Source organism: Eleginops maclovinus, chromosome 13, assembly GCF_036324505.1.
Source record: "Eleginops maclovinus isolate JMC-PN-2008 ecotype Puerto Natales chromosome 13, JC_Emac_rtc_rv5, whole genome shotgun sequence".
In the NCBI taxonomy this organism is placed as follows: domain Eukaryota; kingdom Metazoa; phylum Chordata; class Actinopteri; order Perciformes; family Eleginopidae; genus Eleginops; species Eleginops maclovinus.
In genome coordinates, this window is record NC_086361.1 from 2497013 (window position 1) to 2557960 (window position 60948).

Sequence of the window (60948 nt, forward strand, 5' to 3'; positions counted from 1 at the left end):
ATTCAAACCCCCCTGCTTGCACTTCATTGGCCCCTTTCATCAACCCCCACAGCCTTTGAGCCAAATTACTTCCCACAATCATGACACCACACTGGGAAAACTGAAAATCTTGCCAAGTATATTTGTTTAATTTCGTAGTCAGAATATGTCTTTACGCTTGATAATAAGACATAATAACTTAGTGACATATAGTCTTGTTTTAATACAAAGCATCTTAAGTATGTTGTTAAGTCATACACTCTTGAAAACATCTTATTTTGAGTTGGATCTCAGATAAAACTTGTTATTTTTACAGGTCACAAAGTTTTTAATCTGCTGCAGTGTTAGCAAAAGATGGATCATCTTGTTTCAAGAAATTAATCTTACTTGATTTTAGAAAATTCACTTTTCTTGGAAAATCATGGTTCAATACAAAAAATAAAGATATATATAAAAATATGTACACAAGCATACACAGCTGTACACCCACTTATATAGATACCGTACACAGTCTTTTTTAAGGGATGTATCTGAACTTCATGATTAGCTCAGGATTCATTAAAGGCTGGGACAGATATTTCCTGCTGCAGGCCTCAGAGAAACTCCAGTGGCTGTTGAGGAGAACATCTGGATGGTTCCTCATGTCCAGCATTAATTTCTAGTGCAGCTGTGCTCTCAGTAAAGATAAACCCCGTTGGTCGTATTATGGTGTGTCATGTCACTCCTGTCTCCTGTCCTTCCAAGAACCAGCTCCATTAAAAGACTAGACACCAAGACAGCCTCTCTCAGAAACAGCCTTTGAAGTTTTGAAAGCTTAGATGACTCAGTCGTCTGACTCAGCTCAGAGCTTTAGGAGAGCCACATAGTAATTTCTTTCGGGTTGACACATGAAAGCATCAATGTGTCAGTCAGTGTGCAAACTGTTTGTCTTCAGCTCAATAGATTCATTTCAACACGAGTTTAAAGAGTCCCTTTGGTGGTGGAATCATCTCATGGGTTCAGTATGACCTCAGTTGTAATAAAGGTTACGTAATGTAATTCTAGCTTTATGAGGTGAAGCCCTTTTCATCAAGAGGAGAGCACTCTATGGTTTCTATTCAACGTCATGTCTACTGGGTTGATCTTCCTCCAGTAAGAAAACTGAAACAGTGACTTTAATTAAATATAGTATGTCAACAGGTTCCACGTGATTGTGTTAGGTTAGTTGAAAGCAATAATATTAAGGTGTACCACATGTTTTTTATTTAAACTTCATATTACTGCTTTCAACTCACTTATTACAGTGCTGTGAAATGTGTTTACATAACACATTTAATTAAAGTCAACGTTTCAGTTTTCTCAGTGTAGAAACAGCCAGAAATAGCCCCCCTCCCTGAGGTTACTGTGAATGTTCTTATGAACTGAGGGCTATTGAGGACCCTCTAGTTCTGGAAGTAATTTTTTTTAAATGTTCTTCAATAATATCGTCAATGCTCCTTAAAATGAAGCTGTACAAAAGGCTCTAGGCATTTAATATGTTGACTTCTCCGTTTCAGGTTATGGACTTTTACTTTGTTAGTTACGGGACGGGACCTACTTCACACTTAGCGCGACGCGCATTGTTTACGTTTTATTCCGGCGCGCTCTGGTAGTAGCGTATGTCTTCCCATGTTGCTGAAAGAAACCCTGTTTGTTAAAAGTGTGCGTCCATGCGAGAAATTAAGTTCTTTAGTACGATGTTATTCCCTGTTATAATGAATGGAATATGTTGGTGACGAGTACTATTCGTTATAATGTAGTTATATACTTGCCTATAGTACTTGTAGGTATATGGTTATGTATGTATGCAATATTCTACATTCGCTGTGATGCCGTGAGTTCAGCCTGCTACGCTAATATGTTAACGTAGTTATGTGCGTGCGGGTTACAACGTAGTTTTTACTTATTATTTTCTCTTTTGTTTCAGGACCACACAGGATGGGATGCTGCCCTTCACGAAAGTGATGCATGCTACACACCCAAACGTCTGCTGCATGACCAGGAGGAACAGCTAGCCCACCAGCCACATCTAGACAGAGGAGAAGAGAAGTCACATCTTACCCCCAGTTATGGCCCGCGCCACGAAACCCAGCAAACCGCAGTCTGCAGAAAAGAGTTAGTGGAGATTCAGCGTGAGCGACGCCTGCTCCAGCAGTCTCATCAGCGCATGTAAGAAACTTGAAGAAAACTAAAGGAAGTCCGTGCGTACATGCAACAGCTGGTCAGCACGGTGCGCAGCCTCCAACAGTTACAAGAGGCATCTGACAACCACCTGAACCCAGTGAACACCGACGAGGATGATGACTGGCCCCCACCGCCACTGTGCGACAAGGATGCAACCGGCAACCAGCCTGTGACTGAACGCCTCAACAGACTTATGAGGGAACTGCAAGTCATCAAAGATGAAACTTTAGCAGCCAAGCAGAACCAGTCAACACCAGAGCAGCTGCTGCCTGCAGGCCCAGTCCAGAGACACACCAGACCTCCAAACCGCTGGGCTACGTTCCATCTGATGTCAGCGATCCCGACCCGGTCACACCCAACTGCCTGTTGATGGGGACCCACTCAGGTCGTCTACCCTAAGGAGGAGTTCCTCAGTCGCCGGCAGTGGAAGCATGCACAGGTGCTTGCTGAACACTTCTGGGCTCGTTTCATCCGACTGTACCTACCTGGGCTGCAGGCCCGGACGAAGTGGCAGTCATCTCCAGCCAACGTCACAGAGGGTTCTGTGGCAATGATCGTGGACTCCCAGCTGCCTAGGGCCTTGTGGCCTACTGGGCGCATTGTCAAGGTTCACCCCGGTCCTGATGGTCACATCAGGTCAGCAAGTGAAGGTCAAGGACAGAACGTAGGTCGGTCGCCCGGTTGTTTATCCTGCCAGGCCTCCCGACCGAAGAGGACAGTCACCCCCCAAGTATTGCATGGTGCAAATGTACCATGTACATTCGGGGGCGGCTGTACAAAAGACTCTAGGCATTTAATATGTTGACTTCTCCGTTTCAGGTTATGGACTTTTACTTTTTTAGTTACGGGACCTACGTCACACTTAGCGCGATGCGCATTGTTTACGTTTTATTCCGGCGCGCTCTGGTAGTACATGTGGTGCCGAAAGAAACCCTGTTTGTTAAAAGTGTGTGTCCATGCGAGAAAGTAAGTTGTTCAGCACGATGTTATTCCCTGTTATAATGAATGGAATATGGTGGTGACGAGTACTAGAGACGTATAGTTAATTACGTTGTCTTAAAGCCATATATAGTCTACCACACAACAGCCAAGAGTCAAAACACATCTCCAGCAAATTAAGTATGCTAATTAGGCAACAAGACCGCAGCAAGGAAGAGCACCACCTCTACCCAAGAAATGACGGCAGGCGAAGCAGAAAGTTGCTCCCATCTCAACCGAATATTCAAGCCAGCTGTATGTGCCAAACCAGGCAGCATTGAAACGTCTCTGCTGGTTACCTATTAACCTTGAAGGGTAACTTTTCCTGATGGGGTGCCGCGGTCCATCCCCGGGTTGTTGGCTAATGTCAGTGGTAGCATTAGCATCACGGCCAGAGTCCGTGCCCGCAGTGGTTGGCTGTGGCTGGCCATGCCAGCCCCTTTCCTTGTCCTCTTCCTCCTGCTCCTGCTGCTGCTCCATCCACTGCTCCATCTCCTCTTCTTTTTGCTCATCTTCGTCCAGCCGAGCCTGGCACATGGAAGACGCGGGACCGGAGTGGTCGTCTTCCCCTGCAGGTGTCAAAGGTGTGTCCTTATCCAACACGCCCGCCACCGCCATCTGTTGTTCTGTCCGACGCAATTAAAAACAAATATATCAGTGATAAAGTTTGACCTGAGCTTAATAGGCTACGAGCACAATAGAACTTCCGGTTAACTTCCGTGTGTTGAGTGTACGCTTGACTACTTCCGGTAGGTTGTGTTGTTGTGGAGATTGGAGACGCTAGTTTAGAGTAGCTGCTAATAATTTGATTGACAAAGTTTAAATATGAGTGGATTTCGGGTGAAACAGAGGCGGTTGGCGTATCAACGCTGGAAAAAGAGCGCACTCCATTGCTGTGTACCACTTTGTACGAATTTGTCGAGGTACAATAGTACTATAAGCTTCCATAGCTTTCCAGTGGATGTGTCGGTGAGAGCCGATGGATGGTAAGAGTACGGCGGGACGACTTCACCCCAAGCAAGAGGAGTCGTGTTCGCAGCAGGCAAACATCTACTGACTTGTATTTTAATTAATTAATTATTTATTTGAAATCTATATCAACTTGGTCTCCCTTCCTGTTGTTTAATTTTCCTCAAATGGGCCTGACTCATTGAATATTAGTTGGTTTTATGGTAGGGCTAACGGTAGGGCTATACCCTGGCGCCGCCAATGATGGTTATGTATGTATGTCATATTCTACATTCGCCGTGATGCCGTGAGTTTAGCCTGCTACGCTAATATGTTAACGTAGTTATGTGCGTGCGGGTTACAACGTAGTTGGTACATATTATTTTCATATTCTCTTTTGTTTCAGGATCACACACACACACAAACATATACAAACCCCCTGTAACCATATGTCTGTTGCCCATTGGTGTCTTAAATATACATTAATACAAGTGGTTAAATCATCCTGTCGTCGTCTCCTTGCCTTCTCCAACGTACACCTCATACCCTGAACATCCTGGCAGTGAAGCAGTGATCTGGCCGACACTCCAGTGTGTGCGATGACAAAACTTGAATAGCCCCTTTACTGTCCTACACATCCACTAACCCTCACCCACAGAAGATCTGGGATTTTCCAGGATAATAGTAGTTTTATTTTATGTTCACCGGTTCAAAAATGTTGCTGAGTGATCATGTATTTATCAGTTATAAAGTGGATAGATCCATATAATAAAAAAAGATGAACATGGGTATTGTGTGTGAAATACATGCTGCGCTGCACATGGTGAGTGTTGTTTTATTTCCTGGTTCAAAATACCAATTTCCATTTAATGTTCACTTTATGAACAAAAATCTCAATCTGAATAACCCGACCCAACCCACAAACTGCAAAGTACATTTTGAGGTGACTTTTTCACAAGCGCTACCCTTATACTAGGGGTGTCCAAACTACGGCCCGGGGGCCAACTGCGGCCCGTTGTACATTCTGAATCGGCCCCACATCAAATTCTAAAAGTATAATGGATTATGCCCACACCTGAAACTTGTGCGTGTCTTATATTGTACTTCTTAAATGAGTTAAAATATATCACACAGTATCCCTGTGTTAATAGTCCCACTTTTCAAATAAATTCAGTCGACTAAAGTTGAAAAGATTTTCTAACAAATTTTAGTGGATAAATAAACCCCAATAACTTATTTACATAACCATCTTGAAATATAGCCTTCATATTTCCCCTTTTTATCAGCACTCTAAGGCTTCTGTTTAAGGGAGGACTTGCCAACATAATAAATGAAACCTATGGAGAACTGTGGTGTAGGCTGGTTTTTCTTAAAGCATCTTCAGGAATATTATGGTACATTTAATTGATTTTGATAACCTGTAACTTAACTTATGAGGCAATATACCTCTGCTCTCGTGAGGGGCCCAGCCCTTTGTAGGTTTTTCTGTATGGCCCTCTTTGGACGCTCGTGGCTTAGACGCAGTCACAAGCACGAGGTCAACAATGCAGGAAGGCTCTTTTGGTGAAGGCCTGCATCGGAAGAGTGAAGGGGGGCACTGACTGAACCCTGCTCAGTGTAGCTTGGTCAGCAACATAGAACTGGTACACACTGAAGATATAAACTTCCTCGGTTTAATACCTTTCTTTCTGCAGATCCTTCCAGGCAGCTGGAGCACAGCAGTGTGAAGGCTTCCTTTGTGGCGAAGCTCCAGGGAGGGACAGGTCTGTTATGGTGTGAGGAAGGGACTCCATGTGTCTGTGCTCTGGAAGATAAGAACTCTGAGGAACTATAATGTGCTCATAGGTCTACATAGCAGTTCAATGTCTAAGCTTTAATGCTTTTCCCACTAAACTGCTCAAGAACTGTTCTTAATAAAAAACAAATAGGTATATAGGAATATTTTTATTTTGTGCTGCTTTACTCCACTACATTTATTTTACAGCTTTAGTTACTAGTTATTTTTTCTAGATTTAGAGTATTAATAGAAACATAAATCAAATTATTCATTATCATATATTATAAGTTAAGCTACCCAGTATTATACAAAGTAATTTAAATAAAAGTCTCTTTAAGTGCAACTTTGAAGGGATGAACACATTAATGCATCAATGATTATAATGAAATAATTTAAAATATCTGGGGCTTAAATTTTCTGCATAATCAGTTCTTTAAGTATACTTCGATGATAATACCTTTTTACTTTTACCTCAGCACAGTTTGTTTTTTATTCTTTTACTTGTAAGTAAAATAACATGTCAATATAGGATCTGATGATTTAGTGCCATGTCACATTTCAGTACATCTTTTACAGAGCAAATGGTAATTTCTTAATATCACAGAAGAGTTCTCTGACTGGGTGAGTCAGCACAGATTTATATCCAGTAAAAGTTTTTACATGTTGCACTTTGCTTCGGTGCTTGTGGATGAATACACCTTATGTTGTCAGGAAACAGCTGCACAAAGGAATAACTTCAATTGGGTCCCAGAGGGGATGTTGGAGGAGCTGCTGGTATATCTGAACCCTCCACTCCTCTGTTGGAGGGGTCAGAGGGATGAGTGGGGGGGCTGTAGCCCAGGAGGGAGATGTGTGTGACTGCTGTAGAGAAATGTCAGGCTGTTTTGTAAGTAGCTTAGTGAGTGTGTGCCTCTGAGTACCGCCCTGGAGAGAGATAAGAGTGTCAGATGTGTACCCGCTCACCATGTGCACTGACTCTCCCCCCTATTCACCCCGATAGCTTAAGCCTGTGGCAGTTCACCCTGCATAAATTAGCAGCCACTAACAGACTTTACCTTACTCAGAGATACTCTTACGTTACAGCATCCAGGCAGACCCCCACGGTTAGATAAAGCCTGCATGCATGTGTTTTCAGCCTGACATTTTGAAACAGAGGGGCTAATATTGGCAAAAGCTAGTGGAGCTAGCACTGCTAGCAAACTGCAGAGTGTTAGCATGCTGTCTCTGCCACGGTGAAAAGCAGGAGAGAAGAAAAGGCCTCCAGGAAATTTTGACTGGCAGGCAGAAAATATGTAAATACAGATTAAACTAAAGGTGCCATGGTTACCACCTACAACAAATTAAACTGACATAAAAACCTTTGAACAGTGTTACAGGTCCCAAGTGAAGGGACCAGCGGGCAGATTGCTGTTATAACAGAAAACGAAGAGCAGCATGTTGCTTTACCATGGCAGCCCTCGTAAGAATTTATTGAGAATAAAACACATAGGCCTACAGTATTTATCCTTCTTCTCATTACAAAAATGTTTCAAATGCACATATAGCATGTTTCACGAGGAATATGAATCCCATATTGATGACTTTACTCTCTGTCATTCCACATATACATACAAATATCTCGATCAATGAGCCTCACAGGCAACTTCTTGAGAGCTAGTGAAAGTGAAAGTTTAACTCATTACACCCTGAAACATGGAAGATGCAATATATTTGACAATAACCATAACACACAAAAAGAATAATGCTGGCACGGGAGGTATCATGTAATTTAAACAAAACGGGAGTTCACACATACACTATCAGCGCTACACTGAGTAGCGTCCATTAGCTTACTGTCGCTAGCACCCATGTAAACCACAATAACACTGTTCCCACACTCTACAGACTATCACCGTTCTTTTTCCCGACATTCTACATACTAATAATCAGGTTTGTGTTTGTTATGCTTGTAACATTTCACTGACCTGTATAACAGAAACGAAGAGCAGCATGTTGCTTTACCATGGCAGCCCTCGTAAGAATGAGGAGGTTTTTTACTCTCCACAGAAAAGAGACGCTTCCCGGCCAATCAACACACTACTAGTGCCACCTATTGGCCACAGCATGAAAAGGCACTGCTTTTAAACAGGATTACATTATCAATCAAAATACAATAAAACCACAATGTGACCACATGCTGTGTGGGTCACAACAGCACTAACACGCAGCTATCATTCTATTCACTTTTATTCCACTTCCACCCATCATTTCCTTTAGAAAGCTGTCGTTATTTTTGCTTGCAATCACTTTAATAATGGGAGAAATATAAATGTATCAATTATACAGTGTCTAAAGATCAAACCAGCTTGAAATGAGATGTGTCCTTCACAGGGTTTCAATATCAGCGATGTTGATAAAGTGAACATGCAACCGATTCCAGGTGCACTCTTCTGTCCCATCAGAAGTCAAACTCAGGTACATTTCATCATGGTCATCGAATTTTGATTCAAAGAATCTTACTTTAATGGCCTCATAGTATCCAGGGACTGTCCACACCGAGAGAAAACAAACACATGCTGAGAGGAAACTGCATATTCAAAAAACACCTATACGTACAAATTCCAAACTTCACAACAACAGGTGTTAATGTGTGGAATAACTGTGATGATGAGCTGAAATACTGTGCAACTTTATCAGGAGGATCAGGAGTGGTGGTCTTCAGGAAGCAGAGGACTGCCCCAAGCCCAATGACCATCATGGGCATGGAGGTGGACATAGTGGTCAGTTACACATTGCTGGGTGTCCACATGGACTGGAATAAAAACACTTTACAGGAAAGGTCAGAGTCGCCTGCATTCCCTCAGGAGACTCATGTCCTTCAATGTCTGCAGCACTATGTTTCAGATGCTTCATGACTCAGTGGTCTCCAGTGTCATCTTCTTTGCTCTAGTGTGCTGTGGGGGGGAGACAGCTGATGCCAACAGACTGAACTAGCTCATCAGGAGAGCTGGCTCTGTCCTGGGAGTGGAGCAGGAGTCGTATGCAGAGGTGTCATAGAGGAGAATGCTGAGGAAACCTCTCAAGGACGAGTCTCACCCCTTGCATGCCACACTGGTGTCCTACCGGAAGACTTTCAGCGGCAGACTGAGACCACCGAAGACCACCACGGAACACCAAACTCTTTAACTCCTCACCCTTCAGTAAAGGGAACTGAGAACTTCCACACCACTATGTGCAATATAAATACTATTACCATCATTACAAAACAATATATAAAATACTTGCTGTATAATTATTAATGTATAATAACGTGCAATTACGTATCTGCCACTACGTTTTTTTTGCACTATTCAATACTGCTTGTCACTGTGCAGTTGTTTACATTAATTATTTGACTGTCTATGTTTCTTGTAGTTATTTAGTTGCTCTTTTTCCTGCACTGTTAGTGTATTATGATGCTGCTGTGTTCATTGTATATTATGTTGTATCTGTGTTGATTTCCTGATTATTCTTTTCGTTGGAGATTTTGGTTTCACTGTAATGATTATTTTATTTATTTTTGTTTGGTTTTATACAAAGAAATGAATCAAATATCACGGATGCTGATGACGATGAACTGAACTTTTATTTTCATGAACAATGTATGCTAGAGCGGGAGGACCAGAAACGTTTCTAAGCTTCTTCTTGCACCTTTTGAAGGAAAACTACTTGAGTATTTGTTCTTATACCCTGTCTTTTTTTTTGTTGCTTTTTATTATTATTATTATTATAATTTATGTTGATGTTTGGTTGATTTGGTTACAAAGAAGACCAGGCTTAAACCTATCAACTTTTTCATCATTGATACTTTATTAGAGTACCCCACCCCAAAGCTTTTTCGTGCTTTCTTTCTGTGATAAAAAGATCACACAGTGCTTCCCGGGCGCTGCACAATAGCTGCCCACTGCTCCTAGTACTAGGATGGGTTAAATGCAGAGGACTAATTTCACTGTGTGTGCTCTGCTGTGTGCATGTGTGTGACAAATAAAGAGGGTTTCATCCTCCGATTCTATCTATCTATCTAATGTGTGCTGAATATGCAGTACTGGAACTCCTTCACTTTGTGTAAGGACTCATTCCCGGCTCGGAGTAGACTTAGATTTAGAGGTGCTGATTCTCATCCGAGCCGCTTCACACTTGACTGGGAACCAGTGAAGTGGTCCAGTGCTGAAGGTCACAGACCAATAACGCCTTCAGAACAAGGGTGACATTTCTTGCATGCATTAACATACAGAACCATTTACTCTGGATCTGATGTTTGTTTCATTTCCAACAAAAACATACATTTGTGTGGATTCACCGCAAGGGTGTTCTTTCCTGAAGTCATTTCACATGATGATCTTTCCTGAAAGCACACGTTTTGCATTCAGATGTGTGTGTGTGTGTGTGTGTGTGTGTGTGTGTGTGTGTGTGTGTGTGTGTGTGTGTGTGTGTGTGTGTGTGTGTGTGTGCGTGCGTGCATGTGTGCGTGCATGTGTGCGTGCGTGCGTGCGTGCGATTGGAATGCTTTCATGCCTTCAGGCTCTTTGCTCTGCCAAATGTTTCTGCACTCTGTGCTCAGATACAGTTTCTTGGCCAGTGAGCTGCTCTGCCAGGACCGGGTCGGCCAGGAAGACAATTATAAAGATGCAGTGTACCATTGGGATTAGGGGAGCTAGAGGCTAACATCCCACTGAGAGAGATCCCTGTGATCCTGCTGCACTCCTGCAGGGATTTCTAGCAGAACACAATTGCTTAGTGGATCAGACAAATTCTACTACTAATCACTGCTGGCATAACATTACCAGCGCTGACCCAATTTTTTCTTATTAGGAATTCACCATGATGTTTTTTGGCACATGTATTGGCAGTAAAAGAAGCAGTTTAAATGAGAAGATTGTATGTTAATTAGGTATTTATGAGAGATTATTTCACAATCCTGTGAGCTAAAGACAGGGAGAGCTAAGCAAGGGAATCCATTTCCATTTCTCTCTTTCAACTGCTCAACAAGAGGCTTCAGACATCTGCTACTGGAAATACCAAACAATAGATGATGTGGTTGTCTTCCTGTCTTAATGATGTGGTGCTTGAACTAGTACAAGTCATGCCTTTGTTTTAAAGTTATGTTATTACAAACCAGTTTAAGAGGGTTTCCCTCTCCTGTAGTGCGTTCCATAGCTTTTTGGGCATGTAAAAGTGGTTGACCAACTGAGCCGGAAGCATTTAAACTATAATTAGATGTGATAGCATTGTTAAAAAAGCCTGTCTGACTGTTACAACGACTGTTATTTGTTCCAAGATCATTCTCACAAGAAAAACACTAGCATTAGCGATTTGTTCCAAGCAAACTAAAACAATTAACAAAGTATACATATGAAGTGAACATGGTAGTTACGTTTATATTGAACATTTCTGAAATGCAGTCTTTACTTCAACTTCAGAGATAGAAGAAGGTAGAAGGTGCTTTATGTAATGTGCACCTCACAGACCTGCAATCAATGTTAAGGGTTGAGAATGTAAATTGTAACCATGAGGTTTTCTTGACTTTGCAAAACTGTTATTAGCATATTGCAGAAAGAACTAACTCAATGACCATTAGCACTGGACATTAAAAACAAATATCAGTGAACGCTATCTAGGTTTCAAGAGGAGGTGATTGTTGACTTCAGTTCTGGTGATGGAGTCTCGTGCTGCAAGGATCAGGTCTTCTTAGATCATTATGAGATCCCAAAACATCCTTACTGAAACTGCCTTCATATTGTAATAGTTTATCAGTTTACAGTCATAAGCCAATCAGGTTAAGCAGAACTTTTCCTGCTTGAGCATCCCATCGGAGTTGTTTTCCTGTGAACCTGATGCAATCTGGTATTTAACAGGCCCTGTGTCAGATCAAATCTGCAGAGGACATGTGATTTTCATGATATAGGGCCCCCAAACCACAAATGAAATCCCATTAAAACAGTGTGTCCATCATGATTTCTTAAAGACGTAAACACTGCTCTCAAATATGCAAAAATTAATAGCAATATATGAACCACCTTTGCAACCACGTATTGTTTCACACTGGTAAACACCGGTAAGGAGCATGCTAACAAGCATGTGCGCAAAGGCACAAATTAACACCAAAAAACCCCACAGCAACAGATTGACACACCATTACAATACAGGGACACCACATTACGCACTCAGCAGCAGAATCCAAACTCTGAGCAAATCCAGAGTGTAACACACTATTCTTTTATTTTACAGATATAGACATTTATCTGTAATAATTCTGCTGGTATAACGATGATATACTGCCAAAAGTGTCATTTCCCCTGTCTATAGGACACCCGGAGTCTGTAGCTGCAGCCGCTGGCAGGTTAGGCTGCTCTAACCTGTTCACCTGCGCTGGAATAAACAGCATGAGGTTCTTGCAGGGCTGCTCTCACAGTGTGTCTCAGCAGTGAGAAGTTCCAGCAGCTGTGTGATACCCAGCAGATATATAATGGCTGTTTTGTGCCGCCGCCTTTTTTGCAGCTATAGGAGAAGCAAGGCAACTAAATCCCTCAAACTCTCAACTCAGCTTCATTAGAGGCAACTGTCGAAGAGTTTCTGTAGGCATCCACACAAACTACACACAGTAAACAGCCCACACACACACACACACACACACACACACACACACACACACACACACACACACACACACACACACACACACACACACAAACTACACACAGTAAACAGCCCACACACACACACACACACACACACACACACACACACACACACACACACACACACACACACACACTCACACACACACACACACACACACACACACACACACACACACACACAAACACACACACACACACACACACACACACACACACACACACACACACACACACACACACACAAACTACACACAGTAAATAGCCCACACACACACACACACACACACACACACACACACACACACACACACACACACACACACACAAAATAATGCTTTTTTTGTGAAGTAAATTAGCACTGTTACCACAACAGAAGCAACATCATATGTGCTTTCTTCCCTGCTTAAGTTATGGTTTGGATTTGCAGCAGCTTTTCTCAGTCCAGGTTTCATGCTAGTAGTCATACTTTTGAGTTAGTATTAGTAGGATATCTATCTAATAGAAAGAAGAAGAATCAGAGGATCAAACCCTCTTCATTTTGTCGCACATGTACAGTACATGCACACACAGCAAAACTAGACCTCTGCTTTTAACCCATCCTAGCACTTGGAGCATTGGGCAGCTATTGTACAGCGCCCGGTGAGCAGTAGTTCAGAACCTTGCACAAGGGCACCTCTGCAGTGACCAGTAGGTGAACTGGCACCTCTCCAGCTACCAGCCCACACTGGTCCGATTTGGACGTGAACCAGCGAGCCTTGGGTATATACACACAATATGAGTCGTGGTGTTTAATCAGATCAGATCAGAAATACTTTATTAATCCCAAACTGGGAATTTGTTTTAATTGTATTTTCGATTTTTTATATTCCGGATATATATTATATTTTATAATATAAAACAATAATACATGTCAAACTACCCTGAAGCACATATGCCTGTAAGTAGTCAGCTATATTCAATATAAATAATTACCTTCATCGGTTATTTAAAACCTTGTTAAATATGTGTGAAACACAATGGCGATGCGAGTCGTGCTAGCTTGTCAAAGGTAATTTCAATGTTGAGTTAGCATTAATGCTAACCGTTGGTCAGCTGTATGTTAAGCATTGAATTCTCATGTTTGTGTATTTATTTGATTCACACTAATTAATGATGCAGTGTTTGTTAATGTATAAAAACAAAGCCATACACTTATAAATATCAGTTTTGTTTTTGTATTTAACTTATTGAAGACACTGTTAGCTATATGCCAAGCTAGAATCACTTGGGGCTGAATAATTACTGTGTGAATTATCTTCCTGTAAAAACTAAATGATCTGCACAAAACAATCTATAAATACATTAAAATAAGTCAAATATATCTGAGGACCTGTACATTGAGCAGTTGTTTCTGCAGCACTTCCCATAGCTTAGTTTGAGTCCCCAGACTAAAGGAATGAATTTGGGTTGAGAGATGAGGTTTAGTAATATTGTTGTGTGAACGAAGGCGGAGCAGGGTCGACCCACATGCAGGACGTGGAAACGCTTCACAGAAAACACCTTTCATATCAGGTAATCCAGGAGAGCAGAGCAAAGCAGAACAAGAAGACACAGAGACAAATGTTTCAAAATAAAATGGAGAACACAAAGACAGATCCTGATCGGTGGAAGAGCAGCCTGTTAGCAGAATGCTGCAGCACATACCACAAACAGATGTTTGAGACTCTATTCTCTGCAGAAAGTCTAACACATTTGGCACTGCTTCGTCTGAAGAAACCTCCCATCCGTTTGCTCCTCTCCAGGCTCAGGGAGCAACAGATCACATATAACAGGATTACATAATCAGGATACAAAAAAAGTAACTGTATCCCCTTACAGTTACTGTTACCTACAGACTTTGGATTTCATTTGACCAGAGCTCTGCCAGGGCTGTATAGTTGGATTATTTTTGGGTGGAGAAAAATGCATTTTCTAAACTGCATATGTGCATTCATCAAGCACGATGAAAGCTAATGGTCAAAAAATATTCCTGATGTTAGCTGAACAGCTTTGGTAAAAGTATCAGACCCTGCAATGGCCCAGTGAGAGACACATCCACACTAAACAACTTCCAATTCAAGGTTCCAATTCTGTTTCAAGGTAACCATTTATTTCTAAATGTGGATGTACATCACCATATCACCAACGTGGATCTGTCAGCTGCCAGTTTCTTTTACTCTCAAATAAAAACATACAGACCATTTTCAGAGGTCTGAAGGGGTGAGGCCTCCACATGAGGCTGGCCATCATATTTTTCCCTGGAGGATTTCCCTCACACTTCAACATGTTGCTAACACTGAGTAGTCATCAAACACTGACCTTGCACAACAGGGTAAGCACCTTCAGTCTTATTTAACTTTATAGGGGAGCAGTACAATATAGAATTATAAAAATCATTGTTTTACATTGTCAATGAATGCTGCAATACTGCTGTGAGGGGAGGCTGCGGGTACTGGACCTGATGAAAGTTAATGAATGATTTTGTAATGCTGTGAGCCGAGCAGCCTCCCTGCAGGGGACGGATCAGAGAAAAGCTCAGCCACTGTTATTGTTCAAAAGTCCCACTGCTGCACACAGCCAGACACCCTCACATCTCACTGTTCAAACCACAGCAACCACTTCATTATCACCGCCAGGCTGCTGCTATAGGCGGCTACAAAGTGAGTCATGTGAGTGAGCAGCACGACCGCGGCAAACTGCAAGGTCATAATCTAAGCTAACAAATAAGAATCAAGACTATGGTTTGGAAGGCAGATATATTCCTCGAACGCTGTAAGAACAAAAAAAATCCTCATTACCACATGATAGCCGGAGACTCATCCTTTCTTGGCACCACAAAGCGCCTGGGACAATCTTTTGAGCCTTTCAGAATCGAGTTTATTGCCAGGTGCGTTTACCCAAGGAATTTGATTTGGTGTCCGGTGGTGCGAACATAAAAAATGTATAGGCTGCACAACCGAGGGTTAACCCTGTTAAAAGAAACTGCACTGTTTGTAAATATGACTTTCACCTGCACTGAAAAAACTGCAACATTCACTTAGGATTGTTAACTATATTTACAAGTGTGTGTGCAGATAAGATTGCAGACTGAAAAAACTGAAAGGTTGACTGTAATAAATGTTTTATGTCAACAGATTTCAAATAACTGTATTAGGTTAGTTGAAAGCAGTATTATTAAGTTTAACCCGCTGCAGTGTTCTTGCAGATTTGGTTTCATGACATACAGTATGCTGATATTGTATGAAGTTAAATTTCGTCCAAAAGTTTTGATCATTCGACTTTTCAACTAAAATGTCTTTGAAAGTTTGATCCTGAACTTCGAAAAATACAAGAATGTATTCAAACTTGACAAGGCCTGGCAATTATGATTGGCCCTGCCCCCCATGCAACATCAGTGACAAAAGTCTGAAAGTCAACAATACGATTTGAAAGTGAAAAACAATTGGAAGGAGAAAAAAAATATTTGAAGCCGGAAAAAAATCCTCCGAATCTGAAAGCATCAAATTTGCATCTCAATAAAAAAGGAACTAAATCTCAAAATATAAATAAAAGTGAATTGTGAAAAACTTTACACACACTTATTTTTAGTTTGAATATATCTTTGTATTTTCAAAGTTCAACTCTTGAACTTTCAAATACAACACATTTTTTTCGAATGATCAAAACTTTTGGCCCAGAATTAGCTCCAAATTATGGCTGCTGTCTTAAATTCCAGTGTAATCCCAATGTCAGAGCAACGGGGAGTAAGTGGGCTTTAAGAGGAGGTGCATTGTGAGTGTGCCGAGCAGCCTGTCATGCAGTGCACCTCATCTCCCCGCTAACACCCTGCGTGGCTGAGGAGCGGGGAGATGAGTCAGAGGAGATGACAGACTGACGACTCGCTCTTATTGTCATCAACATCAAATCCTGGCTCCTGTATCAGCAGCCGGTTTCAAGACACAGCACAGGATTAACATCAGCACAGTGAGCATGTGTGATATAACATTAATGACAGGTGGAAGAAGTACTCTGATTTTTTACTTAAGTAAAAGTCCTGCATTCAGAATCTTTCTCAGGTGAATGTACAAAAGTATCGCCATCAAAATATACTGAAAGTACCAAAAGTTACAGAAGTCGTAATGCAACATTTCAGAACCGTGTACATATTGAGTTACTATTATGAGTATTCATTTGTTTGAATCGCAACTGGTAAATATAGAGCTATTGAGTAACTTTACATACTGCTGCTTGATATCTTACCTATACTCTTACACTCAAAGCACTGACATGTTTCCGTTGCAAGAACCAACAGAAAATGTTTCATATACTCCCATCATCTGAGGATTTAAAGGATTTGTATTCCCGACAAAAACAAATGAACAAGTATTTCTCTACAAATACACAGCAGGGTTCCCTTCAAGATACGACTTCAAGGATGGATCCATAAAGGCTGTCCGTGACCCAACTTCTAACATGAAAGCTGCAACAGTGCCATTTTTTTATGTTGTGATACAAAAAACAGAAACATCTTAAAAACAAATTAGTTTATGTAACATGTCACACTAAACTGCGTCCATTAGAACAAGACAAAAATATTTAAAATGGAACCTGAGATTGGTGTGTACCCTAAAACAGAGTTTACTTCTCAAAACAAGCTGCTTCTTTCAGAGGAAGGGGTACTTGCATCCGCAGCATCCGGACCAAGACCACCAGACTCAGAGACAGTTTTATACCACCGGCTATAAGACTGCTGAACTCCTGAGCTGTGTGAATGTCTACTCACATCTTTTTATAGTACACACATACATATATATTATACACATCTGCCATACACATCTGTTTATAGTACACATATCTATATATTATACATATCTGCCATATACATCTGTTATGCGTAATAGATGCATCTGTCCATACCTCCTCATTCCACAGAGTAAAGTATTTAAATACTCTCAATGTATTCCACATATGTATATATTTCACATCCTCAAATCTTTATTGTTGATATTGTAAATATTCTTCTCTCTTTTTGCACTATTTTATTTATCTTATTTGCACCATGTATGTTGAGTTGTTGGAGGAGCATGGGATATAAGATTTTCATTGCCAACATATACGTTGTATATGCTGTGCATATGACCAATAAAACCTTGAAACCTTGAAACCTTGTTCACTGCAGAAAAACTAAAACGTTGACTTTAATTCAATGTATTATGTCAACATATTACACATAGAGTGGGGCAAAAAAGTATTTAGTCAGCCACCAATTGTGCAAGTTCTCCCATTTAAAAAGATGAGAGAGGCCTGTAATTTTTATCATAGGTATACCTCAACTATGAGAGACAGAATGCGGGAAACAATCCAGAAAATCACATTGTCTGATTTTTAAAGAATTTATTTCAAATGATTGTGGAAAATAAGTATTTGGTCAATAACAAAAGTTCATCTCAATACTTTGTTATATACCCTTTGTTGGCAACGACAGAGGTCAAACGTTTTCTGTAAGTCTTCACAAGGTTTTCACACACTGTTGCTGGTATTTTGGCCCATTCCTCCATGCAGATCTCCTCTAAAGCAGTGATGTTTTGGGGCTGTCGCTGGGCAACACGGACTTTCAACTCCCTCCAAAGATTTTCTATGGGGTTGAGATCTGGAGACTGGCTAGGCCACTCCAGGACCTTGAAATGCTTCTTATGAAGCCACTCCTTCGTTGCCCTGGCGGTGTGTTTGGGATCATTGTCATGCTGAAAGACCCAGCCACGCTTCATCTTCAGTGCCCTTGCTGATGGAAGGAGGTTTTCACTCAAAATCTCACGATACATGGCCCCATTCATTCTTTCCTTTACACGGATCAGTCGTCCTGGTCCCTTTGCAGAAAAACAGCCCCAAAGCATGATGTTTCCACCCCCATGCTTCACAGTAGGTATGGTGTTCTTTGGATGCAACTCTGCATTCTTTCTCCTCCAAACACGACGAGTTGAGTTTTTACCAAAAAGTTCTATTTTGGTTTCATCTGACCATATGACATTCTCCCAATCCTCTTCTGGATCATCCAAATGCCCTCTAGCAAACTTCAGACGGGCCTGGACATGTACTGGCTTAAGCAGGGGGACACGTCTGGAACTGCAGGATTTAAGTCCCTGGCGGCGTAGTGTGTTACTGATGGTAGCCTCTGTTACTTTGGTCCCAGCTCTCTGCAGGTCATTCACTAGGTCCCCCCGTGTGGTTCTGGGATTTTTGCTCACCGTTCTTGTGATCATTTTGACCCCACGGGGTGAGATCTTGCGTGGAGCCCCAGATCGAGGGAGATTAGCAGTGGTCTTGTATGTCTTCCATTTTCTAATAATTGCTCCCACAGTTGATTTCTTCACACCAAGCTGCTTACCTATTGCAGATTCACTTTTCCCAGCCTGGTGCAGGTCTACAATTTTGTCTCTGGTCTCCTTTGACAGCTCTTTGGTCTTGGCCATAGTGGAGTTTGGAGTATGACTGTTTGGGGTTGTGGACAGGTGTCTTTTATACTGATAACGAGTTCAAAAAGGTGCCATTAATACAGGTAACGAGTGGAGGACAGAGGAGCCTCTTAAAGAAGAAGTTACAGGTCTGTGAGAGCCAGAAATCTTGCTTGTTTGTAGGTGACCAAATACTTATTTTACCGAGGAATTTACCAATTAATTCATTAAAAATCCTACAATGTGATTTCCTGGATTTTATTTTCTCATTCTGTCTCTCATAGTTGAGGTATACCTATGATAAAAATTACAGGCCTCTCTCATCTTTTTAAATGGGAGAACTTGCACAATTGGTGGCTGACTAAATACTTTTTTGCCCCACTGTACTTGTATTAGGTTAGTTGGAAGCAATAATATTAAGTTGAAAATACTTAACCCTTAAGGTCAATGTTTCAGTTGTTTTCAGTGTTAATGGGGCTTTAACTACGGCTCTGGAAAAAATCAAGAGACCATTTATAGAATAGAATTAAAATAATAATAATTTTACTCAAACTAAAACACATAAATAGTAAAACCAAACAACTGATCATTTTGCAGTGGTCACTTAATTTTTTCCAGAGCTGTAATATTGTTTCAGCATCGACATTGCATTGTGCATTCATAGTAGGGCCAGCATATGAGGAAGGACTTGTCATCCTGGGTCCAAAGCTTACTGTAGCACACAGATTAAAGGCAAACACTTCTTGATGCAGGCCTTCATCACAGGAACTTTAATGTAATTTTCAAACCATGGAGAATGGAGTTAAACCTCTGCAGGTTGATAAAGTTTCTTCAGTTAACTGTATCTAGAACAGAAACATAGTTCGTCAGGCAGAGGGAACAGCCTTCTGTTTCCTCTCTAAGGACTATACATAGGTGGCCCCCGCCATGATAAAGAGCACATTAGAAGGAAGAGGGAGATTATGTGTGTCGGAGGCAAGACAAACGGAGATATTGCAGAAGAGTTGTTGCTGTTGTTCCATAGCAATCAGGTGTTGTAGGAGCTAAAAATACTGCCAGACTTCTTCAGTGTCTGCTTACTGTCAGAAAGAGACCACAACGAAGTGTTTCCTTTATTTAAACTGCTCAATGTTAATCCTCTCCGGATTGTTGAGTGCTCAGTATTCACACTCACAAATGACTGTGTGGCTCTCTAAAGTTTACTGCACATCATCATCGCTGACTGCCGGCTGATCTGCCAGTGAAATCCACTGCATGTCGCCTAGTTAAGCACAGTCAAACAAAATCGGGCATAAAGGGATGATGTCTTGGCCTGGGCGAACCTACTTCCTGTATCACATCACAGGGTCAGCTGTGTTGTAATGCATGTCTATGAATATCAAGACTGCTTCAAACACAGAAGAAGAAATGCAACGTTTCTACTGCTGTGCTCTGAAAAGGGATTATACTTCTGCTGATGTGCAAGCAAAACATCAAATACTGTAATACACAAGTATTAAAGTAACTTGGAACTAAATCATCGTTGACTTTAAGCCGAATATCTCTGCTCCTCCATTTGCCAGTGTGTTGAGTTAATATTTCCTCCTCTTCAGCAGTTTTATTTATGTATTTTCAGCTCTTTCTGCAGTTTGCTCAGCGTGCAGAAGATAGGGGGAAAGGAAGCTATTAAATACGCTTTGAGTCTGTCATTGTAGGAGGATCTATGAGTTCTAGCTCTGCAAGTGATTCACGGTACAACCCGTTCAAATCTTTGTTCTATTTCAGGTTTCTTTGATCTGTATTCAGGGAGATTTTGTTCTTTTCAAAAGTGCTCAAACATAATTTTACTTTACCGGGCCCAGTTTGAACAGATTAGGACTGCGATCATTCACTTTGTGTTCTACCTTTATGTTTTCTTAATTGCAAATAAAGAGGAAACATTAAATAATGAACCCAAAGTACTCTTGTTGTACTGATTGATTAATCTGGCATTATCAATTCTAAGTAATTTGTCAATGTTATCCAATGTCTTTGTCTTTCTGTGTGTGTGTGTGTGTGTGTGTGTGTGTGTGTGTGTGTGTGTGTGTGTGTGTGTGTGTGTGTGTGTGTGCCTGCATGCGTGTGTGCGTGCGTGCGTGTGTGTGTGTGTGTGTGTCTGTGTGTGTGTGTGTGTGTGTGTGTGTGTGTGTGTGTGTGTGTGTGTGTGTAAGACTTTCCATTGCATATCTCTAAAGACCTTCATCCACTCGACTTAACGCTTTGCGATTGTATTAGTCAGGACCCAGGGGGGTGCAGTGTTGAGTGAGAGGATAAGTTAGTGTTGGAATATTGAACTGCACTTAGCTCCCTCTTCATGTGCTACAGCTGTGATAAAGTCACTAGTAAAACGTTCTTTTGATCCGATTTAGACATGACTTTATCAGAGTGCACGTTCCATCGGTACACTGAGGATATGGTGCAAAGCTCTCTTAGCCCTTTTCCGTTACAGAAACCTAAATAAGAATTAGCTGATTAAAATGTCGAAGCAAACTCACTATTGATGGAGGATACCACTCTGTTTCAACAGCTGTGTCAAGGTCAAGGTAAACTTTATTTTAATAGTAAAATTAGGTGCAGTACAGAAAAAAGAGTCACATAACAGATGTAAATATGTATTCCTATACCAATCTTGCCATTATTTTTTGTCTTGAATCTATTTAAATCAGGAAAGAGTTCATTCTGAGTGAAGGTAAAGCCTAAGCAGAACAAACCCCTCCCCCCATGGGACATAGACACTGGTATTTTTTATAGGATGGATACAATGTTGAAGATCCGGGTGTGATGAGGGATGATCTCTTGATGAGCACTGAATATGAAGACTGAAGGTAAATGGGGTTGAGGTGTTCTATTCTCCTGAAATGACATATAGGAGAATAGATTTAAAGTCAGCACGACGTGCTTTGATGGTGGGGCCAATATGGATGGTTTAATTAGAAGAGTGAAATAATAAGCTGATTAGCAGGAGCAGCGAGAGAGGGATAATCGTGAATGATAATAGACATACATGTCGTGCTCAGCCATGGGATGGATCTCATACAGCATGGGAGATAAATCGTGGAAAAGAGGGAGGCCAGTGGCTTGTAAACCAATACCCTTGAAAGCAGCATCTGTTGTTGGACTCCACCTTCACGGTTAATGACCTGTCATTGATCCGTCTGTTTCCTGTTTTATTTTGAAGAGTGTCCCCCCCCCCCCCCCCTGTGTCTCGTCCTTGTGATTAGTCCTGCATGTATTTATTTTCTGGTTTCCTCTCATTGCTGTGCCTCAAAGAGTTTAATTCTGTTCAGCCTTGTCCTACTATGCCCTATAATCGAACATTAAAAGTACTTTCTGTAAAACCATGTACATCCTGCATTTGGGTCTACAAAGACAAGACACAGCTGGCCGAGCCGCCACCTGCTGGAATTACTCCCCAGGTCAGACTACTCTCAGATCACTGGACTGATCTTTTAATGGCAAAGAAGTTAAGTAGATTTACTCAAGCACTGTCAAATTTATTTAGAGATACTTGTACTTTACTTGAGTATTTCAAATTTTTGCTACTTTGTACTTCTACTCTACACAACAATTCAGAGGTGAATGGTGTACTTTTACTCCACTACATGTATTTAATACCTTTAGTTTCTTTACAGATCTGGATTAATGATGGTAAATATAATCAGCCCTTAAACCAGACTTTAGTTCACCTGGAGTAAATTCAGCAGCTACCCTGCAGTATACAAAGCCATTCAAACTAGCTGCACCTTTACCAGCTCTGAGAACACTTTAATGATCAATCATTATAAAACATATCAGAGATATTATTCTGAAATGGACCAATCACACAATGACTACTTTTACTGTCGCTACTTTAAGGACATTTAGATGAGAGTACTTTCTACTTTCACACAAGTAGATCTGAATATGTACTTTGTTTGTTTGTATTTTCCAACTGAGTTGCATGCAAACTTAACCCAGCGTAGTTATCATACCCATAACGATTGCACATTAATTGTGAATTAGCCTTTTAAACGTAACATCACACATATTGAAAACACTTAAAGCTCTTATCATCTGTCTCTACATGTGTGTGCATGCATGCAGAGCTCCTCAAGAACCGTACACACCATCACACACATTCTGTACAGACCCTCACCTCTGTGTATTTAGCCCCCTTTGAATGCTACATTGAGATTAGAAAGAGATACCATAATTGCTGGTGTGTTTAACTTGTACAAGAGTTTTGCTGACCTCTACCTGCAAAAGGATTCAGAAATCCTTCAAACAATACTAGCTTTTGATGCGGTCATTCACTTATGATTCTCATTTCTAAATTCCTCGTGTAGTACTCTTTATGATACGGTTTAATGAGATTTTAATGTATTTTTAAGCTAATGCTAACACTAAACTTTAGTGCATGTTATTAACCTCTATTCATGATTTTATGAATAGTATTAGTTGTATTTTTATTGATTACCATTACTAATAACCGTACTACTTCATTCTATAACCCCGACACCGTGAAAAGCCTCAATGAATGGAAGGAATGCTCCAGCAGAGTGGCACCCTTTATCTACGGATAAGAGTGTGAAGGGAATCTTTATGAGACGAGTACTGGAACTGAAGAAGCTGCAGGAGACCAACCTGACGCTGTAGGTTTATTGGAGTTTAGCAAAGATAACAGAGGATGAGCAATAGAAGTGAATTACACAGAGCTGTGTGTCTATCCTCAGCTCTGGCTGGTGTGCAAACTGTTAAGGATCTGAGAATAGGTACTGAGGCTGGGGCCACTGGTGCCACGTCCTTCTTCTCCTCCTGCCTACTGTCTTTGGGCACAGGCACAATCAGAGGTCAGAGGTCGCCCCTGTGTTTGTCCAGTGATTGCTGAAACAGCCGTTGGGATGCAAGTGAATCAGGACATGACAGCATGACATTACAGTCAAGCGTAATTTAATCCCACGTACAATGGACTTGCTGTCCCTCCTGTTGGCTGGGGCTAGCAACAAATGAGAGACTTTGACAAATAAAGCAAATAAAGAAGACTTCTACAACAACATCAGTGTCTACAAAGATAGTCACATAATCTATATAAAAAACAAAGGTAAAGATCAGGTAAGAAAAAAGATAAGAAAAGGTAACGTAAAGGTAAGACTTGCAATGTATTTTGTGTTGAGTGAGTATGAGTGTAATAGTAGAAGTACATTAACTTGAGCTGAATACAGCAGTAACCTGCCTGTAGGCTATGAGTTGGACACAGAGGGGAAATGTACATTCTGCATTTGACCCATCCTAGTGTTAGGAGGAATGGGCTGCCATATATACGGCACCCGGGAGCAGTGTAGGGAACGGTGCCTTGCTCAGGGACACCTCAGTAGCCCTTGCAGTTCCCAAGTAAAGTCCCTACGGACTTCGCCACCACCACCTAAGCTAGATAGATACTTTATTCATCCCAAATTGGCAAATTCTTGTGTGACAGCAGCAATGTGTTCAGGCATTAAAATATTTCAAAGGTGGAATAAAGTATTAACATTCTAAACAGTAAATATATCTACAGTAGAAAAGACTTACATCACAAAGAATACACAAGAGTGCTGATATGAAATATGATACCCATCCACTGACCTCACTGGCGCAGAGTAGTAACATAATGTCCTATCTTAGTCTGCCAGGACTGATCAAATAACCATGACGATGTCACTGCAGGTTATCTGCTATCTGTTCATTGTAGAATAGCTCACTCTACTTTCTATATTCAATAATCTTGTATTATGGATGTTACAGTGATGTGGACATTCTTGGATATTACATCACTTTGCAAGTGTTCAGCTCAGCTGATCTTAACTGAACTGACAGTCACTGGTCAGTTGAGTTACAGTCAGTGGAGTGGGGCTAGAGGGAGTAGATAACACTAGATATGTATTTTTCATCGAGCCAGCTGCTAGCTAGCGGCTAGTTGGAGTGCTCGCAAATAAACTAGTGAGGCGTGGTGCACCAGTGCTGGACCATTGATTTACTGTTAAAAACAATACTATTTTATGGCATTGGTTATTTAACATTGACAGAATTGAATATTTAACAAAGAGCATACGTTCCTCTGTGTGCTGCGCTCCGCTCCCTACAGGCGTGGAGAGGACGCTTATGAAGAGCGTCCAATAGTCTGGGTTACTGGTTTTTAAACTGCCTTATATCCAATAGAACAGCCAGTCTGCAAGTAAATTAAAAAAGAGCCAACAACAAATCCTTTCCCTTATATTAAAGAAGGACACATCCCACCGTAAAGATTTTTTCAGTCAAAAGGTTTACAAGTAAAAGGTGCACAAGGTCCATGTCATCCAGACAGAAATAATAAGTGCTGGTTTTGAAGAAGGACATTTATGGATAAAAGCCCCTTTTTCAAAGTTCCTAAGGACTTAGCCAGGGGAGATCTTGATTGGATTGCAAAGTGTTTTGAAGCCGGCTCTATGCAGTAAGCACATACAAGTTGTGCAGTACATGTCCTGATCCTGCTGGAGGTGTACACACATGGTCTGGCAGTGTCTCAAAGAGTGTTATGGGACACCTGACTGTTCCCTATTCCCTAGTGATCTCCAAATTGGTTTTGCATTATCTCAATAAAATATGTCACTGCGGTTGTCACATTTTGAGACATTGCTGTGAAGTAAAGCTAGTCAGCCTTTGGGAGCCTTCGGGGCCCCCAGCGTTGCCTGCCTTGCCTGTTCACGAGATACTGCAGACATAATCAGCCTCTGGGGACAAAAGAAAATATTTTGGGGATCAGGTGTAGCCAGTGGATGTCTGGCCAATGTAATCACCCGACAAGCTTCAAACTTAAGAATGGAGTAAAATGTTAAAGGTCTCCTATTATAGCAGGGTTTGTATTATAGCGCCCAGATATATTAACGGCCGCCCACGTACTGTATATTTCGCAACTCATTTAGGTTTTTGGTTTTTTTATCCGTCCGCGGGCACGACGTCATCCGGGATCGATTAACTAGTGGACAATGATCTCCTCGCTCTACGCCTCCTGTACCTGTTCGCTCTGCTATCGTGTGAAGGGTCTGCTAACAAGCAACACGTCGGCGGGACCCCGAGGCAGGAGGTGGCTTTGGCGGGACCCCCAGTGGGACTGGCGTCAGCGGGACCCCAGAAGAGGCAGGCGCTTGGGCCAGCGGCGGGACGACCGGCGGGACGACCGGCGGGACGACCGGCGGGATCACCGACTGGACAGGAGCAGGGGCCGGCGGGATCCCCGATGGGACGTAAGCTTGAATGGGCAGGACCACCGACGGGACATGAGCTTGAGTTGGTGGGATCACCGACTGGACATGAGCTTGAGTCGGCGGGATCACCGACTGGACAGGCGGGACAACAGTCGGCTGGGCCGCCGACAGGGCGGGCGGGGATGGAGTGGGCCAGGCTGAGGACAGGACAGAAGTGGCTGGAGTAGGAAAAACAGGGAACAGACACAAAACAAGGTTCATGACATAGGACTTTTATATTACACATAGTCTCTCCAGCACAGCGTTAGCGATGCTTGCTAATGTAAACACAGACCATATTACTTCCAGAACACGTGGCGCATTGTTTCTGATACACCACATAGCTTGTTCTTTCTTCAGTATTTGCTACTAGAACAGTGACATTATAGGTATTATATATATCTGACACTTGGTGAGTCTCCTTACACACCTACGACACATATTGATCTATAAAAGACATCAAAAAGTGCATTTTGCACTTAGGGGACCTTTAAGAGTGTTGATAATGACCTGATTGTATATATTTAATCTAATCTGATATACAGTATATGGGTTTAATAAAAAGAACAATAAAGAACTGAACCAACAATGCAAAATCAATGCCTTTTGGCCATTGCATTCCAACTTTATGCTCTCAACCTGCATGCAACCAAAGCCTACTCAAACACGATTGGTCAATACTGTTCAGTCCACAAACTGAAATAAGATCATTGATGTAGAAAGAAAATGTATACAGCATTGGAGGCCCCCATTCAAATTGCTTAGTGGCGCATGAAGCCAAGATGGCCTGACTCTCCAGAGCAAAAGTGTCCGTGTCTTGACCCAAAGAAAGAGCATGCACAGTTGTGTCTTCCATAAGCCCCGCCTCCAATCTTCAGCGATCGAGCTGGTCTTGGCTCAGTGGGAAATTGACTCTGGATTTGGCTTTAAGTGAATTTTACAATGATGTCACAGAATGACACGGAAGTTGAAGTAACACCGGTTTGAACATTTGCTTCAACCCCCACCGCACTTCCTCGGGGCTTGATTCGATAACATCTTGTTTTGTTGCTCCAGATTCTGCATTTATACGCAGACAGCTGTTTATAGAGGTCAGAGTGCTCTGACTTGTGGCTTCATTACTTTAATATATATCTCAATTACGTGGAGTATGTTTAGTATTTTAACTTTCAGCTCTGAGCACTATCTTCACATTATCCAGCCAATATTGATAGCATCATGTATGGTGGATGAGGTGGGACTGCATGGTGCAGAGATAAAATGTGGCTTGGAAGGCAAACTGGCTAGAGATCCAGTTAGATTATTCTGTTTGAATAGCAGAAAGACTGCCTCCCCCCCACCCCCCTCATGGCTTGGCAGCTCTGAAGCAGACTCGTGGCTGCAACCCTCAGACGACAACTCTGGTGATCTCCTCACAGCCTCTTAGCCCTGGCCACACACAAATTAAAACTTCTGTTGAACTGTAAACATCCATTCAATGTAAACATTTGCAAACATAAACACGGATCAGCACATAATCATCCCATTAATACAACTCCAGCGTGTTTATCAGATCTCTGTCAGAGAGCATTTCTGTCAGAGCGAGCCGTCTGCAGGAGGCCGCTGTATGAATCTATGAATGAAGGACATGCTAAGAAGTTAGTGTTGCCGGGGCTTTCACTGACCTGACATGCTGGCTCAGTGTTGAGAGCCAAGTCACGAACACGCAGGAAGGCAGACGATTAATACTCAGGCAGAGAGAGACCTTAACTCTGCACGTTAAAGGGTCAGTCCACCAACATTATAATGGTATCTACCCATGAAGATATGCCTGGCTTTATTTTTCTACTTTCTTTTTTCATGTTGTTCGCAGCATTTAAGCTCACCAACTGTTATTTTTGCTAAAGAAATAGGTTCCCAGTGAGCTCTATAGATATATTTTTAATACATCCAGAGATATAACTGGACCAAAACTATGTGTGACGCACCAAATAATAATGGCTAGTCACTCATTTAGTTTTGGTAATGTATTGAAATTCCTAAATTCTATAATACATTTTTTATAGAATAATCTACAGTCCTACTGTCACACAGCATTCTGCTTTAACCTGTACATTGGTTGGCGGTGCAGCGCTGAGATTTTGCCATGCAGCTATGGACAATGTAATAGTTCCGACCAATTAATCCTGTTTTTATTGCCAGCGCAGGAGGAACATGGGCGATAAACACATTGCAAATGACTGTCGGAAATCCAATTAATAAAAAAAGTATTTTATTTAGGGATGGTTACTGGAACCTGGTGTTAAATGGCCCCGGAGCTAAAGGCATGGGCGTAGTATTTATTATCATGCTGCAGCTTCTCCCCTGTGGGGTAGCTGAGCTCCTCCACACACACACACACACACACACACACACACACACACACACACACACACACACACACACACACACACACACACACACACACACACACACACACACACCCAAGAGGGAAGTCGGTAAACAGCAGAGCAGAGAGGTGGAGATGGAACCAGACGAAGTGAACATAACTGTGAAATATGTTACTGTAAGTTGCAATACAGAGATTCAAAGATATTATTGTCATAAGAGCACAGCAGCTTAAATCGCAGGCTCCTCATACAATGCAGCATAAATATATATAAGACATAAACAACAAATCAATTACAATCAATAAATATAGTGAATGTTTGCAGAAAAAATCATATTTTACACCTGTTCAACAAGCATATGTGGAGCATCCACCTGCTCTCTCGTTCACTATCTGTTTACATAAGCACTAATAAGCTGAGCATGCAAAACCGTCTAATAGTTAACAATGAGAAACATAATAATTCACTTTCTGCACCTGTGACCCATCAGAGGAGGACAGGTAAATGACATATGTCTGGGTACTTCATTTTTTTTTTCACTCAGTAAATTAAGTACAATTATGAGTTTAATTGACGTTTGAGATCCTTACAGTGAGATATTAGGGCCTCATGGCGACCTGGGGAGAGATTCCTCCCAACAATTCATCTGAAACACTCTCCCAGGGCCTTTTTATTGTTTCTATGACAACGATATATCAACAACTTTCTATGATACAATCTAGCTTTGTCCAAAATCTATTTTACAGTCTGCACAGATGTCTTACAGAGAACCATTGCTTTTGCTGTGCTGGAGCTCCCATGTGCTGGCAAAGTTTCCAAACTCTGCATTTAGGCATGTGTTTAAGGAATGTCTGCCAAATTCAAAAAAATTCCTCAATCTGTCTGTTGATCCCGAGCCAAAATAGGATTTCATGGTTTGTCTGTTTGCATCACTTTCCTACACCCATGTGACCTGCATGTATTCGGGGCAACTTCTCTGCACACAGTGAGGGGGGATGGTGATTTTCTCTGGCTTGAATGTGGTATTATTTATCTTTGAAAGCTTGTCTCAGTGGATCTTATATTCTGCTTTGCTCTGAGGGCCCATTCTCCTCTCCTCAGGCCATCCCTCCCTGATGGGGCTGCTCAGCATCATGAGCTGTGAGTCTGTCTCCGCTCTGATCTCTTTCAACTTAGTGTCCCTGACACTGCAGCACACTGTGTCTGCCTGCATGTCCATGCCTTCTCTGAGACGGTTTCTCTGGTCAGATCAGTGACTTCCTGGAGTGTCTGTGGATGATAATGATAGCATTCCTTTGTAGCCTTGGAGGCGCTGCAGAGAGCGTTTTTTACCATAATAGATAAATGATGATGTTAGACATCGACAGAAGTCCGTAGGGGACAGTTACTCATGGGTACAGCAACCCACAGCACAGTGAGATGATTATCTTTAATAGAGATAGATACTTTATTTACCCCAAGTTAGAAAATAGTTTGACAGTCAATACAAGAATAACAAAATTGCTAATTGAATCAAATATAAATAAACATAACAAATTAAAAACAATACATACTGTATGTACATATTCTCAGCAGAAAAGACACTTATTCAGAAGGGTCCCCACACACTATAAACTATAGAGAATACATTAGAATAGTCTCTTAAATCTACTAAAGTGACATAAACCTCTAAACATAGTGTTCTAATATTGCTCATGAGAAAGAAAAACACTTTTATAGTATATTTGTAAAAGATGTTTACTTCTTGAAAACAAAACTATCAATCAGCCTCTTTATCTGCCCCTTGATATTACGTTGCCCATGAGGGAGGGGAGGGGAGGCTTCTATCTCCTTTTCTCCATAAATCTGGACCCAGCTCTCCGTCTCTTCGCTTTACCCCGCATCCTGTGTCCTTCTCCAGATCTCAGTGGGATAGCCGCTGTGCCGACCATCATGCTAGCAGGCTTTAGCTGTCCCAAGGAGGCCATGCAGTTGCTAGGCCACTTTCTATGCCTCCAACCCAACTGGAACAAATATAATAGCAAATGTAAAGTTTTCTTGATGACTAGCATCAGCGTTCTTCACTAAGTGTTGGGTAGTGTTAAAGTGGTTCAGCCAGTTTTAGAGCTGTACCAGCAGTGTGTGCTGCATTTTCATTTGACAATAGCTGTCACTCATTTAGAATATTATTTTCCCTTGAAGGATGAGTTTGTTCCATAAAAACTCAAAGGAACATTTTTGGCTCCACTGGTCTCCAAGAATAATGTGTTGTTTTCTGAAAGGGGGTTTGAAAATGTAAAGCAAATTTATAGAACATCTGGCTGTTGTTAATAGGAAATAGTTTTATTGACATCTTACCGTTACATTCCTCTGAGAGAGGTTAGTCAAAAATCCAACCCTCTCCTCTCAGAGAGCAGAGTGCTCCTCAGGGAGGGGGCAGATTAAACCTTCAGCAGAGAGAGAGGCATTATGGTTTCAGACAATGTGGAAACAAGGACTGTGTTATCTGCTAGCTGGACTCCTTCCTGCTGGAGTCTGCTGTATCAGCCATATCAGTCACAGGGGGGGGGGGGGGGGTGATAACAGCCACCGATATCTGCTGTGTGGAAGAGGCCTGATTAGACCCTCCAGGAATTTGGAAATGGCATTTTTGTCTTTAAACAATATCCTTCTTGTTACTCATCCAGGTCTCTCCTATATAGGAACAGGTATTGTTACATTTTTATCCATACTAACACCGATGCTGCTTATCGACGCCTTATTTTTTGCTATTCTAACTTTGTGCAAAAATAAGGACATTACATGAAAAGATGTATAAATATTCAATAACAGTGATTATCTTTTCTTTAGGAGAAACAAGTGTATAGTCTTTAAGCTGAAAAATAATAAACAACTAAAAAGACTTTAAAACAAAGAACAAAGATTTGGGGTCCCTCCTGTAATATTCAGCCCAATACCAAAAAGATAATCAAATCAAATCAATTTCAATAGTTCTTTACACAGCTCACACCAGTGTATGCTCCTGGCGACGCAGACAGCATGACAACTGTATCTACGTGGAGATCGGCAAACAAATTAAAACACATTACACAAACCGCTAAACATATATATATACATATCTAGATATGTATATATATATATATATATATATATATATATATATGTATGTATATATATATATATATATATATATACATATCTTAGAACAAGTTACGTTGAAGTATATGAAGTAACCTCTTTGCGAACTTTACTGCAGCACGTACACTTTTGTTTAATTTGAAACTATTGCTTTGGTTCCAGGAAAGAAGCCGGTATAGACACCAGCTGCAGATCTCTACAGTATATTTACATAACAGTTATTCACCCTAGTTTCTGATGAAATGATTGATTGATTGATTGATTGATTGATAACTAGTGTTTAAGTTACGTAATGTCTGTGACTGCTTAAAGGGGCCCTATCATGCTATTCTTCAGGTTCATATGCAGTATCCACCGTGACATGTCTCCATGCTTTAATTTTCAGAAAGCTCTTTATTGTTCTCATACTGCCTGTGCTGCAGCACCTCTTTTCACCCTCTGTCTGAAACCAGAGCTCAGTCTGCTCTGATTGGATAGCTGGCCTGCTCTGTTGTGAGTGGTCAACCACTTAGAGATGTCCCGCCCCTAGCCTTTCACGTACAATGTGTCGGAGCGCTAGTCAATAGCGGCGTGAGTGTTACTTAGTGATGTCATTATGTTACTGAAGTAAGGTGTCCAATGGAGGCGTTTCAGGCAGGGGGGTGTGTAGGAGAGCAACTCAGGGGAAACACAGGGATTTTAGCCTTTGCTGACCGTTTACGAAAACAAAAAACCATATAAAACACACTACAGGAGAGGAAACCCCCCAGAGAAACCTAATAAGACTTTAAGACTTTGGGAAATGACTCACTTTTCTATACTATCCCATTCGTAGCAACTAAAACACAGCAATCTGAGAAGCTCCAGAAGTTATGCAGCATTTATATAGTTATTCAGTTTCAGGGGACAAACAATCAGCTTATTCACACAGCAACCTGAAATTAACTGGAAAACCTTTAGAATGTTTAAAACTGCAATGTATTGATCATACTTGTCAGAAATGTGTATTGATCAGGTGAACTATTTCATATAAAAAATATGTGAAATCTTAAGTTTTATAATATGGAAACCTAAATGGCCATCTTAATTATTTGGTTATTGGGGCATGTTTTCTGGTTCCATAGCTCTGATAACAGAAACATTGAGAATATAATTGTGATTCTTCCTATCTTCTCTGCTGTCAGACACTAAAATACCTCTTTCATTTCCAATCAACCTACACGTTCTATTTGGAAAAGCATCATTACTTCAGCAGTGGTCTGTTGTTGCTGCAGAGAGGCAGCCGTCAGTAATTTACAAGTTCAGAGATGCAGTGAGGCTTGACTAAACTTATTTTTTAATCAGCCTGATCTCGAGCAGATTTCAGCTGAATGACTCATCCTGTAGGAACAGCTCCAAAAGAATGTGATGCCAGTTTTGAGACCTGAAGTCTCTTGTCAAAGTGTCAGTAATCAAATCAAGCTAACTGTGTAATCACCGTGTGCAGAACGGAGCACAGCTCTGTGTGGGGAAAGCATCACCGCAGGGATGCTGAACTCTGAGGATCTGGCCCCCGGGCTGACGTCCTAGTATTCATTTATATTTGGAGATATAGAGATGGAAAAACTTTTCAGGACCTTCAGAGGATAAACTTGAGAACATATTCTTATTTTGTTTTAACTCTGACTTGACTTAACCCTGACAGATGCACTAACATTTCACAGTTTCATAAAAAATAAGGCATTATTCCATATTCTATTCTATATCACTGTCAACAATTCCCATGTAAAGACAGGCATCAGGATAGAGTAGTGCGGATGATTCACATTAAACTGTATGTTTTTATGGTAACATCACAGCTTTGTGTATAATAAAGATCTATTTGTCATCATTTTTGTGATTTTTTAAATTAATTATAATTGGTGATAAAATGGCTGCATTCTTCAATTGCTGGCAAACATTTTAAAATCTAAATAAATTCCCAATCAGTACTTGAAGACTGTGAAAAAAACGTATATATATTTTACACAGTATAATATATATATATATATATATATATATATATATATATATATATATATATATGTATATATATTTTACACAGTATAATATATATATATATATATATATATATTATACGTAGGACCTGCGAAAGTGTCCCTCTTTTTTGCGAGGAGGGGGACCATCAGAGGTGGATAACTTAACATCCTCCACTGTGTCCTTGCTCTGGCAGCCTCAGAGATGTTGAGTCCCTGACAGAGGCGACGGCAGGGGGCCACAAATGGCCTTGTGCATGGCAGAAAGACAAGGAGTAATTGTTTTTCAAGTTCAGCAGTCACAATCCTAGCATAAAAAACTAGGTATCAATGAACAATCAGATAACATTCTACATCATTGTGCACTACTTAAACATTCAGTTACTCACCCCCTTGTTTGGCTGTGTGCCTTCCCCCTGTTAAAGGATAATTAATCAGTCTCATCTTCAGTCTCTAAGAACTGACAGTAAATGTTTCTCAAATGCAGTCACAGGACTATTCACAGATTATAAAACTGCTTCTGTTTGCACTTGATGGTGGATTTATAGCAGCTTAATTGTATGAAGCTTACATTGATATTCAAAAATATATGAAGGTGGTTACAATATTGACCTCTGTACACTTAGAACATGCAGCACAAGTGTGTTAAGGAAAGAGTTGTCACATGGTCCCTGCTGGGTGGAAGTGGAGGAGAATGTTTTTACAACATTAGATTTGTCTAGCCCAGGTAGTGTTCAACACACTAGAGAACATGTGTTGCTTTGCCAGTTAATAATTAATTTCAGTTTTTTCATAAGCCTTTGATCCAAGACATCTTGTGGATACCATCTGGTCAGAAACAGATTTTAGAGCTTTTTTTTGGAAATCCTCATCTCATACTCAGATGCGTCACGACTCAGAAACTGACTTTAGGGCAGATCTTTTTCAATGATAGCTTGAAAAGTGCAATAACACTCTACATTTCTTCACAGCACTTTGATTTATCAGAGAGAAACATTTCAAATCCATACCGTAGACTGTAGCTTTCTGAGTGCTGATCCTCCCTTGCTGCACATCATGACACAGACATACGACGATATAGTTCTTGATGTTTATGCAGATATCAGGTCACACAATGACCTACTGTGCAAGTAGTAAAAATAGAAGTGGAAATACTTTAGTCTTAAAATACTCCATTACAAATAAAGGTCCTGCATTAAAAAATGAGTTATCAGCAAATTATACTTCCAGTATCAAAATGTGATGCTTTTCACGATATTATAGAATGTAATTATTCCGTTTTTATCACCAAAACATACATTTTAAAGCTTCCAAAGCTGTCTAAGGTGAGTCAATTTACTTGAAAAGATACTTCTTAAAAGTTGGTGGAATAGTACTGCAGCGTAAAAAAGTCCATTATTTGACTCCAAGATGTAGTGGAATATAATAAAATGGAAATACTGAGTATTTAAATGATAATTTAAAGTACAATTATGTCAAAAAATACTTAAGTAGGATACTATAAATGTACTTTGTTACATTCCCCCACTGTGTGCATGTATACTTCAGTATGTGTACAGGTGCATGCAGGCAGACAGCTGTATGATGTGAAAGGAGGAATATGATGGATGATGGATGTTCTGCTACAGATGCACCTTGACTTCCTTATGTTATGAATCTCAGATATTATTGGAAACTACTGATATTAAGACAACTCTATGAGGACAGCTGAAAACAGGTTATTTTTTCTCAATGCAGAAAGGGTAAGCTGTCAGACATACCTCATGCAGAGATAGTATTTTTTAGGTGGGCTCCATGCGATATAAGAAATAGATAACAGTTTGCTTGTAGAGTTACTAAAGGACAACCTATGTGTTAGTGATAAATAACAGACACAGAGGTTTACAGAAGGTGAATCAAACTGAAATGTTATTAACTTTTTTGGAAGGTTACCATTGGATGTCTGCGCACCAAAGACTCAAAGCGCCCTGATATAATTATTATGATTGTGAAGCATCCAGACCTTAAGCAGACTGGGACAGTTTAATCCCACTGGCCATAAGACCAGAGCTCTGTTAAATGTCATTGTTTACATATGTTTATATCACATTCATCTGTTTGCGGTTCACATATTTAAATATTATTACTATAGTCATTATTTTATTCCACTGTATTTAATTTTTCATTCTGTTTTCTTTAGTTTTTTGTCTTGACATGTATAACGTTAACTTCATTTTACTTGCACCATAGTGTCAATTGAATCACTTTATGTCTTTTTCATTTCATGTGTTATGTATAGTGTACTGTTGGAGGGTCCTGAGACTTTCATTGCCAACAACTACACTGTAGGTTCTGTATGTATGACAATTAAGCCTTTAAAACTGTACCTATAATACAGTAGCTATAGAATTACCTGTTTCCCTTGTTTCCAATCGTTCAGAGAAGCAATAACAAAAGTTATTAAGAAATGATAAGGCAAACAACATTTACAATCTTGGTACTTGTTTGATCAAGGAATATGTGCAGTTTTACGTTACCTGTCATTCATCTCATTCATTTGTCGATTATGTTCACAAATTCCTAATAATTGAAAAAATGCTGTTTTTACAACAGTCTTTATAGCAGTGGATCCTCACCATTTATATTGTTCCTTGTCTGTCAAAGATACTTGAGCTAGATGACCTGCTAGAGATCAATCCTGATGGTTTGAATTATATCACACCAGAGAGCAGTGAGTAATAGTTGACCAAGAAAAGACCTTTCTGTTGAACAATAGAATAGGTGTTCCCCAAGGTTCGGTACTGGTTCCTCTGATTTTGTCTGTTTTTTAAACAACCTGCGAATTGTTTAGATGCTGCCTGCCAGCTACATGCAGATACGAGTTATATTTGCAGCATTTGCATCAGCCAAGAGACTGTACATGCAAGGCAGGATGATGTCCACCAGTGGCTGCTCCATGATCGTGTTGTATTAGACTATGATGTGTTTTTATTAGGAAATATTTGATTGAAAATGTTAAGATCAAAATAAGTAATGAAGAAATAGAAGTCAATGATGAAGTTTTTGAAATACTTTTTGAACCATAAGAACATTTAAAAAACAAATTGTTTCAAATGAATGAGGCACAACATACTTACTACGGCATCCTGGTTATGTATGCACTACATGCATACGCTGTGCATTGGCTGAGGACTCACCCTCTACCATCAAATATGTCACATCCTAATGCCTAAGGCACACAAAATAATGTATAAAAAGCTGTCTGGCGAATGTTGCATAGTGCATTATCTGAAAGAGCTTACTCATTTTGACTTTCCTAATGGTGGATCTACATTTGTATTAACATTTGAAAAATATGATTACCTTTTAAAGTGCAGTCAACTGAAATGAAAGAAATAAAATCCTTCACAACAAAGGTTAAGTGCAGGCTAAAAGCAAACCTGAGCTGTACCCAATTACCCAATCCACCTGGGTTATTGAGTACAGGTCAGGCTTGCATGTAACATGTATCCTGTAACCAGCACCCCTCGTACACCAAGTACATGTATTAGTTAGGTGACATGTCATCCTTTCTCCATGGACCATCACGCTTCATGTCCCACATGTAATAATGTAAAGCTCACACTATGAATTTTGCATATGTTACAGAGCTGAGAGAGAACTGAACGCAGCTCTGACGCTTGACAGCCAAGGCTCTGGTGTCCTTGCTCAGGAATATTTACACTTTGTAATGCACAATATACAGTATTCTTAGCTTACCAAGGTCAGCTTTTTGCTTTTAACATATTACACATACAGTATATTATGTAAGGGATAATATGCAGGGTAAAGATCAAGCTTTGTGTCGGGATCCTGCTCACTCCTAAGTAGTGATGGGAAAGTTACTTCCAAAATGTAATACAGTACATATTACTTATTACTGTCTTCTTAAAGTAATAAGTTACATTACATTATTACTGTCTCTGAACTGTAATGCGTTACACTACTTTTGTGTTACTTTGAGTTACTTTCACCAAAATAACCGCTAAAGTATGGCTTTAAATACTAAAATGTGGTTTATTGCAGCTCATTAATTAAAGCTATCTATCTATCTGCTGAACATTAGGGAAAGAGCTAGAAGAACTCATGCTCCGTTTAAGTGGGCTGAATAATATGTGATACCGGTAACATGACGTCTCTGTGTGTTATTAACAACATGTTAGTGGAGCCTCTGCACGGCCCTGTGACCTGCTGTATATGAACCAGTCTCTATGGCAACGTTAGCTCACCTGGTCATTGGTGTGTTAACGGGGATTTGGCTGAGAAGCTTTCTAAAAGCCGGCGATTCCACAGAGGACAGAGGCTGCATATCTTCAACACTCTGCCACAAGTCTCTGAACTTCTTGGGGTTCAAGCAGCAGACCTTTTCTCCGAGCCTGCAGCTCTGCATTGTGAGCCTGCAGCTCTGCATTGTGAATCTGTTTCTGCAGCCCTCTTAACCAATAGTAAACAGGCTTACTGAGTTACTATTCTACCTGCACAATTATTGCTCTGGTGTCAGAATGTCTCTCGATGTTTGTGAATTCTTAGAGACAAAACACCACATCATTTAGGGTTAAAATGTGTTGTAACTGCGTTACTGAGGATTCTAACATATATTATGTTACCCACATTTCAGAAGTAATGTGTTATATTACTGTGTTACAGCAAAAAGTAATACATTACTGTAACTCCGTTACTTTTGTAACGCGTTACACCCAACACTGATTGTAAGTCTTGAGGTCCATTATGTTATTTTCCATTCATGATCATATGCTGCACATTATACCGCATATTACCCAGCTGCATATTACATAGCCAACAACCTGAATCACAATAATAATTTAAAATGATTGTATTTATATAAAAATTAATGTGTTGCTTTCACTAAGAGAAAATAGTCTGTTTCACGGGGTACCAATGTAACTTAAAATGATGGCAGCTCTGATCGAGGTTTTCTGTAACTGTCCAAGTCTGTTCACAGATTCTTTTCCATGAACCAGTCTTTAAACACTGCAGAGCCCATACCGTGTTCACTTTAGTGTTTACTTCATGTCTGTCTTCTTCTGCTGTTCCCTCTAGTGTTTACTTCATGTCTGTTCTCTTCTGCTGTGTTTACTTCCTGTTCGTTTTCTCCTGCTGTTCCCTTGGGTGTTTATTTCCAGTCCGTCTTCTTCTGTTTTTAGTGTTCACCTCCTGTTTGTCTTCTATTACTGTTCCCTGAAGTGTTTATTTCCTGTCTTTTTCTGCTGTTTCTGTTATTGTTTACTTCTTGTCTGTCTTCTTCTTCGGATTTCTCTGACATCCAGCTCTGTCTTTTAACCTCTTTCTTCTCTTGTTCTCTTTTCCTTTTCTTTACTGGGGATAGTTTTGCGATCATGAATCCATAGTTTCATGCCCTACACAAAAGTAAAAATGGAATATTAAAAAAGTACTCCATGGTTGTTTATTTTCCAAAGCTGACGTTAAATAAATGGGACTGCAGATTAATATGACAGACTTAACATACTGTAGTCCCTTGATCAGAGCATCCGCCAGAGCAACAGTCTGCTAGTGAAAAATAGCAGACCTCTAGAAATGTCAAAACTGACCAATCAGAACTGAGTATTCACCTAAGCAGTGTGACAAATTCATTTTGGGCCCTGCACTAGAATTCATGTATACTTCACATCAACAGATTGGAATAAGATTTAGTTGTTGATGATTTTTGATTATTTTTTAATTTAAAATATTTCTGGAACTGTTGAACTGTAGAAACTCAACACTGAGCACAAAATGTAATGTAATTTTCAGAATTAAAAATAAAGAGGAAACGTTTGTCCCAGGATAAGGAAACAAGTGCAAATTCACAACAACTACATGTAGATTTGATCTTCAGTTTTTGATTCCTTAAGTGGGAGACATTTTTGCACACCAATAGAACTGGTCACAGCTCAAAATGCTGAGTCATGTTAAACAAATCTGTCCATTTAAACAAAGAACCATGGAGCTGGAAGCAAAAGCAAAAGCAGTTTGGATTCATCAAACCAGGGAAACATGACACAATTATGACATTTTGATGGGGATTTATCATTTTAACGCACACATGGATGAAGTGTGCTTGCATCCTAGGTATGTATTACAGACTTGGGTTAAACTATTTTTTAAATGCCGTAAATTTGTTTTAGGATATATTCTACTCGGGTTCATTGCACCCTGTTTCATGGGCTTTACCAGCTTTGATCAGTCTAGATTACACAACATCCCAGAATCAATCTCACTGCTAATGCTCAAAAGATGTTGGAGAATTCTTCTTTGTGTTTTTCCATTTCCCATGCAGCCACTGGTTCACCGCAGGAGGGAAGTGCTGCAGTACAGAAGCGTGACACAGAAAAAGTGTGTTGAAATGGATGATGGTGTCTGTTGGAGAAATGACAAACCGCAGAGGTTGTGTTAACAATGATCCTGAAGATGCCAATGTTTTTCTTATCCCTGCAGGCCACACACTGCAGTGTGCAGAGCTGATGCCAGTGAAAATGACTCTGCATCTTGAGTTTCAGCCATAAATGACACAAACCTCTCTTTTGAGAGCTGCTCTGGCTGGCTGTGCGGTGAAAGCTCTAACATAATGGCTGTAAGATGATACCACAGAGGTCACATGTGCACCTTCTTTCCCCTCCAAAACCAGTTAATAGGCCACATTCCAAAACAACCTCTACACCCCCCCCACTCCAGGACAGAGTGAACTCCGTCTGCAGTCTCACTCTGAGCTGAAGGAGACTCCTACAGCGGCAAGTAAAGTCATAACTTTTTTTAGAAATAAAAGGTAATAATTATGATGAAATAAGTGCCATTTTCTTTCTAACCTTCTTGAATCTAATGTTTATTAGCTGCTTGGTTCTGGCAACAGTCCCTATACAAAACAAAACTTTACAATCACATGCACACATCCACTGTTTTCTAGACTAGACAAAGGTAATTATGATGAAGTAAACAAATAGAAATACAACGTGACCTTCAAGTTCTTTCATCATGTGACAATATTAAATGTATGTCTGATCTTGTGCAGTTTACTAATAAATGTTTGATAGGAACCACCTGTACACAGCGTGTAGCACATGGTCAGATAGAACAGCTGCTAAATCAGAACCAATGAATACTCTTGTTGTAGGGCTTAATAACTTCCTGTTGGGTGGTTTATAACTTAGTGGTGGAATTCTCAGCCGATCGTGACGGAGAAATGCGTTTCATGAAAGTTACGGTGCTTATTAACTTTCTAAAGAGCTTTGTTTTGAACGTTCAGCACTATATTAATCAAAAGGAGAAATATGAATGTTACCTTTTTACTGAAATGATTAAATAAAGTATACATTTCAGTGTTTGCTGAGCTGTGTGGGGTTTCTGAATTGTAATATACAAAGTGATAGGTTAAGGCATAACTAGTTTATAACACATTTGTATTTATTTTAAAATATTTCATATAATCGTACATATTGGGATTCATGTGGGTTTAATGTAGACCAGAGGTGGGGGACAACAACCTAATGAAGAATATATGTCTCTCTGTTGTCGTCGCTCATAAAGCATAAAGAACACCATCAGAGAGCACGATGCAGAGGAGATGCACTTTCAGTAGTCCGCTTCATAGAGACTGTAGTCCCCCACAGCAGACGCACATTAATAACGTGCTTCATCATAAATACGTGGATAGTGAAAGTGCAGTCGGATACTCAAAGCACCGCAGTCTCTTCCTAAGTCCTTTTGAATTCTCCTATCCACTATTCCTTAACCCCGTGACCTTTCACGCTAAGGTCAAGGAATAGTAGAGAGGAATAGAAGATAGGAGCTGATTTTTGGGATAATTCGACCGTACCCTTAGTGTTGGAGGATTTTGTAACTTCCTGTTGGAGGATTTAGTAACTTCCTGTTGGAGGATTTAGTAACTTCCTGTTGAAGGCTTTAGTAACTTCCTGTTGGAGGATTTAGTAACTTCCGGTTGGAGGGTTTGATTACTTCATGTTGACGGGATTGATAACATCCTGATGGAGTGATTGATCATTTCCTGTTGGAAGGCTTGATAATGTCCTGCTGGAGAGTTTAATAACTCCAACTCACCACTAGTTGATTTGGAACAGACTTGATGAGACAGTGCCTCCATTGCGTGTGCAAACATAGTGTAAGGGGGGTGGAGGGGTGTTGGCTGGTTTGGAATTGGGCCAGAGTGTACCTTCCTGTGCGTCTGCTGCAGAGGGCAGGAGGTCCTGCTAGCTAGCTTTATGAGCTGTTAGAAACCCAGAAGCCATCTTGTAAATAACCAATTAAATGAAGGGAGATGGCAAGGGACTGCATACCTGCCCGGGAGGAGCTATAAAATGTAATAAGAAGGGAAAATGTGCAGGAGGTTCTGCTGAGGATAATTGCAGCTGGGGAATTCCCCCTGCCACTCCATCACTCACCCCCTGCTCACACATTATCAAGCGGGTACGAAGGAGGAGAGGAAATATATTTCATTAATCTGGTGAGGAAGTGACTGTGGGTCTCACATGTTTTCTGCTTTGGGCTGAGAGATGGGCTCATCAGCAGCTAGCCTGGAGTCATGATTACATGCTGCATACGTGTACAACCGGGAGCCATTACTTCGACAGTTTGAATAAATGAGACAACGGCAGACAGCAGCTGCTTTTGCTTTGCCTTATACTTGCAACACAGGCATGGCAATGTTGTTTATTTCTGTGGTGGACACAGAGCAAGACGAGCCGCTGATTGTTCTGCTGAACCGCTCATATTGCTTAGTATACATTTAGAACACACATGGCATACAGAACAGGCAGCACACACAGATAACCAGAGAAAGACGTTTCAAACATGGAGGGGTCGCCTCTGCACATCTGCCCGTGTTGCTTGGGTGGATGGGGAAGCAGGGGGGCCCATGAGACCGGGATTGATATTGTTCTTCCCTCTCTGACACACACTCAGCTGTAGCAGTGGACGGATCACTTCGTCTTACTGGAGCTGCGGGTGAGCCTCGTCTCCACAATCCCTTTCATCCATTTGTTGAAAGGTTGGGGGGGGGGGGGGTTAGATTGTCACCAGGAGACCAGCGGAGGAGAAGAGGGGTCCCTGCTTCCATTATGACAAAATACTGCAGCATCCACAATAAAGACGACAAAGAGCTTCCCTTCATTATTAAGGACCAACCTTTGTACAACTTGGGTCCTATTTTAATAGTTTGGGCCATCAATTTAATAATAATAACAATTAAATCCCAAAAGCAGTGTTGCAAGTACTGAGTCTTGAACCCTTTAATGAGTCAGCATTTTAACACGTCTGGTTTGCTCATCTTGAAGTCGATGTTTTCTTTGATGAGTTTTTGGTTTGATTCCCCTCTGCGTTGAGAGATTTGGTTCCACAACACAAAATTGGTCAGTAAATTCCTCACTGGTGTATGTCTGAAGCTTTAAATCTAATCTAATGTTTCAACTATTATAATGTTAATATGTGGAGATTATCCTACTGGACAAAATTGACGAGTATCAAAACACATGAACTTGTTTTCTGCAATTTTCCAAATCCAACGGAAAAATCCCATTGTTTTTGTCAAGGTAGCCATGTGATGCTTACTTCCGGGCCATCGTACAAATATACATCATCCCTGCCCCACTCTGTAGCTTCCACAGTCCCTATATGTAGAATAATAATGGTTCATAACACACTATAATGTATTTGACACAGCTATAAGCGCTGACTGCTGTACAGTATTAATCAGCAGTTTAAATTTTGGTCTCACTTTTTTACGCCCAGGTCTATAATCCCTTTCTTCTCACTTCTTGACATATTGTGTTGGGGGGGTCATAGTGTATACTAATTCTCAAAGTTGACACTTTACAACCGTGCACAGATATATTGCCATTCACTAGGTTTGTACAGCAGCTCCAGCTTACATGGGCCCACAGGGGCAGTAAATGCATAATAAACAGTAAATCTGCTAACGTAAACAATATAGTCTGTTATAAACCCTCCATTAAATGTTGCCTAGTGCTGTTATGTGTTGTTTGGTTGAAGCTGTGGCTCTGCACTGCATTATTCTCATTCTTTCACAGTTTGCAGTAGACAAATGTTCTATTTAATACAATTTTCAGATATATTTGAACCTTAAGGATAAAAAGTAATATGACAAAATATAAACATAACTGCAAAATAGGCTAACACGTGAAGGTTGTTACCAATGTTACCATACAAACAATGGCCAAGCCTAAGAAAATAAGACCCAAGCTATAATAACCAGAATTGTCCTTTCACTATCATCACTTGTTATACACATAAACCCACAATGACATTACTCTGCATAAGTATTAAGATGTAACATACTGTACATCACTGCCATGCATTGCATTTGGAGTATGGGACCTCATCGGAGGAAAACAATTCCCATAGTAATATACCACTTGCATTTGTCAGGAGATGTCAGCACTTCATTGACTCAGGTCCAGGTAGTTTGGTTCGGAGTTGTTTGCACAGTGAAACCCATCGCCCTTCTATCTCTGCAGCACACTGTGTCCTAGAAACGGTCGAACCCAGCTTTGCTTTGAGAAACAAGTTCAAACCTGGCATTGCTGCCAACCCCAAACTGCAGAAGTAAACAGTGTGTCAAACTGTTTTGCTGATCTGTGACAGTGCAGAGCCTGCTTTTTTTTCTTCAATTATATAAAACATCTGGCGAATCAGATTGGAAGCCAAGACTGTAACCTCTGCATATCAATATTCCACAGAAGATTGCGAAAGTGCTCTAGTGTTGGAAGATCCTGTGAGAAAGACTCTACTCCTTATGATCCAGGGCTCATTGCTTCTGCCCCATACTAAATAAGTCAAAATTATCCTCAGGAAGATATCACGATGGTTGTGTTTTGTATCCAGAGTTCCCCTTTAGGACCATAAAAAGCAGCCGATCACTGGAAAGGCCCGGATCCAAAACTCTTATCCCACTGCACACACTGCTGTTCCAGCTGCCCCAGCAGCCGGTCCACCGAGTCCTCCTTGTTCTCCAGCTTCAGGTACCGCCTCCCGCCGCCCAGGTCCAGCCGAGGCCAGCTTCGGTGAGTTTGCTCCTCTGTGGTGTCCACTACCGCCCAAGGGATGTTCACGCAAACCTGTGAGGAAGTCTCTCTTCCTGAGACCACCTGTTGATTTATCTCCCCCTCCTCTCCACCCTCCAGACGCACAGTCGGAACTGTGTACGGGTTAGTCCTGTAGCTCATACTGTGGCAGCGTCTCAGCTGCGTGGCGTGGTTTTCCAACTCCTCCAGTGTGGACATGGAGCTGGCCGACTGCAGAAAGTTGGTGACGAGCGGGCGAGTGAAGCTGGAACCATCCTCAGCTCCGGACTGCGAATTCAAATCAGTCTGACTGGAGTTACAGGAGTTAGAGGGGGAGGAGGTGAGGGAAGACGGATGCTCTGACTCCTGGTGGTGGAGGGCTTCTGTCTGGAGGACCTCCTGCTGCTGGTAGATGCCCTCCGCCTGGTCTTCCTGTTCTGCATGGGGTCTGGTCCGCAGCAGGGGCTCAGAACTGGTGAACTGCTGCACACAGAGGATGTTGAGGTGGGCGGCGGGTAAACTGCTCAGCCACTCATAGTGTCTGGACATGGAGTTGGCTACAGCAATGTCTTTGAGGTCCGCTGAGGGGACGACCGCGGAGACGGAGCAGATCACGCTGTGCATCTGAGCCAGCAGCATCTGCGTCTCCCGGTCCCGGTTCTCGTACAGGACAGTGTTGGCACATATGAGGATGAAGAGGCCCACCCCCATGATTACGGGCCCCAGCAGCTTCATCCGCTCACTGTGGATGAAGCTGGCTGTGGAGAGGAGGCTCTTGGCTCCCAGACTCCAGCCAGAACTCTGCGACTCAGAGATACCGTCCCCTTCTGCGGCTCCCAGGAGGGGCACCCTGGATATCCGGTAGGGCCAGTACCCCACCACAGCCAGCGCCGTGCCAACAACCACCACGATGACCCCCAGCACCAGGAAGGCTCCAGGTATGGAGCGGATGCGAAGCTTGCCTCGAATCACCCCGTCCTTCTTCTTTTGGCTGCGTAGGGTGAAGCGGCGCTTGCATCGGCCGGGAGAAGATGGTGCGACACCTTGGGCCTTCTCGGACTTCATGGTCGGGTCTGTCCAGAGCTCCTGCTGCACCCCCGTCAGATGCCTAGTGAGGGAGGACATTTCATTAGTTAATGAAGGTCTGACATCAACATGCATCGTGCATCAAAAACATTAGTCTTTATCTAAGGATACAAGATCAGTTGTTAAATGCCTAATGGATAAAAACAATTATGTAAATGAATTACCTTAATATACCAGAATCCGAATCACTTTTACTGCCAAGTAGGTTTACACATAATTGATCTTACACTTAATTAAAAGTAATAATACCGCATTGTAGAAATACTCTATAACAAGTAAACGTCCTGCATTCAGAATGTTACTTAAGTAAAATTACAAAAGTATTAGTATCAAACTATAATTAGGTACCAAATCTAAATGTACTCAAAATAATATATATTATAACACTGCTTTATAATTGGTGATGCATTCACGTGTCTATCACATTAACTTTGCAGCAGTAAATGATGAGACTGAATCGTGCCAGGGAACTGCCAGGTTTCTCCATCTAAAATATTACATCATAATGTGTTAGTATAGTACAAGTACCTCAAAAATGTACTAAAACAGTGCGAACCCTTCTCCCTATTGGCTACCACAGCCTCAGGCAAAAAGAAGGCCGTCTCCTCATTGGTCAGTTTTGATAAAAAGCCAACTGTCAGTCACTCAAGTACAGTACTTAAGTAAATGTACTTAGTTACTTTCCAACTCTGGTAAATGGTGCATTCAAAGACACAGCAAGAAGAATAGGTTTTTTTAAAGAAGGGAGCAAAGAAAAAGTACAAATTTCAAAGTTATTTTTAAAAGTATTTTAAAGACTATTGTAAGAAACTAAAAATAAAGACAATATTTACATAAAATATAAATATGTAATAAACAAAAATAATAAAATGAAAATGAAATGAAAAGGGCGGCTCAAGAGGTAGAGTGAGTACTTATGTGTACAGTCTCCAGTAGTGTCCTCGGGCAAGATAGTGGACCCCAAATTGCTCCTGAAAAGGCATCAGTGTGTACGTCTTATTGAGCCTTACATTAAAATAAATGGGGATCAAACCGCTGATCTTTATATTGGCGGGGACCTGCCCCCCCCTCTTTGCAGCAGCACAGCTACGCAGGAACAGAGACGAGGAGCAGTTTAGCACTTTGTACTGCAGTCATGCCATCAGTGTATAAATGTGTGTGTGAATATTTAGCCAAATTTGGTCCAGAAGCGCTTCGAGACGCTGGAAGAAAAGACAGACGCTACATGTGTAAAAATCCAGCCATGATCATTTAGAAATGGATATAATAGAAAGGTTTGGCTAATTTGAAACTAATGCACAGACACTCTGACTCACAGAAAGCTAATGCATTCAAAGAATTTGTCCTTTTGAGTTTTATCTTAAAGGTTGAATGCTCCCATTGTAAGTCGCTCTGGATAAAAGCATCAGCTACATTTATTGCAATGTATTGTAATACTGAGGGAGTGGAGAGACAACGTTTCACAGAATCCTTCTTTTGTTTAAATATGTTCTCTTCTTATTGTTGTTTTTGATCTGGAATGGGGAACACCCCTTGTTATACTTTAGTGTTGTTAAAATGTAATGTAGTATTAAAACCAAATAAAGGAAAAGATGTCAGAAGCTAACTTCCTATGACGGCTGCAGTCTTAAAGATCTCTCTGACCTAAAATGACTCCTGATCCTGAGGTGTTCAAACAGCTCTTGTCATTTCACGATATAAAAAAAAAAGAATGATTTCTATCTCTCTGCATTCAATGGTCCCAGTGTAAGAACTGCTTTATATTCAGGTTTAGGAAGAAACAGATTACTTTGAACAGGATTGTGTAATCAGGATGCATAAAAAGATAACTGGATTAGTAGCAGGGTTCAAATGTTACAATACATGTTAAAATAAAGAACGATATATTATAGGTATAAATATTGCCTGAGTTTACTTTTTGGTTTTCATTTAGGCTTCTGTCATTCTTCTTTATTTTAAATATATTTTATGGTAAGTGATTTAATGAACAAAATGATTTAATGAGTGTTTAATATCAATCCATGAGAGAAAGAGGCCCTTTTCTGCTTTTAGGGGTTCTCCCTCTCCTGTAGTGTGCATGGAAATGGTCGGCAAAGGCTAAAATCCCTGTGTGAGGGACTGTCACCCCCCCCCCCCCCCCCCCAGAAAACGCCTCTATTGGAATCCTATGTTTACTTCTGTAACACAGTGACATCACTACGTAACACTCCCGCTCCTATTGGCTAGCGCTCCAACACATTGTATGTGATAGGCTAAGACATGGGACATCTCTAAGCGGTTGACCAATAACAACAGAGCCGGCCAGCCAACCAATCACAGCAGACTGGGCTCTGGTTTCAGACAGAGGGTGAAAAGAGGAGCTGCAGCACAGACAGTATGAGAAAAGTAAAGAGCTTTCTGAACATTAAAGCATGGAGACATGTCCCAGGAGAGACACTACATACTGATATACACCTGAACATGACACATCTTAATACGAAATATCTTGGTTTCTTCTTTTCTAAGATACATTTTTAAGTACACAAATGGTTTTGATAACGTGTTTTTGCTCTAGTTTTTCTGAAAAAAGGAGCTGATGAGTCTTTCTCAACTTCAATAACAGCTTTCTGAACATGCCGCAGCTGTTCTGGTCTACATGATGCACTGTATCTCACCAGCTCCATACAGCTGAATTCTACAGGAAGTATACGTCAGCTGTGGGGAGTCCCCTGACAGAGCTCCACAGCCTCTCACATGAAGCACACATCTGGATTCAGATTTTGCTGGAGATACAACCAAATACTTTCCTTCTATTACGCTTTGTGTCTGTCATCATCACACAGGGATGCCTGGAAACCAGCAGTATTCAGCCCCATTAGTCAGCGGTTGTTTACCACGCACAGTCCTTCCCCAATGCTAATCACCAGGGAAAATAATTAGACTGAAATTCCTCAGACTGTTCCAAACCCTTCCTGGTCCGTGTGGAGCTTGTAAATTCAACAAGGTACAAACTCAAGTAAAGAACGGCTCGCACATGGGCTTCTCCACTTCCTACATAGTCATTAACAAAGCAGGGTGAGATGGAAAAACAGCTTCTAAACACTGAGTTTTGTAATCCAGTGTTCTCACTCTGATGACTGTCCCACACCAACGCTGAGTCACGGCTCCGTCTCCGCCGTAAATATTGAGACCCCAGCTAAAACGGAAGTCATTTTATGTCATTGACAATACCAAGAAACTTCTAAAGCGAGCCAACAGGATTCTTAGGATAAACTTGTTACCTGTCACTTTTTTATTTATTGATGTCAACACATTCATCATATCCATCCTACTAGGTCTGCCAAACACATATTGTATCTACACCGTCCTAGTTAAGAAACAGCGAGTTAGAGAGAAATACTCCCCAGCTTCAGAGCTTCAAACAGATCTCAGACTCATTCTTTGATCATGGAAGTGTCATCATCTTATTTAGGATCTGAATTATTTAGTTTACAAAACTATCAAACTGTGTCTTGGGTATTCTTATCCATCCTAACAGTGTGTTAACACCAAACCCAAAGCCATTTTAATTCGAAATGCTTCATTCGCTAATTGAATATTATTTACGTTGCTGTAGTATTTACATACAGTGGTAGAAAAGTAACTGAGTACATTTACTCAAGTACTACAGTTGAGGTACCTGGACTTAACTTAAATATTTACTTCTACTCCAATACAATTCATAGGGAAATGTTTTACTTTTCACTATAGTTACTTTGCAGTTTAGGTTACTTCATAGATTCAGATTATCACATTCACAACACACAACCAAAATGAAGAACTTTTCAAATAGTATGTTTTTAATGTAAATTAAACTAACCCCAAAACAATAGTCTGAAAACCAAGAATTATTTGGCAGCAGTTTTGCTTATAAAGTATTATTCACTAAAGTATTTAAAAAACATTTGACGGTTCCAGCTCCTCAAATGTGAAGATTTACTGCTTTTATTATATAGCCTATATATTTGAACAATTTTGAGGTTATTTTTTGCAATGACTTTTACTCCTACATTTAGTACATTTCCGGTATACTAAAATGCTGAGGTACCATTCTCAGTGCAGTAGGCTACTTTGTACAATACTTTTTAATGGAGTATTTTTTACAGTGTAAACACGGCAATATATAGTATTCTCTGTAGAGGACTTTTTAACATCTGACTCTCTTCCTGTCCACACAGACAGTATACTCTCAAAAAAACAAATATGAATATTTTAACATGTGTTCATCACATCATAGGTCATATAATGTATATCTACAGCTGAAACTATACAGCACGGGTTGCACCGCTGTTTTGGTTAAGACATTTAAAATTAAGTCATTTCAGGTGTGTGTAAGTCTTAATCATTTTTATGTGAAATCTAAAATTGAACTCATACCACATTATCCTGTTGGCCAGCAGTATCTTAAATGCCGACTATGATGAGAAACACTGAAATTATTGATACATCACTAGTATACCATCTGTATGCCCACTTCCTCCTGGATTCTGACTGCAGTAACATAGAAGAGCAGCAGGACAACAGGCAGACATAGAGAGAACATACTGAGGAGAACAGCAGTGTCTCCTGTCTGTAAAATATAAAATATGATTTGATTCTGCATCTGTGGAGTATTTGTTTCCCCTACGTGTTTTTGCACCCACTGCATTGGCTCATTCTCATTCTGTTCAAATCCTGCTTGCAGAGTAATCTGATCTGGAACCAGTTCACTCGTGGGGAGCCACAAGTTGTGCTTCATGATGGGAATACAAATAGACTGTATGGAGACAATACCTTAAAGCAGGGTGGGTGCGCAACAACATAAACTGCCTCCACATCTGCGATGCAACACAATAAGGCATATTTATAAGGCAGCACCCCCACTGACATCGTCTCAAATCAATGCAGGAAAAAAACCCAGAGCTGGTTCAATCGACAGGAATAAGGCGATATGTACCTTAGGGATGGACTGCCGCTGTATGGGGGCTACAGACAGTCTGCTGCATTCCTCCACACTGCTGCCTCAGTCTGACAGGAGCTCACAGGAACGTCTCTCTCATCCTCTCACAGACCTCGGGAGTTCTCAGCAGCTTTGGAAACTTGCCTGTAATCCTCGGATCCTGTTGCAGCTCGTTCATAGTTGGAGCTCGGAACATCCCGATCCTGTGGGGTGAACGGTGTCCAGGCTGTGCGCCACCCTGATGGCGACCCCCCCGCGACACATCATCTCTACACACCCCTCAGGACTGAATGAAGAAGACTTTTGTGAGGACAGGAACCCAGCAGATCTTCCGCTCTGCACCTTCAGAGGAGCAGCTCTGTGAGGCAGACTGATGGACCTCCCCTTTACAATACACTTGGCTTTTCAAAATAAAAGCCGCACTAAGACTACCGTGACTGCACTGGATGTCTGCATTTCTGGACGAGTCAGAAATGACTGGAATTATGTTATCCAAAATCAGTTATGGAAATACATATAAATATTGAATTACACTACTTTTCATTTAGATTATCCTTTTATCGAGATGTGTAAAGTAAACAATGTATGCAAGCGAGACTGAGATATTTATACTTTAGCTACTTGAGTATTTAAATGTTGTTGCTAATTTGTTGAAGTTGTTCTTTTACACTACTACAAATCAGAGGTAAATCATGTACTTCAACTCTACTATGTATTTATTACCTTTAGTTACTTTGCAGATTTAGATTAATGATGTGATATACACTGCCCTGCCAAAAAAAAAAAGGTCTCAAGCCTGTGGGGGAGGCTATGATCTGGGGTTGCTGCAGTTGGTCTGGTCTAGGTTCAGCAACGTTATTGCCTAAAGAATGAGGTCAGCTGACTACCTGTGTGACCTTTTTTTTGGCAGGGCAGTGTATTATCAACCCTTAAATCAGACTTTGGTTCACCTGGAGTAAATCCAGCAGCTACCCTGCAGTATACAAAGCCATTCAAACTAGCTGCACCTTTACCAGCTCTGAGAACACTTTAATGATCAATCATTATAAAACATATCAGAGATATTATTCAGAAATGGACCAATCAAACAATGACTACTTTTACTGTCGCTACTTTAAGTACATTTAGATGAGAGTACTTTCTACTTTCACTGGAGGAACATTTAGAATACTTTTACTGTGACAGAGTATTCCTACACTCTGGTACTTCTACTTTACTCAAGTACAAGATCTGAGTACTTCTACTTTTACTCAAGTACAAGACCTGAGTACTTCTACTTTTACTCAATTACAAGATCTGAGTACTTCTACTTTTAATCAAGTACAGGATCTGAGTACTTCTACTTTTAATCAAGTACAAGACCTGAGTACTTCTACTTTTACTCAAGTACAAGACCTGAGTACTTCTACATTACTCAAGTACAAGATCTGAATACTTCTACTTTTAATCAAGTACAGGATCTGAGTACTTCTACTTTTAATCAAGTACAGGATCTGAGTACTTCTCCCACCTCTATTTTTAATGACTTACAATATGTGCAATCAGATTGCAATGAGCCAAAACGTTTTAAGTGTATTGACTCCACATGCCAAGTGCTACAGTATGCAGAAATGTATTATTGTTATTGGCTAAGGTTTCAGTCTGCGATAGACGTTAGTAGCTTTCTGCTCCCCTAATATCAATAAGGAGTACAACAATGTACATAAAAATAAATACTTTCACTCAGTTAAAGGCAACAGGCAGGAAAAGTGTGGCATAACATTTCAAATTATTTTTTGCTTTGTCATAAGCTTTACCCCAGGACCCCCAGGAGATGAGCTATCTGTCCACGGTATCTTTGGCCTGCCTGGGTAGGCTGAATGTATATGCTTGACTAATCAGATAATTATTTACTTTATACTCTACTTACAGGTACACTACAGAGGGAAATAACATAATACTATATCTATGCTATACTACACTATACTATATAAGTGCTCTAAATACTAGATATATCTGATACTTAAAGGTACTGGTAGATTAGATCAACTTCTAGCACATTGTTAGTTAGTTTGTTAGTTTATTAACTAAATGTGATAGTACACATGTATAAAATAGCTTAAAAAACAGTAAAGAAAAAATATAAGGCCTACAAATCATTCTTACATACTGTTGGTCGTTTGGTTGGTTGGTTGGTTGGTTGGTCGGTCGGTCGGTCGGTCGGTCGGTCGGTCGGTCGGTCGGTCGGTCGATCGGCCGGTCGGTCGGTTGGTTGATTGCGGTTTCTTGTTGCACCAATCTCATAGTCAAAAGTGATTTAGACTCCCAAAGTACCTAAATACCTCTATGGTTCCAGGTTGTAAAAATTAATGATGGTTTTCTTTTCCATATTTTTGAAGTTACTCAAGTTTGTCTCATCTTTATTACTTATACAATACCCTGAAATAAGCATATAAAATAGTCATCCTGCGTATATCTGTACAGGTTGCTAAAAATACACACATTCACACAAAAAAATGTTTGAAGTGCCTTTAGCATATGGGTGACTCACAAACATCTGAGTCTATTCCTGTCCACACAGACAGTACAGCCTTTATTTCTGAGCTCATAGGACTAAATTGGTTTAATTTTATACAACTGTGAAGAATAACAAAATGTGAACATTCCAACATCTTCACTCACTGCGTGTAATCACAGGTCAGCTACATCTTGATGTCTCTAAGGAATCACAGCATGTCCACGGATACAGCTAGAGTTACTAAGACAGTCATGGCTGTGTCTCCACCTAGTGAGAGGCAGGTGGTGTTACACTCAGGCCTTAACCATTAAAGCTCAATATATCTTTGTTTTAATCTATTGTTTTCTACATCTGACATTTAACAACACCATTGGATACATTCAAATTATAATAAATAAATAAAAGATTTCTGGAAACATTTATTAACAGACACTAGGTTTAGGGATGGTGGGGGTTCCGGCACCCAAATGCCTCACGATGTCATTTGTGAAGAATAAAAAAAGAAACCTTGAAAGTGAAGATTGACACCCTTACCTACTGTCAGCTCAGATTGTTTCAGTGTTAGGCTGCCTGAATATGCAGAAGGAAAGGCAGCTTTTCCTATCAATACAATCATGTCTGATCCGACTCCCCAATCCCCACGCACACCTTCCAGGGAGACGTTCAAAAGCCTGTGGACAGCGATCAGTCGGCCGGCTCTGATTTGTATTAGACCTGTTAACGAGGTTAACGAGGATATTTCAAACAGGCAGGGAGGCCACTGATTGGCTGAGTGCTAACAATGACTGGCACGGTTATTAATGATGAGAACAAACTTCTTAGGAAATCCTGCCAGAATCTCTCATACAACAGAAACTGCAGGTTTAGTCATTATTTAGTGTTTCAAAAACAAAGCCCTATGAAATATAATTAACTGTTTCCTTTCAATTTTAAGATTTGTGTCCGTCCTTATATCGTGGGACTATTCTGGCAGTGAGACCTTTCAGTTTAACATGGTAGGCCTAACCCTTGGATTCAACGGGCTTTGTGGATCCCTAAAAAACGATACAATCACTTTTTTATTTATGCATAAAAAAAAAAGATCCAAACGATTTTGCTGAACGTTTCTGTTATAATTCCAACTATAGTAAAACTGGCACTATGGTTTATTACCACACAGCACATATCTGCTATTTGGTTGTTTTACTTACTCTTATTTATAACGTGTGCCATGTCTTCTTTTTTTGGGGGGGGGGCGTTCCTCACTTTATCTGCTGTTGTAATAATGTACATTTCCCCGACAAATAAAGGATTTCTGATTCTGATTTCCTTCTAGGTAGTCTATTTTATTACAAAGAATAGTATATCACTTTACTTATTCTGTGAAACATTTAATTATAATAATTACAGATTTCATTTGTACAACATGATGGATGAACAGAATCTAAAAGTGAGTAATAAAGCTGTGGAAAAGTCTCTGATCCAGTTTACTGGTCATAAGCTGCAGATAGATTTCCTATTAGAACTTCTCTGAACTCGTGCAGTTTACTGATGTGAGGTGTTTTAATATTAAAGTGTGACATTTCTGCCTCAGATGACTCAGCATGGATCCAGTGGGAATGAAATGAACAGACAAGACTGCAGCATGTTTCATCATTGACATTTCGCTTTTTTCTACATACAAAAACGTACGTCAGAATAATTTAAAAGAACACTGACTTCTACAACTGTGAGCTTTAATACATTAGGGAACATGTATACCTATAGCCCAAAAAAAACAGCTTCAGCACAAACCTATAGCGGTCAACCTGTTGTGTAGCGACATCAAAGAGGCGACTCATGTCTGATATTTACATTTGGTTTATAGTGACGGCATTTTAGCTTCTAAGATGTTGCCTGTTGCACTACCAGACTCATGGGAGAATGTTGGAAATAAGACTTAAACATCCTGTGGATTCACTGATCTGTGGATATACACACATGCTGTTGAACCAATGCCATGACCCACATCCTTTATGTCCTTAAAAAAAAGATCCATCCACATTTCTGCAGTCACTGTGAAGCAAACTGTGCAGGTGTACAGTCCAGAGAAGGGTTTCAGCAGTAGATGGGTTCTGGCAGGGTGGGGGTGTCGTAGTCCTCCTCTGTGGAGACGTCCGCAGGCTGCCAGTGACACTCGATCAGGGCGTCGTACAGCTCCTCACTCAGCTCCATGAACTTCCTGTTGGCCTCCACCACGTCCAGCTCAGGGCTAGGGTCTGCAACACAGAGTGGGGGGCGGGGTCATTGGTTTTACTGACCAAGGCTCACACAAACATATGAAAAACCTAAGCAAGATTAAACATGCCATTACGAATTCGTTTATGATGTCGACCCCTAAGTCACGTTTTGAGCCTAACATGCTAAAATAAGTGTGAATTGCTTGCTGTACCGTGTTCAAATAAAAATAAAGCGATAAATAGCTTGTAAAATGTATGATCATTTTCTGTGAAACATAAATATGACAGCATGAAGTGATTTAGCTTGACATACTGTATTATTTGTCTTTAGCAGAGTTGTTAAAGTTCTTGTTTCCTGCACAAAACTCATATTGTTTCAATATTAGTATTCCTGTTTGACACATCAGAAGAGCTGGTAGGCGTGTTTTACTTTCAACAGCGCTAAGCCAGCCCTCTGCTTCCAGTCTTTATGCTAAGCTAGGCTAACACCGTGAATAGTCCACGGACAGACAAGAGATTGAAATTCATCTGAACATCTCACTCTGACCTGTGCTACCCTTAAATTAATTTGAGTGTTTATCCTAAAACCATAATTCTTTCATTTAGTTTTGCATTAGCTACATTGGCTTAAAATATTATCAGTGATTGAAGGGCCTTGCCAAGTACCAAATTAAACCATTAGGGGAACTATATCAAATAAACTGAGTTAATATGGTTATTACTGCAACACAACTCTTCAGATTTACAATGAACAATCTATCTTTTGCACAATACCGCCCTCTGTCTTTTGGTACTGCTTTAACCGGCCACCTAGCCATCATCTTGCTATGCAAAATGTCAGTTTTGTTTTACTGTTTTTATCAGCAGTGAAAGGATTGTGAACCACTGTGTTGCAATTTTGATTATTTTATTGACTTTTTATTTTAAATACAAATTAGTTTTTAGGGTGACTTTGCAACGTGTCCAGGGACTACAGATAAAAAAAATAGCATTTTCAGAAATGTCTATTAATGTGCACTGTCCCTGCTAAATAATATAATAAAATAATACAAAAATAAATGTATTCATAAAAAACAAATATACAAAAATACAAAGACAAATAAAATTCTATAATAAACACATTTAAAAAGTATATATATATATATATATATATTTTATTTTTTTAAATACGTGCTGGGACAAAACTACCAAAAACCAAACTGTGTCAGTAATGAAAACAACACCAACCTTCAAGTCCGTCGTCCTGAACCGGTTCAGGCTCCTGGAAAGAGAGCACATGTTAGATTGATTCAGTCTGTGATGACTGAGGAAGTGCCGGCTGTTTAACAGAGAGCTCACCTGTGTGGGGGTGTACTGCGAGTAGTCATACTGCTGGTAGTTGTAGCCGTACCCTGCTGCTGCGTTGGGGTCGTATCCCCAGGAGGGGTAGTACCCGGGGTAGGCCTGCTGCTGGTACTGGCTGTACTGGTCGTAGCCGTTTCTGTAAGCTGTGGTGTAGCCTGAGCGCGGCTCTGACTGTTGCTGCTGCTGCCGGTTCCTTAAACTCAAGAGGGAGGGGCACACTGTTATACTTCACCTGTCACGTGACATGATTATATCAAAAGCTGCGAGGACTCACTTGTTAGCAGCCAGGCTGAGTCTCAGAGGTTTAGACCCCAGGCCCACAGCGCCCTGACACTCATCTAACGCCCGCTTCTGCAGCCGCTCGTCTGGGAACTGCACGAAGCCACAGCCCCTGCAGACACACCGGCAGAGTTAGACAGGGAAAATGATCTTTGGACATCATAAAGACCTCAAAGCAGCGATAGTGTTACAGTTTAAAAAGTCTTTATATATAAAAATGTCTGACATAAAAAAAGTACAAACTCTCTTTTTTGAAATCCTACTTTTTCCCATCATTTGTTAACACCAGGCTTTTATTTTGAATGATTTGCAGGACAGTGAAAAAGCAGCGACCTTTTAGACTTCATAAATTATAATTAAAGGCTTTTAAAATGTGGACTTTTATTTTCATTAGTATATACAAACGAGGGCACGCTTCCAAATGAAATCTTAATGTACAATGAGATGATTATAAATGTCAAATGTAGGAGAAAGGGCTGGCAGCAGTAGATACGTTTTCACGTCTTGAGTGTCCTTCCATGGTTTTAAAGGCTGCATTGGAGTAAAGTCACGTCTTTTCCTGACTTTATTAGACTATTCCATTATTCGCCTATGCTATTTTATCAATGTTTTGAGAAAACCCCAATAGTCAACCCTACAATTTTAAAAATCCCCCCTTATAAGTTATCTCTATTCCTTGGTTGCTCTCAGCAGCTTTACAAATAATTCTTTAGAGGAAAATGTTTACCTCAAAGTTTTACGCCGAGCAGTCAGACTTCTAGAACGTAGTAACAGCCTAAGATGCGCGTTACCTCACTTTGAAGGACGGATCATGGCGAGGGTTTATAATTACCTTCTAGAAGGAATCTTGAGTGTATGAAAATGTAGACTTTTCATAGAAACATTTCACTTTATTGGAATAAGTTTGGAACACACATCTTCTCCATATTGTGTGTGGACATGTTAATACTCACTTGGAGTTGCCCATGCTGTCCAACACCACTTTTCCCCCCCGGCAGGAAGGGTAGCGGTTGTAAAAGAACTCATATAGCATCCCATCATCCACGTCTGGGGTCAGATCTCCGACAAACAGAGAATACATCTGACTGCAACACGAGGGGAAACAGAGGTCAGGGATTAGTCAACGAGAGAAGGAATCATTCTGTAATAAAAAGGTCATCTTTGGACTCACCCACTCTCCTGTTTCCCAAAGGTGGCTCGGTTGAGCTTGAATCTTGTGGGCTGTGTGAGAGAAATATTAAAGTTTCAATGCCATTTGTCAGGAGTCTAAGAAACGCTATTTTGTGAACACTCTACGTACCGGGTTGGCTCCCGGTAAGGCTTTCCCGTTGATTTTGCGGAGACACCTCTCAGCCGTAGCCTCGTCCGTCATCTCCACGAAGCAGTACCCCAGAGCCCCCCTGGGTGAAGACACACTGTTTAACGTCAGAGTAGAACTTGTCCAAAAGCGACAACTGCTACAGATTTTGTTCTTACCCCGTCATCTTGTTGCGTATGATTCGCACGTTGACCACCTGCTCCCCCAAGGTGGAGAAGGCTCTGGTGATGAACTTCTCGTCCATGTAGGTCTCCAGCTACTCAGCAGCAGGGAGACATTCAAAAGTTAAGACATCTATTAAAGTCACTTAAACTGGTGAACCATGTCGTGGTCATTAGGGCTGCATAATTAATGAAATGTTATTTGCTGAAATAAATGTGTATGAAAATACTATTTTGAATAACAGGTATTGTGGAGCTAGAGAGATATTAACTACAGACATAAAACACTCCCACAGATTCTATAAACAAAAAATCTAAAATCACAACATAAGTATTGAGTTTAGTTTTCCTGATAATAAGTGTGATGGAAACTTCTGGAGCAATAGAGATGAAACTCAGGGAGACACGGGGAGAGCTGGAACTTTGATGGCAAACACTGAAGGTTTATTATGAAGTTTACGGCCGGAGAATTGACAAGACATTTGCTGCAGCCACGAGTTGACAGAGTGGTTGCCCGACCAATTCTGAAGAACTCTACTGCAGTCCGAGGTTTTTACCAGTTCACAGTGTGAAATCAACATTCCTCATCAGCGAGACCAGACAAATATGGACCCTGAATCTAACTAAAGCTGTCGTCCATGGAAAAGAATGTGCATCAGGGGACCTACGTTCCAGATAAGAAGGGCTTCTAGACGTCCCTGATCAATAAGTATCTCAGGTCAGCTTGTGCTCGGTCATAGACTGGCAAAGACAAAGCGCCCAAGCTGCCCCTCCTTACGGGAGATTACAGAATCCCCAAGGGCGAACGAACTATGCCATGGGAATAGAGACAGAGGAAGGAGAAAAGGATGAACTGTGTCAAAGTTTAACTACCTAAGCCGAAAATTCCCTAACAATAAGAATTATAATGCTATTATTCCCTCCATTATCGTAACTGCAATTTTTATGTTGAAATCAAAGCAGCAACATGGTTACAGTTTAAACGTCTATATCTGTAGAATATGTCAGTCAATAAAAATGTAAAAATTCACACAATAACTTCTGCCGTTGTCCTTAGAGAGAATCCCTTCATTTGATGAGACAAATATAAGGCTTCTATTCTGAAATATTTGTAGGACAGTGCAGTGGAAGATGAAATGGCTTTCTTTGCTTCATCAATCAGAGTTAAAGACTTTTAATTAAGGAATATTGTTAGTATATGTGCACATGCTTCTTAACCTTTTTCTGACCTCATTCTCTGCAATATCAGTCACAATAATCATAACTAGTTATTTTTTCCAAATGATTCTGCCCTAGAAGAGTCTTAAGGAATTGTGTGATCATGTGGAACATTTATTTTCATTGTAAAACAAAAACAAACACGTGTTTATGACTTTTCTACATCTCCACAATATCAGACTGAGGGTTTAAACAGTTTCTCCATGGTAACCTAGTCCAGGTTTGACTAATATAAATCCAGTTGGGTTTAATGAAAACCTGGACTAATCTGGTCCACGCGGACACCTAAGGAAACCTTATTTCTGAAACACAATAACACGTTTCCCTCCCTCATGTAGCTGATAGCAGACTCCATTAACAGGACATCAGTCCCGGTGGGCCTTTCTCCTGAGGAACTACGTGTTGCATTAAGTTAGTGTGAGCGTTTAACACAAACCAAACCCTAAAGTCAGCCCTTCAGCTACTTCATAAACGGGGTTAAGCCACAAACAAGGCCATATTATCTGCTGGTTTCCTTAACGGAGTTTTGTATTACATCCAAACAACGTATAGCTAACACCGTGGTCACGTACAATTATTTTTAGCAGTAAAAAGTTGTAAACTACTCACGTTCCCCATCCATAACGTGCTCATCCTGCCGCCGAAGATGTTAATATGTTTTATGTGAAATGACTGAGACTTTTAAATAAAGCAGAAGTCAGGGCTGCACATGCTAACAACCGCAGCAGAGAAGCGAAGAAGGAAGTAAACCAGCAGTACGTGTTGACGTCACTCAAACGTCCTGGTTACGTTGTTGCGTCAACAGTTAGCGCTGTGTTTACTGGTGTAAGAAAAAAAAAAAACAGTGAAACAAAGGAACAGTTTCTAAAAGTGCTAGTACAACAATGTAGGAATACTTTTTTTACAAGTAAGCATTTAAAATCATACTTGAATAAAAGTAATCAGGTATTAGCTGTAAAATGCACTTGACGTAAAACAAGTACAAGTACAGTACTGGAGTAAATGTTCTTAATTATTTTCCTTATTATTAACCTTAAAAAAAAACGCTCTATAAAAATGTTAATCGAATAATTGAAACTGAAATACTTAAAGC

General features: G+C 40.6%; 2 protein-coding genes across 4 annotated transcripts; both read right to left on the reverse strand.

Annotated features, from left to right (window-relative positions):
- Positions 1–42381: 42381 nt before the first annotated feature.
- tmem200b (transmembrane protein 200B) lies at positions 42382–51169 on the reverse strand. The gene is made up of 2 exons (XM_063898461.1): positions 50838–51169; positions 42382–45905 (listed from the first exon to the last, which is right to left on the reverse strand). The coding sequence occupies exon 2, from the start codon at positions 45860–45862 to the stop codon at positions 44651–44653; it is 1212 nt and encodes a 403-aa protein (XP_063754531.1). The 5' UTR covers positions 45863–45905; positions 50838–51169; the 3' UTR covers positions 42382–44650.
- A 3472-nt stretch (positions 51170–54641) lies between these two features.
- LOC134875358 (tRNA selenocysteine 1-associated protein 1-like) lies at positions 54642–60638 on the reverse strand. 3 transcript variants are annotated; one of them, XM_063899911.1, is made up of 9 exons: positions 60465–60638; positions 58635–58732; positions 58459–58558; positions 58330–58379; positions 58112–58243; positions 57154–57270; positions 56874–57078; positions 56763–56796; positions 54642–55574 (listed from the first exon to the last, which is right to left on the reverse strand). In XM_063899911.1, the coding sequence occupies exons 1-9, from the start codon at positions 60486–60488 to the stop codon at positions 55414–55416; spliced, it is 921 nt and encodes a 306-aa protein (XP_063755981.1). In that variant the 5' UTR covers positions 60489–60638; the 3' UTR covers positions 54642–55413. The 3 variants fall into 3 exon arrangements, with proteins under 3 accessions (XP_063755981.1, XP_063755980.1, XP_063755979.1); XM_063899910.1 differs by having other exon boundaries at positions 56874–57072; positions 58459–58573; XM_063899909.1 differs by having other exon boundaries at positions 58459–58573.
- Between the last annotated feature and the right edge of the window lie 310 nt (positions 60639–60948).

Excerpts from the sequence above, each read along its gene's own strand:
- tmem200b (XM_063898461.1), bottom strand. The coding sequence starts at position 45,862 with ATGAAGTCCGAGAAGGCCCAAGGTGTCGCACCATCTTCTCCCGGCCGA.
- LOC134875358 (XM_063899909.1), bottom strand. The coding sequence starts at position 60,488 with ATGAGCACGTTATGGATGGGGAAC. Across the intron at positions 58,574-58,634 it reads ATACGCAACAAGATGACGGG|TGTGTCTTCACCCAGGGGGG; the intron begins GTAAGAACAAAA and ends GACGTTAAACAG. Across the intron at positions 58,244-58,329 it reads TTTGGGAAACAGGAGAGTGG|TCAGATGTATTCTCTGTTTG; the intron begins GTGAGTCCAAAG and ends CTCGTGTTGCAG.